This window comes from Phyllobates terribilis, unplaced genomic scaffold, assembly GCF_046119375.1.
Source record: "Phyllobates terribilis strain yellow unplaced genomic scaffold, ASM4611937v1 Scaffold_11__3_contigs__length_659146591, whole genome shotgun sequence".
Classification (NCBI taxonomy): domain Eukaryota; kingdom Metazoa; phylum Chordata; class Amphibia; order Anura; family Dendrobatidae; genus Phyllobates; species Phyllobates terribilis.
In genome coordinates this window covers 31,218,583-31,290,671 of record NW_027362771.1, presented here as the reverse complement: position 1 = coordinate 31,290,671, position 72,089 = coordinate 31,218,583, and the positions used below count along the sequence as shown (strand labels likewise).

At 46.7% G+C, this 72,089-nt stretch overlaps 1 long non-coding RNA gene across 1 annotated transcript; it reads right to left on the bottom strand.

Annotated features, from left to right (window-relative positions):
* Positions 1 to 25,816: 25,816 nt before the first annotated feature.
* On the bottom strand, positions 25,817 to 65,685 carry LOC141164974 (uncharacterized). Its single transcript, XR_012251009.1, has 3 exons — positions 65,573 to 65,685; positions 62,675 to 62,795; positions 25,817 to 28,163 (listed from the first exon to the last, which is right to left on the bottom strand). It is a non-coding gene; the product is annotated as an uncharacterized lncRNA (long non-coding RNA).
* Between the last annotated feature and the right edge of the window lie 6,404 nt (positions 65,686 to 72,089).

The window sequence follows — 72,089 nt, the reverse complement described above, 5'->3', positions numbered from 1 at the left end:
ATGGTTTGGTTGTCCTCTAAGAATCTGCGATTGAGGATTCCTTCTAAAAAATTGGGTCCCAAGTTTGTAGGGCCCTTTAAGGTGCTTCAGATAGTTAACCAATCTGCTGTTAGGTTGGAGGTTCCTACCTCCTGGAAGATTAATCCGGTGTTTCATGTTTCTCTGTTGAAAAGAGCTGATGTGTCGGTTGGTGACTCCTCTGCCACTGTTCCTCTGGTGGTGGACGGGGAATATGAAATTTCCCGCATTCTAAATTCTAGACGGTATAGAGGGAGTTTGCAGTATCTCGTCGCTTGGAAGGGTTTCGGACCCGAGGATAACTCATGGGTGAGGGCGGATGATGTTTCTGCTTCCAGACTTGTCAGAGCGTTTCACAGGAGGTTTCCTGATAAGCCCGGGCCTAGGGGATCCGGAGGATCCTCTTAGAAGAGGGGGTACTGTTAGAACTCTCCTGTTGGTTTTTTTCTAGTTTGCTGGTCACATGACCTTTTTTGCCTATTTAATCCGGCTCCGCCCTCCTGGCCTTGCTGGACTTCATTGTATTACTACTCTTGAGCTAGCTTGGTGCTCTGTTACCTTTCTCTGTTAGTTTTGCTAGGTCTTCTGACCTCTATGTTCTATGTTGTGTGTTTGTCTTTTACTGCTACAATTTCTGCTAGGAGGTGTCCAACTTTATCCCAGTCCCTAGATCTTGTAGGGATCCCTCCCTTGCATCTATAGGTCTTCGTACAGACTAGCTGAGGACTTTAGCGGGTCTGATCGCAGGATCAGGTTCCCTGTTACATCGTAGGGATCCAGTTTAGTTCTATTGTAGGGACAGATCTCCTGTCTTTCCTTAGTGCTTGTAGCAGATCATAACAAAGCCTTTGTCCACGTGTCCGTGGTTTGGTGGACTTTACCGGTAAGTGCGTTGTTGAGAGCACGGCTAATGTTTTGGGACACGTGCTTGTGTAATCCGGGGACGGCACACTGCGAGAAATAGTGGCGACTGGGGACCGAGTACCGAGGGACAGCCGCCGCCATCAGTTTGCGGAATGCTTCCATCTCCATGAGCCTAAAAGGCAACATTTTGAGTGCAATCAGTTGTGAAATGTGGAAATTTAGTAGTGTTTCCTGTGGGGCGTTGGCTGCATATTTGCGCTTGCGTTCCAAGGACTGGGGTATGGACAACTGAACGCTGCGCTGGGACAAAGACATGGACATGCTTCCTGATGCTGCTACTTGAGAGTGAGCAATGACAGGTGCAGGGCCGGAGGAGTCTTCGCATGCACAACGGACAGGGGATTGGTGCACATGCACAACAGCGGAAGAAGCAATGGTGCCACCCGCAGACACTGTTCCTGGACCCTGGAGTTCGGCCCACAAAGTCGGGTGCTTTGCTGCCATGTGCCTGATCAAGCTGGTGGTGGTCAGGCTGGTCATTTTGCCACACCTGCTGATGCTGGCCTGGCAGGTGGTGCAAGTGGCCTTTTTGGGGTTATCGGCAGAGTCTTTAAAAACAACCAGACTCGGGAAGACCTAACAGTTGTACTGGCAACTTCTTTTGTGTTGGTGTTATGGGGAACGGTTGCCTGCCTTCTGTCTGCAGCCACCACACTGCTTCTTTCTGCCTGTTGGGGTGCTCTGCCTCCCTCTCCCTGTGTGCTGCTGTCCTCGCTCTGCATGTCCTCCTGCCAAGTTGGGTCAGTTACTATATCATCCACCACCTCATCTTCCACTTCCGCACCCTGGTCCTCCTCCTGACTTTTTGGCAATTGTGTCTCATCATCGTCCACCTCTTGTGACAGTTTCCCACCGTCGTCTTTGTGTGACTGTGGCTGCTCAAATATTTGGGCATCGCTACACGTGATCTCCTCTTGCCTTGCTTCAAGTGGACCGGGCAAGAGACCCGAATCTATAAATGGAAAAGTGAACAGCTCTTCAGAGTGCCCAAGTGTGGAATCAGTTGTCTCTGGGTACTCGGCATGGTGGGAGGAAGGAGGATCAGGGTGAGGAATATGCGGTCCAGACTCACGGCTACTGAGACTTGAACGTGTGGAAGACAGGGTGGTGGTGGTGGTGGTAGCTAAGTGACTGGAAGCATTATCCGCTATCCAACCAACAACCTTTTGACACTGCTCTGGGTTCAATAGTGGTGTGCGGCAATCCCCTAGAAATTGGGACAGGAAGGTCAGGTGAGAAGATGTGGGTGTTTGTTGTGGCACAATTTTGGCTTGCCCACGGCCTTGTCCTCGGCCTCTGCATGCACCGTTACCATCACGTCCAGTTCCCCGTCCCTTGCCATGTGCCTTGCCCATTTTAAATGGAGGACAGTATCTTCCAAGCTCACTACAAATAACTGAGTTTGGAGCAAACTTATATGTGATCCGTGTGACGGAGAAAACAGAGTTTTAAATACTTGACCTGTAGGTAAGTAGTTTGAACAGCAAACTGGCGTGAATTGCTTCACTGACACACTAAAGGAATTTTTTAATGGAGGCCAGAAATGGTAGTATTTTCTGACAACGTATATGTCATCCGTGTGATGGAGAAAACACAGTTTTTAATACCTGGCCTGTAGGTAAGTAGTTTGACCAGCAAATTGCTGTGAATTGCTTCACTGACACACTGAAAGAAATTTTTAATAGAGGCCAGAAATGGCAGTATTTTTGACAACGTATATGTGATCCGTGTGACGGAGAAAACAGAGTTTTAAATACCTGGCCTGTAGGTAACTATTTTGAACAGCAAACTGCTGTGAATTTCTTCACTGACACACTAAAGGAAATTTTTAATGGAGGCCAGAAATGGCAGTATTTTCTGACAACGTATATGTGATCCGTGTGACGGAGAAAACAGAGTTTTAAATGCCAGGCCTGTAGGTAAGTAGTTTGAACAGCAAATTGCTGTGAATTGCTTCACTGTCACACTAAAGGAAATTTTTAATGGAGGCCAGAAATGGCAGTATTTTTGACAACGTGTATGTGATCCGTGTGACGGAGAAAACAGAGTTTTAAATACTTGACCTGTAGGTAAGTAGTTTGAACAGCAAACTGCGGTGAATTGCTACAATGACACACTAAAGGAAATTTTTAATGGAGGCCAGAAATGGCAGTGTTTTCTGACAACGTATATGTGATCCGTTTGACGGAGAAAACACAGTTTTAAATAGCTGGATTTCTAGCACTCTAATATGGAAATGACCTAGCTGTATTCTCCAGTGCCAACAAGCAAATGGCGCAGAAAAAATGGTGTTCTCTGGATTGCTTTTTAAGAAAATAATGAGGATTAAGATCCAAAGAAAAGTACTCCTGGCCCCTGAGACCTGGGCCTTTGTATAGAAATATCTAACGTCAGCAGAAGGCAGAATTGGAATGGAGCCTCTTGAGCTATATGCACTGCAGTCTGCTATATACACTGCCAGCCTATACTCCCTGCCTGCCTGATATCTCTGCATATCGATTAGTCCTCAGAAGGACTGTTTGTTATGATGGATATGTGCAATGTACGGTTTTTCTCCCTACACTACCTAATACACAAGCAAATCTGTCCCTGACACAGCAGCACCTCTCCCTACACAAGCAAATGGCGCAGAAAAACGGTGTTCTCTGGATTGCTTTTTAAGCAAATAATGAGGATTAAGATCCAAAGAAAATTATTCCTGGCCCCTGAGACCTGGGCGTTTGTATAGAAATATTTAACAGCAGCAGAAGGCAGAATTGGAATGGAGCCTCTTGTGCTATATGCACTGCAGTCTGCTATATACACTGCCTGCCTATACACCCTGTCTGCCTGATATCTCTGCAGATGAATTAGTTAGTCCTCAGAAGGACTGTTTGTTAAGATGGATATATGTAATGTACTGCTTTTCTCCCTACACTACCTAATACACAATCAAATCTGTCCCTGACGCAGCAGCCGCTCTCCCTACACTGTCTGATCCGGAGTGACTGTGACGAGCATGGCGGCGCCAGGTCTGATATAGACCTGATGACGCTGTGCGGCTAGCCAATCACTGTAATGCCCACAACCAACATGGCTACGGCATTACAGTGCATGGCAGGCAATCCCTGCATGTTCATTGGCTCTCTAAAGAGTGCCAAACATGCAGGGAGGGGACCCGAGTTCCCGCCTGAGCAACCCGGAAATACTCCGCGAGCGCCGAGCATCTCGAGCAGTGAGATGCTCGGGTGAGCACCGAGCAGTAGCGAGCATGCTCGCTCATAACTAATACTAGTGAATGGGGAAATCTGCACCAAAAACGCATATAAAAACACATGGGGCACTTAGGGTATGTGCACACGTAAAGTATTTGGTGTAGAAATTTCTGCACCATTTCTGCATCTGTTGGCATGAAAAACACAGGGTTTTTTATGCATTTTTGTTGCATTTTTTGTGCGTTTTTTACCTGCATGTTTTTTTTTCAAGCATTTTTGTAAAGCAATGACTGCTATTTTTAGCTTATTAAAGCTAGTTGAACAAAAGGGAAAAAAATACTTAGTATATAATAGATTTATATTAATAGACTGGGAATGCCCATGGTTATTGGGCCCTTCCCAGCCTAAAAATACCAGCCCTCAGCCGCCCCCGAATTGGCGCATCATATTTGATGCACCAATTCTGGTGTTTAGCCTCAGCTCTTCCCCCTTTCCCTGGAGCGGTGGCAATCGGGGTAATGGTTTTAGGGATTCATGTCAATAGCTACTGCTGACACCAAGTCCAGGTGTTGGTAATGGGGAGGCATCAATCAGACACCGCCATTACTAACCCAGTAAGTAAAAGGAAAGGAAACACGCAGAGAAAAGTCCTTTATTAAAAAAAAACACTCCCAGACAAATTCCCACTTTCACCAAATTATTACCCAAAACACACTCCCCCACAGGTCTGATCTAGTCCAAATCGAGGTCCCACAATGATTGACAACTCTGCTGTGGGGCTGTGTCGGGAAGCTTACCTTCCTGACATCACCGCTTGCCACAGCAGCCGACTCTCGCCCTACCCTCAGTGTGAGAAATGGCAGCGCCTGCTGCAACATATCAAACTTTGTTCTTTGTTTACTTTGTAATAAATAAGTAAATGAGGGGAATTGTCGGGGAGTGTTTTTTGTTTTTTTTTTAAATAAAGGACTTTTGTGTGTGTTTATTTTGTTTTTAGATAACTGATCTGTCAGTTAAGCAGATGTAAATGCTTAATGAATATTCACTGCTTCCCCTGCCCATCTCTTGGCGCCAAGAAATGGTCAGGGGCAGCAGTGAATATTAATTTTATCCTCTGATTTCCGAGGTCTATGGGCTGAGCATCAGGTCTCCCGGGTCTTAGATACACCTGATGACACGATGCGGCCGGCCAATCACAGTAATGCCAGTAGCCTACATGGCTACTGCATTACTGTGTATGGCAGGCAATCCCCGCATGTTGATTGGCTGTATAAGAGTCAGGAAACATGGACAGGTACTCGTCCACTGTGCTTGAGTACCACCGATACTCAGCCAAGTAACAAACATGACTGATCACCCTAAAGCTTGATCAAGTAACGAGCAGTACTGAGCACGCTCATTCATCACTAGTCCTCATCCATATAGCAAAGCATGAGTGGTCTTGTTTGCTTTTCACTAGTGATGAGCAAATTTGTTAGAAATCCGATCTAACAACTTAAGTTCAACATGAATATGGCACATTCGGATTTGTGAAATGTGAGCAAAATTCGGGAAAAATCGGCAACGTTCAGCGAATAAATGCGGGAACGTGATTGCGGGGCAACTACAGCATTGTTAACTGTTTTGCTAGCATAGTGATTGTGTATGATGAGCGAGGGGATGTGGTAGATGAGTGGAGGGGCTGGTGATAGCTTAGAACAGGTCAGATCAGCGGCGCGCTTGTAATTATTTTTTTTTCTTACTGTAGGCGGTAACTTTAAGTCAGGAAAGCGCGGCTAGCCAATCAGAGTGCAGGAAGCATCCACACTGTCCAGACTCACAGGCTTCTGCAATTGGCTGCTGAAATCACATGTCCTCTTTACATAAAAACTGGCCATGTTCCCTCAGCGCCATTTTATCCATGTCAGTGCTGGAGACAGACGCTGCTCAGTGTGCGCCCATGTACTGAGAGATATTAGCTAGATAGATGGGCTCTTGTTTGAAAGTCAGATAGTGTAGATAAGTTCTCTGCTTTGTACCTGTTCAATCGACCTTGCAGCACTTTTTTTTTTCTTGTACAATTACTGAAATTCTGACAGAAAGAGCAGGGCCCATGCCATAGAGTTATGCACCGGTTGTACTGTGCTCCATGCAGGAGTATACCTTCAATCTATTTTTGCACTTGCTAATGTGATAAAGCAAGCAAGCAAGCAAGCCCTTGTAGACCACTTTTTAATTTTGTGGGGTTGAAATTCAGTTATCTGCAGAGCTTGTCAGTGCAGAGCTTCTGAGTGCAGAGCACAAAAAACTTTTTTTTTTTTTTTTCATTTACTAATGTGATAGTGCAAGCAGTGTTAGCCTACTTTGTCATTTTTTTGGTGGGTGAACTTCAGCTTCATGCACAGTAAAAAAAAAAAATTTCTGTTGGCAGGCAGAGTCCACAAAATTTTTTTTGTGTGGCAAACATCATACACTCTACTATACGTCAGCTACTACATTAGAGGCAGTTAACTTCAGCTGTTTTCAGAGTAAAAAATATTTTTTTTCTGTTACTAGCCACAGTCCACCAAAGATTTTGTTTGTGTTGCAAATTTGATACACTCTGCTAAAAGCCACCTATTATTTTAGGGGCAGGGAACCTCAGTTGTTTTCAGAGTAAAAAAATTGATTTTTTTGTCTTTCTAGGCAGAGTCCACAAAAGACTTTTTTTGTGTGGCAAATGTCATACACTCTGCTATACATGAGCTACTACATTAGTGGCGGTGAACTTCAGCTGTTTTCAAAGTAAAAAAAAATATTTTTTTTCTGTTGCAAACGTGTTACACTCTGCTAAAAACCACCTAGTCCTTTTAGTGGCGGTGAAATTCAGCTGTATTCAGAGCTTATGCTGAGTAAAAAAAAACAATTTTTTTCTGTTTGTAACATGATACAGCAGGCTAGATCTGAGTTTGAAATAGTTAGGAGAATATCTCGTATGTTATACAGGCGTCATCCACACTAAAAAAATACTTTGTTCGGTTCCTAACATTATGCAGCAGGGACATCTCAGTTTGAAATAGTTTGGAGAATATCTTGTATGTTATACAGGCCTCATCCACAGTAAAAAAAAAATATTTTGTTCGGTTCCTAATGTTATACAGCAGGGATATCTCAGTTTGAAATAGTTTGGAGAATATCTCCTATGTTATACAGGCCTCATCCACACTAAAAAACAACAACTTTGTTCTGCTAGTAACGTTATACAGCAAGCCATATCTTACCTTGTCATTTAGTGCCCCTGAAATTCAGGTGTGTGCAGACCTGTTGCAGAGGAAAAAATCTAATTTTGCTTTGCTAATAGCGAATAGGAATAGGCTTGGTGTTCAAGGTATATGTGGGGTAGGTGGTAATGTTAGTGAAAGCACTAGTGAACCTACACCGTCATGTACTATCCGAAGACAACTGATAACTTCTGTTAGTGGATGGGCTACTACACTCCCTTTCTTTGGCAGCCGCACAGCGATACGCCTTGTTGATAAGGGTCAGAAAGAGCAGGTGCTCCAGTGGATGGCAAACGCTGCTGTAGTGAACCACAGATGGGTAAATCTGTAGAACTGTTCACCCATTCTATACCATGGGCATCAGAAGTGTACTCCAAATATTCACATAGTCAAGAAGAGGAGGAAAGCATCTGCACCGATGCCCAAATTTCTTTTAGGTTGGATTCGGGGCAGGAAAGGTTGAACTTGATGGACCAAGGTCTTTATTCAACCTAAATTACTATGTTACTATGTATGGTCTGAGCACAATCCTGACCCTCGTCACCAGATGTTAACTGTAAGAAAGTCCTTACTAGGAGCTGAAAGAGCCTGGAAAACAGTGTAGATAATTCTTCAAAGCAGAGAATGAAGTTTATTCAGAGGTACGCGGCAGAACAGTTCAGAATGCAGGCAGGGAAAATACACTTGACACTCGCAGGTGTCTAGATAAGCAAAACAGCATTGGGATATCTGGCGATGGTCTGGCCATGGTGTGGCTTCAGTCTGGCGATGGTGTGGCCTTGGCGGTGGACCGCCTGTAGACTGGCAATAGCATGGCAATGGAATGGCGATGGAATGGCCCCGAACAACAGTATCAGAGCATTTTTAAGCATAGCTTAAACAAAGGAACTACATATTGTGGCAAAAGGCGTATACATGATAACATCATAATGCAGGGAGGACGTGCATTTTAGAATAACAATGTGATAATGCAAAATGACAATATTCATGAGTATTTTTACCAAACTCCATTAAATCCATAAATCCCCATGTGCTTACTTAAGAAATGACATATTGACAACTATATTGTCCTAATTTCTATACCACAATTACAATATCATTATTTACTACCCTATAACACCACTTATTTACTCTCACATTGACCTGCAGCTGCTGCTATTAACCTTTGTGTATACCACTATACCTGCTAATGGCAGTGACATCATTTTAACGCTTCATTGCGATTAGGACATTTGTAGGACATGCATCTCATTAGCTGAAAAACTCAATTCTCAAACTTCTGAACAAGATGGCTGCTAGGTTTAACATGGCTGCTCAGAATATTAGGACTTCTCATTCTCTTACAAGTCCCTCTCTTGTACTCTTTCCAGAGTACAACTTTACATTGATGTAATATGCAAAGGTGAATTATTATAAACATGATTATTACGGTAATTCATCATTTTATAAACTAATGTCTGGAGCTGGGCAGAATTCCCTAAAAAAGCAAAAAAATAATACAAAGCCATTACAGTATTAGTCCCAAGATAATAAGTCCTCTAATAGTTATGTCTTTTGATCCCTGTCTTCTCTTTTTCTTCTTATTCTTTGGATTCCGGATTTTCCTGGTCTTCTCCCCCTGTCACACTATAAGATCCCCACTGTATAGTGTGAAACACCTTCTTCAGATCATCTGGTAGGTTCATGGTCACAGGAGTCGAATATGAAAATCTTCGACTGACCTAGGGAGAAAAAAAGGTGCAGTATCAATCCTTACCAGAAATGTCAGTAAGATAATTAAGAAGTCTACACTGATCAATATGAACAATTTTAACACCTTTATTCCTTGGTTTGCTACCTTGCTCACTCCTAAAACTGTGGGGCAATTACACTTTCAATTATTTTAGGGAAACCCCAATGTGAGAAGACATTTTTCCACAAAAGTCTAGCTGTAGTCAGGGCAGTATTGTTTGTGGCTGGGAGTGCCTCTACCCATTTAGAAAAGACGTTGACTAACACAAGGGCATATGTAAAACCTCCTTCTGCTGGAGGGAAGGGACCAATATAATCAATTTGAATTGACTGCCAGGGACCCTCCGCTACTTGTATTCTTCGAAGATAGGGCTTGCCTTTTCCTTTGGGATTATTCTGTAAACAAGTAAGGCATTCATCATGTATCTCATGACACAAAGCTCTCAGGTGAGGATGCCACATTTTGTGTTGTACAAGCTCTATCAAAGCCTCTGGTCCTGAATGAGTAAATTTAATCAGGGGCTTGATCATTGTCGTTGGTATGTAAGGCTCAAGCTTGTCATTAACCCTTTTGTAGTACAGACACTCCCCTTTTTCCATGGACAGAGACTCGAGGGAATTAAACAAGGATGAGTCTCCATCTTTCTCCTGCGCCTGTATAAGGTCTTGACAAGGAGAAAAAACAAGGGGTGGCTCTTGAGGCTTTTTAGTAACAGCAGCACTTAATGATGGTATTTTTCCTCCCCTGTAAGGGTGGCTTCCTTGGCTGCTTGTTCTACATATGCATTGCCAAGGGTGTGGGGGTCAGGAGTTAGTTTTTGGTGACCTTTGATTTTACAAAAGTATCATAAATTTGGGAATTCTTTGCCTCGCTGCACAATTTGTCTGAGCATCTCTGCATGTTGTAAGGGCTTGTTCTGTGAATCAACCATCCTCCTCAGGGCTGTAACATTTATATACAAAGTGAGGGAGGAAACAACATAGGCACTGTCACTGAAAATATTCATAGGTTCGCTGAACCCTAGAATAACTTGTAGAACTGCTTCTAATTCAGCTCTTTGGGCAGAAAAGTGACCTGGGAGTCGGTACAGCAGCAACAACTGTTTATCGGGAAACCATACAGCATAACCTGTGGCATAGCATCCATTATACCAGTATCGAGCTTCGTCAATATAGGCACAAGGGACGCCCTCCTGAAAGTCTGAAAGGGGGGGAGTGACATTAGTCTGTTCAACTTGACAATCGTGTCATTTTCCTGCGTACTGCATCTGTGACACCCCAGGGGTCTGGTTGCCACAGTAATAGAGATATTATGTCTGAGAGCAAGTGGGAGGTTTCTCTGGTCAGGAGCCCTAAGCATGCAACACGGCCCACCCAGACCTGGGAGGGGAGGAATCTGCCCTTATAAACTGGGTCTGGGGCGGGATTAGTGAGTGAAGACAGAGACAGAGCTTGCAGAACAAGCAGAGCAGTCAGAGCCTAGAGTGAAGCTGCAGACACAGGAAAAGATAGATCAGGAGCTCTGTAGGAGCAGAGGCAGAAGGCCAGGGGCTGTGAGCAGAGATATAGCTCGCCCTGGCTGAAGTTACTAAAACCGGACACAGGAGTCCGAGGCTGTGGGGACTGATATATACCCAGCAGCAGAAACCAGCCGGCAGGGGATTCCAGGTCCTCTGGCCATAGAAGCCCGGAGACTCAGTCACAAAGAAGGGACCAGCGCCGCCATCCAGGAGCGGAGGCTAACAGAAGGCCCCAAGTCACCAGCCATACGGGTGAGCACCACACGGTATACTCAGGGACGTGGGCTACTTGTAACCGCTGACAGCAAGGTAGCCAGGAAGAGTGCAGATAAACGGGGAGGCCTACAACTCCACCTGGCCAGGGGAACTCCTGCTTGCTCGCAGACTGACCAGGCCCCTTATACTAGCCAGTACTCCCGGGAGGGTCTGCCTTGTACCATCAGTAAAGACCCTGAACTGCACCTCACGTCTCCGTGATTCCTTGCCGCACCAGCACCATTAGTACTGGGACCCTCACACCATAACTCCCATCATCTCTCACATTAGCTGCCCTGAGGCAATACTTCTCCCGTGGGGAGTTATCCCATACTCGGCTGCGCAAACAACATCAGCCTCAGCGGTCGGCAGCGCAGCGGCGGTCCCCACTGACCGCAATCCACGGGTGGCGTAGTCGGACATTTGCTATACATTAAGACTGCCACTGGTTTGACCACCCTGGGCACGGACCGGGTCACCGCCACACGGAGACTACAACCCCCAGCATTCTACAACAGGCCCGGTTCCGGGTTCCCCTGCACAACACAGGCCCAGGGGGCGCGTCAACTTTGGCGTAGTCGGCAGGATTTCGTGCCCGCAACCACCGGGTACTGCGTGCCTGAAAAAGAGACTTTTATACTTACCTGTGGTGAAGTTTCCCGCCGTCCGGAGCCAATTCCCGCCATCAGACGCCATCTTGGACCGTTTCCCGCCGTCTTCTGCCTTCTTCCCGCCATCCGGAGCTGCTTCCCGCCTTCGGACGCCATCTTCGGGACGCCGCACGGGAAGAAGAGGGGCGTGGACGCCGAAAGCGCGCGAGATCCGAAGCTCCGCCCCACGCTCCGCCCCACGCTCTGACGCTGCGCAAGGTCCTGGAAGGGAGGAAGAGCGACGCTGACGTCATCGGAGCGCGACGCCAGGTCCTCAACCCCGACGATCGACTGCGGAGCCGCGGCCTACGGAAGAAGAGCATCGCAAGGTAGGCCACGGTCCACTAGGGGGGAGGAGGATGCCGGATACCGAGGGGAGCTCCACTGCAACCGCTGCAGCAGTCATGCCATTCACCATGCCCTATATCCCTGGCTACCCCAGTACTCAGGGGAGTCACATACTCTAAATGACTTTAGATAAAGACTGGATAGCCTCTTCCAGGAGTACCCCCTCACAGAAGAGCAAAAAGTGAGCATCCTGGTGGCCCAATTAATCGGGGCAGCCCAAAGGGAGGTAAAGTCCTGGCCACCTGGGAGGAAGAGGACTGTCAGAGAAATACTAGCCCGGCTGAAAGACACATTTGATACCCGCACCTCAGCCGAAATAAAGCTCAGATTTTACGGGTGTAAACAGCGGGCACATGAGAGTATAAGAGACTATGCTCTAAACCTACAAGAGGCCCTGAGAGCCATTAAGCAGGCAGACCCTGACAGCGTGGGAAATGAAGATAAGCTGTTGACTGAACAATTTATTGAGGGTCTACTGTGCAATGCCCACCGAACCCAGTTGCGGGCAATGGCCTTACAGGACCCTGACCTGGACTTTGCACAGTTCAAGGACAGAGCCATCCGGGTGCTCCGAGAACCGGCACCAGGTGGCGCTGTGACCCACAGGCGCCCTGCTATCACTTACCACCAGGAGACGGCGCCCTTGTCTGCAGGGCCTGTGGGAGCTGATGCGCAGGCTTTAAACAGTGACCAGGCTACAGACCTGCACCATCAGGTCCAAGAGCTGACTAAGAGCGTTGCCGCGCTAACCAGGACTGTGCAGTCTTAACAGGTCTCTTCTCCAGGAAAGATCCAGCTGGCATCCGGACCGGAGGACGTCCCGTGGCGCCGACTGAGGAGGACCCCACCGGCCAGAGGAAGACCCAGCGACAGATACAACGAGGACGGACGACCCATCTGCCGCCGCTGCAATCAACCCGGACATGTGGCAAGGTACTGTCATTTAAACGGGCACAACCTGGGGTAGAGGGCCAACCCCCAGGCATAAGACCATCAGGCCCAACAAACTGGCGTGATAAATACGTAGGGGGACGTCCAATCTTGCCTGTGGTACTGGATGGCATTCCTATGAGTGCCCTACTAGACACTGGTTCACAGGTGACCACCATCCCGTACGTGCTCTTTAAACAGTACTGGAATGACTCGGACATAACCCGCTACCCAGGTGACGACCTGAGTATCATCGCCAGCAATGGTCAGCCCGTGCCGCAGGTTGGATTCAAAGAGGTGACCATTAAGATCGGTAAAGTCGAACTGGCGGCACAAGGACTGATTATAGTGGACATAGACCGTCATGAGAGTCACCCTAGAATAACCTTGGGAACTAATGTGATCGAAAATTGTCTTGCAGAGGTGATTCTCATTTTACAGCAGGTTGCCAAGAACGCCAGTTCCGGCCAGCAGCGTGTGCTCCAAAAAGAGATCCGGGCACTGATGAAGCGGCAACAGGTGGAACTATCTGGTGGTGAGATAGGTAGCGTGAGAATGTGTGACCCGTTCCCTATTGCCATGCCCCCAAAAAGTGAGATTTGGTGCCGGGCAGCTATTGGTCTAAGAGGTAGAGACTACCAAGCAATGGTAGAACCCGTCTACTCAGACAGTAGGCCCACCATTTTGACAGCACGGGGGGTGGTCGATGTACGCCATGGGAGGGTGCCCGTTCGCATCATAAATATCGGGGAGAGAGAAGTACACCTGCCCCGGTAAGCCAAATTGTTCACCATCAACCAGAACTCTGTACAGGCCGTGGAACCCTTGCCTCCATCTCAACCAGAGGAAGGTAACGGCTCTAAGAAACCAATGGAGGACTGGTGTCAGCAACTGCATTTGGGTACTGACTCCACTCCCTCACACCAGAAACAGGGAGTCTATCGGGTGGTTTGAGAGTACGAGAGAGTGTTTAGTAAACACCCGCTAGACTTCGGGCGAGTAAAGGGGGTAGAACACCACATCCCCACGGGAGACCATCCTCCCATAAAGGAGAGATACCGACCCGTACCCCCGGCACTCTACCAACACACCAAGGGGATGCTTAGAGACATGAAGGAGGCTGAGGTAATCAGGGACAGCTGTAGCCCCTGGGCAGCTCCACTAGTCTTAGTGAAAAAGAAAGACAACACCATGAGAATGTGTGTAGACTACAGGAAGGTCAACCGTATCACACACAAAGATGCGTACCCGTTACCAAGGATAGAAGAGTCCTTAGCTGCATTAAAATCTGCTAACTTCTTCTCCACTTTGGATCTCACCAGCGGGTACTGGCAGGTTCCTGTAGCAGAGGCGGACCGGGAGAAGACCGCATTCACCACCCCGATGGGTCTCAGCGAATTTAACTGTATGCCGTTCGGGCTCTGCAACGCACCAGGAACCTTCCAACGGTTGATGGAATGCTGTCTGGGACACCGGAACTTCGAGACGGTCCTGTTATACCTGGACGATGTCATTGTCTATTCCAAGACCTACGAGGACCACCTGAAACACCTGGCAGAAGTGTTTGAAGCTCTGGCAAACTACGGCCTAAAGGTGAAACCCTCCAAGTGTCACCTCCTGAAACCAAAGGTGCAATACCTGGGACACGTGGTGAGTGCTGACGGAGTGGCTCCTGACCCTGATAAGATCACTGTAACGGGTCTGGGAGGCGGAACCTCTGAGCTACTATACAAGGGGGCGGTCCTTGTAAGGGAGCGGGTGGCGACCAGGGAAGACGGGCTGGAAGTCTCAGCAGGTGAACGGGACAGTCTCTGAGTGAACGGGACAGTCTCTGAGTGAACGGGCTGGAGGTCACGGCAAGTGACCGGGGCAGTCTCTAGGTATAGGGTTGGTACGACCTGTGGCGGCTGAAGATAGACGTGAGCTCCCAGGTGAGCAGGCGAGAGTCTCTGGATGAACGGGTGGTCACAGCATGTGACGGCGGAGCCTCCAGGAAGACCAGCGGACAGGCGACAGATGAGCGCTCCCAGGTGAGCGGGCAGAAGTCTCTGGACAGGCGGGTGGTCACAGCACGTGACGGCAGAGCCTCCGGGTAGGCAAGCAGACAGGTAGCAGATGAGCGCTCCCAGGTGAGCGGGCAGGAGTCACTGGACAGACAGGTGGTCACAGCACGTGACGACGGAGCCTCCAGGTAGGCTAGCAGGCAGGTAGCAGATGTGCGCTCCCAGGTGAGCGGGCAAGCTGGTCCATAGACAGACTGACAGGAGTTGGAAGGCAGACCGTCGGACCACAGGCAAGCAGGCAGGTAGCTGATGTGCGCTCCCAGGTGAGCGGGCAGGCTGGTCCTTAGACAGACTGACAGGATTAGTAAGGCAGACCGTCGGACCTCAGGCTAGCAGGCAGGTAGCAAGTAATCAGGCAGGAATCTGGCAGGTAACTGGCAGGTAACTGGCAACGGGACCTGAGGGCTAAAGCACAGGTGAGACACAGGTGCAAACAACATTGCTCGGGCACCTCCATTTTGGAGGAGGTGCCTTATATATGGTAAAGTCCTCCGGCCATTGGCCGGGGACTCCTTAGGATGGCGCGCGAGGCCCCTCTAAGAGGGAGGGAGAGCGCGCGCGCGCGCCCTAAGCACAGTGGCCGGGAAGGAGCGCGCGCTGCCAGCAGAGCGGGAGAGGGACGCCGGGCACGGAGCAGAGCGGTGAGGGGAACAGCGTCCCTGCCTAGCAGAGGGCAGGGACGCCGGCACTACAGTACCCCCCCCTTTAGGCCCCCCCTTTTTTAGGCCAGACAGAAATTTAGCAAGGATGAGAGGGGCATGGATGTTCTCCCGGGGCTCCCACGTTCTCTCCTCAGGACCAAACCCCTTCCAATCTACCAGAAAAAAGGTCTTCCCTCTTACCCTTTTGGTAGCAAGAATGTTCTCTACCTCAAACTCGTCCTCAGCGGAAACCGGAGCAGGAGGCGTACCTGTAGACTTGGAAAAAGAGTTAAGCACCACGGGTTTGAGGAGAGATACATGGAAGGAGTTAGGGATCCGTAAGTTGGCCGGGAGTTTCAATTTATAGGCCACCGGGTTGATCTGACTGATGACCTCCAGAGGACCGATGAACCGAGGCCCTAACTTGTAAGAAGGTATCTTGAGTCGAACATATTTAGATGAGAGCCAGACCTTATCTCCTGGACGAAATTGTGGAGGATGCAGGCGTTTTTTGTCAGCGTGTCTTTTCATACGCTCGGATGACAGAAGGAGTGCGGACCGGGTACTCTCCCATATGGAGGAAAATTTGCTAACGAGAGATTCCGCAGCCGGGTTGTCCACAGAGGTGGAGACAGGAAAAGGAATCCGAGGATGCTGACCGAAAACTACAAAAAACGGGGATTTGGAGGAGGATTCGCTCTCGTGATTATTATAAGAGAACTCGGCCCATGGTAGGAGATCCACCCAGTCAGAATGGTGGGCATTAACGAAGTGCCGGAGGTAACTGGTCAGGTTCTGATTGATCCACTCCACTTGACCATTGGACTGTGGGTGGTAAGCGGAGGAGAAGTCCAGGGTGACGTCTAGTAGTTTACAAGTGGCTCTCCAGAAACGTGAGGTGAACTGTACCCCACGATCCGACATGATGTGGAGGGGCAGGCCATGAAGACGGAAGATATGGCGGATAAAGTCTTTAGCCAGCTCGGGTGCAGACGGGAGGCCTGGCAGGGGAATAAAGTGAGCCATCTTGGAAAAGCGGTCAGCGACCACCCAAATGACCGTACAACCGACAGAGACGGGGAGATCAGTTATGAAGTCCATAGCAATATGCTGCCAGGGGGCAGCAGGCACAGGAAGCGGAAGGAGGCGTCCGGCTGGCAGATGTCTCGGGACTTTGTTGCGGGCGCAGGACACACAGGCAGAAACAAAGTCTATTACGTCCTTGTGCAGGGTAGGCCACCAATAGTGCCGGGCAATAAGCTGGAGGGTCTTTTTCTGACCGGCGTGGCCAGCTAGCTTAGACGAATGGCCCCAGTGTAGGATCTTCTCCCGATCAGGTACTGAAACAAACGTCTTACCGGGAAGGAGACGATTTAGACTCACGGGAGCCACCTGCATTACTCTGGCGGGATCGATGATATGTTTAGGTTCTTCCTCGAGATCGGACACCAGAAAGGATCGGGACAAGGCGTCTGCTTTGACGTTTTTGTCAGCCGGGCGAAAATGAAGAACAAAATCAAAGCGAGCAAAAAACAAGGACCACCGGGCTTGGCGCGGGTTAAGTCTCTGGGCATGCTGGAGGTAAGCCAAGTTCTTGTGGTCAGTGTAAATTATTACCGGATGAAGAGCCCCCTCGAGTAGGTAACGCCACTCCTCCAACGCCAGCTTGATGGCCAATAACTCTCGGTCTCCTATGGAATAGTTGCGCTCAGAAGAGGAGAAGAGTTTGGAGAAGAAGCCACAAGTTACCATTCTCCCGGAAGATGATTTTTGAGTAAGTACCGCTCCGGCTCCAGAGGAGGAGGCGTCAACTTCCAGGAAGAACTGCTTGTTGCCGTCCGGGCGATGCAGCACCGGGGCGGAAGAGAAGGCCTGTTTTAGGGAAAGAAAGGCCTCCTCTGCTTCGGGCGGCCACTCTTTGGGATTAGTACCCTTACGGGTGAGCGCGGAAATTGGGGCAGTCCGGGAAGAGAAGTGTGGTATGAAGAGGCGGTAGTAGTTGGCGAAGCCCAGGAATCGCTGAATGGCCTTCAACCCCTCCAGTCGGGGCCATTTCTCGATGGCAGACAGTTTCTCAGGATCCATTTGTAGGCCGGTCTGAGAGATAATGTAGCCCAGAAACGGAAGCGAGGTCTGCTCAAAGAGGCACTTCTCATATTTAGCGTAGAGATGGTTCTGCCTGAGCCTGAGCAGGACTTGACGAACGTCCCTCCGGTGAGTCTGGAGATCCGGAGAGAAGACCAAGATGTCGTCCAGGTACACCACTACGCAGGAGTAGAGAAGGTCCCGGAAGATGTCATTGACCAACTCTTGAAAGACGGCAGGAGCGTTACAGAGGCCAAAGGGCATTACCAGATATTCATAGTGGCCGTCCCGGGTGTTGAATGCCGTCTTCCATTCATCCCCCTGACGGATACGAACCAGGTTGTACGCCCCACGGAGGTCTAGTTTGGTGAAGATTCTAGCCCCCCTCAGACGATCAAATAACTCCGGAATGAGCGGAAGGGGGTACTTATTCTTCACCGTGATCTGGTTAAGGCCTCTATAGTCTATACAGGGACGGAGAGAGCCGTCCTTCTTTTTGACGAAAAAGAAGCCTGCTCCCGCCGGGGAGGTAGATTTCCGGATGAATCCCCTGGCCAGATTCTCCTCAATATATTCGGACATCGAGCGGGTCTCAGCAGCGGATAATGGATAAATACGCCCACGGGGAGGAGAAGTACCAGGTAACAAGTCGATAGGGCAGTCGTATGGTCTATGAGGGGGTAGTGTCTCTGCTTCCTTTTTATTAAAGACATCAGCATAAGACCAATAAGGGATCGGAAGTCCAGGTAGATTAGCTGGGGTAGGAGAAGGACGGACGGGATGGACGGGAACCAGACAGGTCTTATGGCAGCCCTGTCCCCAGCGAAGGACTTCACCGGTCTGCCAGTCAAGAACGGGTGCATGTCTCTGGAGCCAAGGCAGACCTAGCAGGAGGGCGTGAGAGAGTCCAGGCAGAACATGGAAGGAGATACTTTCAGAATGCAGCATTCCCACCTGCAGAGTAATGGATTCGGTGATGAGTTGGATGGGGCGTGGTAAGAGCCCCCCATCCACGGCAGCAACAGACAAGGGTACAGCCAGAGGTTTGGTGGGGATGCGGTATTTCTCTACCAGGGACTGTGAGATAAGATTCCCGGCTGCTCCAGAGTCAAGTTGGGCTAGTTCGAAATAACGGTTCTCCCCGTAGACGATTGAAACTGACAACAGCAGGGATGGAGAGGATTTATTCTTGTCTAGGTGGACCTCTCTGAGCGAACCTAGACACAGGCGTTTCCCGACCTCTCCGGGCAGGCACGGATCCGGTGCTCCTTACTGCCACAGTAGAAGCAGGTCCCCTCGGCACGGCGTAAGTCCTGACGGGTCTTGACCATCTTGGTCTGGTCGACCTGCATAGGCTCAGGAGAGTGTACCTGGTAAGAGACAGAAGGAGTGACGGGTTTCTGAAAAGTAGGAGCTAGACGTGGTAATCTCCTCTCACGGGTGACCTCTCTGGCACGCTCCTGGAACCGTAGGTCAATCCGGGTGGCAAGAGTTATTAAATCATCGAGAGTGGTAGGAATGTCCCGACCGGCAAGCTCATCTTTAATACGGCCGGACAGACCCTCCCAGAAGACGGAAACCAGAGCGTCGTTATCCCAGGCCAGCTCCGAGGCAAGGGTACGGAACCGTATGGCATATTGGCCCACGATGAGACTTTCCTGACGGAGGCGTAGCAGAGATGATGCGGATGAGGTCTTCCGTCCGGGTTCGTCGAAGACTTTCCGGAAAGCCGTGAGAAAAGCAGGCAAGTTGGATACCAGGGGGTCTCCTCTCTCCCATAGAGGATTTAGCCAGGCCAGGGCCTCCCCGGTGAGATGGGACATGATGAATGCAATTTTGGCCCGGTCGGAGTTAAACTGGTGAGATAATAGTTCAAAGTGCAGGGTGCACTGATTTATGAAGCCCCGAGCCTGGGCGGAGTCGCCTCCGAAGCGAGGAGGTGCAGAAAGCCGGGGTCCGGGGTAAGATACCATGGTATTAGTGGGCAGTGGAGCTGCCGGATTGCGAGACATGGCACTGGCGGAGGTTGCTGGTGGAGCAGTCAGAGTGTCCAGGCGAGTATTGACATTCCGCAGGTGACCCAGAATGGACTCCTGTTGGGACCTTTGACGGGACAGTTCATGACACAGGTCCGAGAGCGAGGGAGCTTGGGTGCCACCGGGTTCCATGGCCCGAGCAAACTGTAACGGGTCTGGGAGGCGGAACCTCTGAGCTACTATACAAGGGGGCGGTCCTTGTAAGGGAGCGGGTGGCGACCAGGGAAGACGGGCAGGAAGTCTCAGCAGGTGAACGGGACAGTCTCTGAGTGAACGGGACAGTCTCTGAGTGAACGGGCTGGAGGTCACGGCAAGTGACCGGGGCAGTCTCTAGGTATAGGGTTGGTACGACCTGTGGCGGCTGAAGATAGACGTGAGCTCCCAGGTGAGCAGGCGAGAGTCTCTGGATGAACGGGTGGTCACAGCATGTGACGGCGGAGCCTCCAGGAAGACCAGCGGACAGGCGACAGATGAGCGCTCCCAGGTGAGCGGGCAGAAGTCTCTGGACAGGCGGGTGGTCACAGCACGTGACGGCAGAGCCTCCGGGTAGGCAAGCAGACAGGTAGCAGATGAGCGCTCCCAGGTGAGCGGGCAGGAGTCACTGGACAGACAGGTGGTCACAGCACGTGACGACGGAGCCTCCAGGTAGGCTAGCAGGCAGGTAGCAGATGTGCGCTCCCAGGTGAGCGGGCAAGCTGGTCCATAGACAGACTGACAGGAGTTGGAAGGCAGACCGTCGGACCACAGGCAAGCAGGCAGGTAGCTGATGTGCGCTCCCAGGTGAGCGGGCAGGCTGGTCCTTAGACAGACTGACAGGATTAGTAAGGCAGACCGTCGGACCTCAGGCTAGCAGGCAGGTAGCAAGTAATCAGGCAGGAATCTGGCAGGTAACTGGCAGGTAACTGGCAACAGGACCTGAGGGCTGAAGCACAGGTGAGACACAGGTGCAAACAACATTGCTCGGGCACCTCCATTTTGGAGGAGGTGCCTTATATATGGTAAAGTCCTCCGGCCATTGGCCGGGGACTCCTTAGGATGGCGCGCGCGGCCCCTTTAAGAGGGAGGGAGAGCGCGCGCGCCCTAAGCACAGTGGCCGGGAAGGAGCGCGCGCTGCCAGCAGAGCGGGAGAGGGACGCCGGGCACGGAGCAGAGCGGTGAGGGGAACAGCGTCCCTGCCTAGCAGAGGGCAGGGACGCCGGCACTACAATCACCGTCATTAAGGACTGGCCAAGACCCTCCAGCATAAAGGAAGTGCGGCAGTTCCTCGGGTTGGTAGGCTACTACCGAAGATTCATTCCCGGTTTCACCAAAATGGCAGCCCCTATGCAGGACCTCCTGATAGGCCAATCTCGGAAAGCCAAAAACCAGAAGCCGCCATTTAGGTGGGAAAATCTGGAAGAGGAGTCCTTCTGCCAGCTGAAGATGGCCCTCACGGGGGATGAAATCCTGGCATATCCAGACTACAGCCAGCCCTTTATCCTCCACACGGACGCAAGTAACATTGGGCTAGGAGCCGTACTGTCCCAGATCCAGCAAGGGAAAGAACGGGTAATCGCTTACGCCAGCCGAAAGCTACGGCCCACGGAGAGGAACCCTGAGAATTATAGCTCATTCAAGCTGGAGTTCCTGGCAGTAGTGTGGGCAGTGACCGAACGTTTCAAGCATTACCTTGCCTCCTCCAAATTCACCGTGTACACGGATAACAACCCGTTGACACACCTAGACACTGCAAGGCTCGGTGCCCTGGAACAGAGATGGATGGCCCGCCTGTCCAACTTTGAATTCACCATCAAATACCGGGCAGGACGCTCAAATGCCAACGCGGATGTCCTGTCTAGAATGCCGAACTTACCGGACGTAGGGGAAGATCCAGAAGATCTGGAAGAAGTTGAGCTCCCTGCGTTCCACCGTCATGGGATTACCCTGTATTCCCACCGTGTGAAGGACAGGCGCTCCGTGACGTTCAATCCCTTGCCCCACTACAACTGGGCGGAGACGCAAGACAGTGATCCCGCAGTCCATTTGGTGAAGGAAATGCTGACCCAAGCCGATGCCAGTCTTGACCCAGACGCTCCAGAGGAGACCAAGCAACTGTGGAAGGAGAAAAGTAAGCTGTTCCTCTACAGGGAGAAGCTGAGCCGGAGAATGGTTAACTCTCGAACACATGAGTTGACCTGGCAGGTAGTGGTCCCAAGACGAGACGCGGCTATGGTTCTGGAGGCATACCACAACGGAGCAGGGCATTTCGGATGGAAGAAGCTGGAGTTCTTGTTGCGTGAACGGTTCTACTGGGTAGGCATGAGAGGAGCCATCGAGAGGTGGTGCAGAGACTGTGGCCCGTGCCACCTGAGAAGAAAAGACCGAGCCAGCCAGAAGACTCCCCTGCAGCCCATCATCACCAGACAGCCACTGGAACTGGTAGCCCTGGACCATGTGAAACTGGCTCCAAGCAGATCTGGGTATGTCTACGCCCTCACAATCGTAGTTCATTACTCCCGGTTCCTGGTGGTGGTCCCAGTCAAGGACTTAACGGCTCAAACAGCAGCTAGAGCCTTCCAGCAGCACTTCTGCCGTCCACATGGATACCCGGACCAAGTGTTGACAGACCAAGGACCAGCCTTCGAAGCGGAGGTCTTCCAGGAGTTCTGCAACCTGTATGGCTGCAAGAAGATAAGAACAACGCCCTATCACCCTCAAACCAATGGACTCTGCGAGAAGATGAACCAGGTGGTGATAGATCTGCTAAAAACATTGCCCCTGGAAGAACGCAGTCTGTGGCCTGAGAAACTGCCCGATCTGGTGGACCTGTATAACCACATCCCTGTAGGTTCCACCAACTGTACCCCGGCTTACCTAATGAGAGCAAGACCTGGTAAGCTGCCTACTGACCTGGATATGGGAGTCCTGACGCCTGAGGACACCTCGCCAGAGGCAGACTGGGATACAGAACGGCAGCAGCAGCAGCACGGAAAGTACAGGAGAGCGTCGAGCAAAGTCTGTCTCAAGCTAGAGAAAGGCAAGAGAAGGCTTATAGCCAGTATGCTCCCGCTGTTCCCCTGGTACCTGGAGAGCAGGTCTTGAAGAGGAAGAGGCGGCTCCACAAGTTGGACGACCAGTGGGAGAAGGACCCGTACACCGTACTGCCATCAAGCCATGAGAACCCAAAAATCTGCGTAATCAGTAAGGATGGAGGAGAAACCACAGCCATTGTCTCCAGAGACAACCTGAAGAAGTGTCCCGAGCAGCTGCAAAGCCCTGAAGAAGATCAAGGAAACCCTCAACCCGCAGAGGAAAGGGAAGAAATGATCAGTACCGTACTCGGAGACTTCCCCCGGTCTTGGACACAAGTAAACGGCGCTGTCGTGGTACCCGTCCTCACCTTTCTCCAGCCAGCCCCGCAAGTGCCTACAGAGGAACCGGTAGAGCTGGAAGAGCAGCTGGCCCAAGAGGCAGAAGAGTCCACACCAGCAGTACAGGAGGATCAACCCTCTGCTAGTAGTGAACCTGCCGTGCCCCTAGAGAGCCAAAGAGTGCGCAGACAGCTGCCCAGCTTACCCATAACACCTCCTACACCCTGTAGTGCAGGACCAGTTAGTGAGCTCCGTAGGTCCACTAGAGTCATTAGAGGTCAGATGCCCGCTCGCTGGTGAATCTAAACTAATGCACTGTGAATTTATCTGCTAACTGTTTATGGTTTATGTTTGTTGCCTGTTATTAATTATGTTTCTCAGTTACTCTGCAGATTTTTATGGACTAACAGGTTATGGACGCTGGATAACTGGAACAGTTTTGTAGATAGTTGCACCTTGGTGCCTCTTGCGAAGACGGCCGCGGAAGAGAAAACCTGTCTGGCATGGCCTCCTTGCGGCCCAAAGTTGTTAGTCTACCCTTGCAGCCACGCCCAAGGCCAACGCAAGGGGTTTGCTTTGGACAGGTCCCCTACTTCGCTTAAAGTTTCACCTTGGGTTACATGGACACCCTCTTGTTTCAAAAACTTCACCTTGGGTGATATGGACACCCGGTTGCAGACACGCCGTGACCTTTAAAGAACTAAAGCTTCTTGTAAAAATGTTATCGTATTATTGTTTATACCCTGTTATTATGTTTTAAAAATGTGTTTAGTCCCGGAGTACTAAAATTTACTAGGGGGGAATGTGACACCCCAGGGGTCTGGTTGCCACAGTAATAGAGATATTATGTCTGAGAGCAAGTGGGAGGTTTCTCTGGTCAGGAGCCCTAAGCATGCAACACGGCCCACCCAGACCTGGGAGGGGAGGAATCTGCCCTTATAAACTGGGTCTGGGGCGGGATTAGTGAGTGAAGACAGAGACAGAGCCTGCAGAACAAGCAGAGCAGTCAGAGCCTAGAGTGAAGCTGCAGACACAGGAAAAGATACATCAGGAGCTCTGTAGGAGCAGAGGCAGAAGGCCAGGGGCTGTGAGCAGAGATATAGCTCGCCCTGGCTGAAGTTACTAAAACCGGACACAGGAGTCCGAGGCTGTGGGGACTGATATATACCCAGCAGCAGAAACCAGCCGGCAGGGGATTCCAGGTCCTCTGGCCATAGAAGCCCGGAGGCTCAGTCACAAAGAAGGGACCAGCGCCGCCATCCAGGAGCGGAGGCTAACAGAAGGCCCCAAGTCACCAGCCATACGGGTGAGCACCACACGGTATACTCAGGGACGTGGGCTACTTGTAACCGCTGACAGCAAGGTAGCCAGGAAGAGTGCAGATAAACGGGGAGGCCTACAACTCCACCTGGCCAGGGGAACTCCTGCTTGCTCGCAGACTGACCAGGCCCCTTATACTAGCCAGTACTCCCGGGAGGGTCTGCCTTGTACCATCAGTAAAGACCCTGAACTGCACCTCACGTCTCCGTGATTCCTTGTCGCACCAGCACCATTAGCACTGGGACCCTCACACCATCACTCCCATCATCTCTCACATTAGCTGCCCTGAGGCAATACTTCTCCCGTGGGGAGTTATCCCATACTCGGCTGCACAAACAACATCAGCCTCAGCGGTCGGCAGCGCAGCGGCGGTCCCCACTGACCGCAATCCACTGGTGGCGTAGTCGGACATTTGCTATACATTAAGACTGCCACTGGTTTGACCACCCTGGGCACGGACCGGGTCACCGCCACACGGAGACTACAACCCCCAGCATTCTACAACAGGCCCGGTTCCGGGTTCCCCTGCACAACACAGGCCCAGGGGGCGCGTCACATCATCTGGGCTAAATGATATTTTTCACCCACTTCAACTTGTAAGTCTCTGGTCTCAAAGTCAATGATCCATTGAGCCATTCTCTGTGAATTTACCCCCAAGGCTTTTCCTTTCAACAGGGTTTTTAAAGTAACATGTGGGTTTGTAGAATTAACGGATCAAATCCCACTATGTGTCCTACTTGATTCATCGCCCAGTGCACGGCCAGTAAGTGCTTCATGCACGGAGTAAAACCTTTCTCCACGGGGTGAGCAACCTTGAGTAGTAACCAAGGGCATACAACTGACTGGACACTTCAGGACTATTTTTGGGCCATTTTTGTAAAAGCACAGAGGAAATAGATATATCACCGGTGTGGGCTTGAATGTAAAAGGGCTGGGAAGGGTCAGGGCTGATTAATGCAGTAGCTGCCATAAGGGCTTGCTTCAAACCTTCTAAAGCTTGCAAGGCTTCTCCTTCTATAATGACAGGGGCGTGATTGTTATCAAATTCTTTTAACAAATCATACAATGGTTTAGCCAGATGAGCAAAGTCAAATTCTCTGGAAAAATGAATAAGACCCCAAAATTTTCTAAGCTCAATAATATTAGTTGGTATGGGAACAGGTTCAATAGCATTAACCCTATCATGCATTTTTTTTTTATCTTCTGCTGAAATTGACACACCAAAAAATGTAACCTCTGACTTCATCAATTGTACTTTGTCAAGGCTCATTTTGAGTCCCGCGTCAAGTTTCAAGGGTCTTTTTGCATTCATATTCATCAGCAGTTTGAATTAACAAATTATCAACATATTATAAGGCTTTGTCTCTGCAACCAAGGGGTTCTAAGACCTGAGCCAATGCCTGATGAAAATACACAAGGGAACTGTGAAATCCCATGGGCAACCGCATGAACAAGTACTGCACATTCTCAAAGGTAAATGCAAAGCGGAGGACAGATTCAGGTGTTAGGGGTACTGAGAAAAAAGCAATTTGCAATGTCCAAACAAGAAAACACTTTACTATCACTCCTCAGCTGTGACATAACTTCAGGGACAGATGCAACTAGGTGAACACCTGAGGGAGTGTACTTATTTACAAATCTCAAGTCTACAACCATTCGAAAGCTACCATCTTCCTTTTTTACAAGTAAAATGGGACTTTTACATGGAGAATTACCTTTTACAACAAAACCTTGTTTTTCTAATTCATTGACCGCAACCCTTATGTAAGGCATTGCATCCTCAGGAATTTGGTGCTGATGCTGGACAGGTGGTAGCTCTTCATTATCAATTTTAACTTGAGTTTGCATCAACACATCATCAGTTTTATTTGAGATCCATAATTCCGGGAACCTTTGTTTCAATTCATTTTTAAGAACATCATTATCAACATTTTCATCATTTTCATCAGTACATGAACGTAGACTGGAAATGGGTAATTTGTGACTCTCCAACTCCTCCACAGGCACAGTTACAGAACAAATATTTGCTTCTTTGTTCCACCACAGAACTTTGTTACATAAATCAACAACAATTCCCATTGGTCCCAAAACATTGGTACCCAGAATAGTGGACCATAATTGTGGATTTACCCAAAAAGTGCATCGAAGACCCCTTTTCTTCGATCCCCCTGCATCCTGAAATCTCAGGTTCACTGGACGACTTTTTACTGCTTGAATACAGGAGCCCTCAAATCCTACCAAAGTGGTAGTCTCAGGCAGTCCAGGGGGTGACTGCAATTTGTGTCCTGTTACTGAAACTGAGGCTCCTGTATCGATGAGGATGTCTTCCCACAGCAGTCCCTCTATTCTCCCCCTGACATAAGGTCTTCCATCATTGCCCAGGGAAAAAGGGACAAGGAAGGCAAGGGGAACAGGGGTAGCACATTATCAGTCGGTGTTACCTGCAGTGGGAAGCCCGAAAAATCCATCATCCTTAACTGAGAAAGTTTTTGATCCTGCAGCTCCCACCTCCACCCCAAATAGTTCTTCAGTAAGAAACCAGTTCTCATGATCCCACAGCTCCTTCATTAAAAGAGCATGGAGATGAGGAGGGGTGGTTCCTCTCTGAATAACATTGATCTCCGTGCTGGACAACTGGGGGCTGCTGGAGAGAAAGAAAGAGCAGAAGGCTCCTGAGAGACAGGGTTAACCATCTGAAGACCCCTATATACTGCTGATATTGCCTAGGATCATTCACAGCAGGATAAGGAGATCACCAGTCAACAAAATCTCTACAACATCATCAATAGATTCAGCATTCTGCAAGACTCCTGACTTGAAAGCTCCCTCTAAGGGTATTTTCTTTAAAAATTACATAAACTCTTTTCTAAACTGTTCCTCAACGATGTCTTATCACCACATTCTGTTTCTCTAAATGTCCATTCTTCTATTCTATGTCTCCTGTCCTCAATATTCCTGTCAATCTCTGCTACCCCTCCCATCTCATCAATGACTATTTGCAAAGCCAATATTCATACCCATCTTTCCGTACTATCTGTGCTTGCTTTAGAGTTTCATCCAGCTTTTCTACTCTCTCTCTCTGAACACTGCCCCTCCCTGGGTGATCCCATTAACATGCTGTCTTGCAGGAAATCTATCAATGGACTGAAGAAAGCAATAACTCTCTTACACAAAGCCACTGTTTGGCTACTATCTTCCCCTAACACCCCTTTCTCATCTAGTTCCCTGCTTTCTTTTGTTAACCACTGCAAACAATTTAGCCAAGTGGATTTAACATTAACCCCCTCCAGCTAGGGTGTGCCAGTATGCTTATCTGCCTGCCTTCTGTAACCACTCCTTACTGGAGGACTACAAGGACGCATTTTCTCTGTTCTGGTATTAACAAGTGCAATTTAAGCGAAAGTTAGATACTCACACCTCTCTGTCTGGAAGACCCTTTGCCGGCTTGAGTCGACCAAAAGAGGTGTGGCCACGTTTCCAGCCTCTCTCGCTACGCTTCTCCCTCCGCCTTTTAAGGCCTCAATGCTACCGGGCTCACAAAGTCTTCTTCACGTCCTTGTAGATAACTCACGTAGAGGTTTCTTCTTGGATGCACATATATTTTTATAGTCGTTCGCTTTTATAGTTTTCTTATAAAATCGGGCAGGCTTGAAGCGCTCCACGAGATGTCCTCTATCCGACTGGCTTACTTTGAGCGATTTACACGTGGTGCCACGCCTTTTCTGCCCTTCCAATCTCTAGTTCCTCATTTACAATCCTCTCCTTTTGGTTTGGTTCTTCTGAAGGCAGCTCCACTGAGCCGCTCCTCTTGGCTGGCTGCGCCAATTGTAAGAAAGTCCTTACTAGGAGCTGAAAGAGCCTGGAAAACAGTGTAGATAATTCTTCAAAGCAGAGAATGAAGTTTATTCAGAGGTACGCGGCAGAACAGTTCAGAATGCAGGCAGGGAAAATACACTTGACACTCGCAGGTGTCTAGATAAGCAAAACAGCATTGGGATATCTGGCGATGGTCTGGCCATGGTGTGGCTTCAGTCTGGCGATGGTGTGGCCTTGGCGGTGGACCGCCTGTAGGCTGACGATAGCATGGCGATGGAATGGCGATGGAATGGCCCCGAACAACAGTATCAGAGCCTTTTTATGCATAGCTTAAACAAAGGAACTACATATTGCGGCAAAAGGCATATACATGATAACATCATACTGCAGGGAGAACGTGCATTTTAGAACAACAATGTGATAATGCAAAATGAGAATATTCATGAGTATTTTTACCAAACTTCATTAAATCCATAAATCCCCATGTCCTTACTTAAGAAATGACATATTGACAACTATATTGTCCTAATTTCTATACTACAATTACAATAACGTTATTTACTACCCTATAACACCACTTATTTACCTCACATTGACCTGCAGCTGCTGCTATTAACCTTTGTGCATACCACTATACCTGCTAATGGCAGTGACATCATTTTAACGCTTCATTGTGATTAGGACATGTGTAGGACATGCATCTCATTAGCTGAAAAACTCAATTCTCAAACTTCTGAACAAGATGGCTGCTAGGTTTAACATGGCTGCTCAGAATATTAGGACTTCTCATTCTCTTACATTAACCACCGGGGAGGAAGGTGATCTTGATGAGACTCAGCCCCTGGGGCTGTGGGGTACTCGGTAGCCGGGCCGGTCCTTTTGGGGTAGTCATGGCGGCAGTGACCCGGTCCGTGGCCCAGGGCGGTCAATCAATGAAAAGTCGGTTGGGGATATAAAGTTTTGGGGATAAAGTTCGTGACACCACCCATGGTATGCGGTTCAGATCCACTGGCGTTGTTGGTGATGCAGCAGAGATGGTTCAGCTCTCCACAGGTAGAGCTAGACCCCAGGGCAGTTAAATGGGAGAATTTGAGATGTTGGTAATGTGGTGCAAGGCAGGTGATGCAGCAATTAAGTAAAGGACACATCGGGGTGCAGTCTTCAAGTATTTACTCACAGTTATTAAGATGCTCCAGGTTACAACGGCCAGATTATAACCACCTGCCGAGTCCTGTGTCCTCCGGGGAAGTGATCCAGCCAACTCTCAGATAACTTGGGTGCACTTGATCGGGACACCTTCTTGTGTACCTTCCTAGGTTGTCACTCTCTGCGCTGGCTCTCGCCCTCCTGCCCTGCGCCTCACACACAGTGCTCCGAGCCAGTGGCTGCGGGCCTTGTTGGGCGACGTCTTCTCTGTCCCCTTGGTCCTATATGGCCACCTTTTCAGCGAATGTGTATAGTGTTTGGCACGTGAAGATAATGTAACCTCTGGTTTGCTAGCTGAGTCTTGTAGTCCTCCACTAGTCTGGGGCCGGTCCCCTTCTGCGACCTGATCCCTTCACGATCAGCGTGAACTCGGGTGCACGGGTGGACTCAGCACTTCCCGTGCCCCTAGGATCCTCTCTCTCTCTGGAGCCCTCCTCACTGCTTCAGTCTTCTCTCCGCACTCTCTGAACTCCTGCTCCAAGGACTGGAACCAGGAATGGCCCTTTCTAGATGTTTCTACCCTTGCTTTTATACTATTCCATCAGTGCTCCACCTAAACTGCTTCCTCCACCCACCTCCTCTACTTAGTTCCACCTTCCAAACAGGGACCGGGCCTGTGCTCTCCCTTAGGAGCTGTTATGTTCTGCTACCAAAGCTAAGGAAAGAGAGGAGATCTGTCCCTACTATAAGACTCAGCTGAATCCCTACGATGTAACAGGGAACCTGATCCTGCGATCAGACCTGCTAAAGTCCTAATCTAGTCTGTACGGAGACCTATAGATTTGGGGAGGGAATCCCTACAAGTACTAAGGACTGGGAGGAATAAGGGACACCTCCTAACAGAAATAGCAGCAGACAGACGAACAAACAAAATAGATAGAACCTAGAGGTCCGTAGACCAAGCAAACTAACAGAGTTAGATACAGAGCACAGGCTAGCTAGAAAGTAGATATACAATGAAGTCCAGCAAAGCCAGAAGGGCGGAGCAGGATTAAATAGGCCAACAAGGTCATGTGACCAGCAAAGGAAAAAAAGCCTAACAGCAAGGTTCTAACAGTACCCCCCCTTCTAAGAGGATCCTCCGGATCCCCTAGGACCAGGCTTATCAGGAAATCTCCTGTGAAACGCTCTGATAAGTCTGGACGCGGAAACATCATCTGACCTCACCCAAGAGTTATCCTCGGGTCCGAAACCTTTCCAGGCCACAAGATACTGCAAACTACCTCTATACCGTCTAGAGTCAAGGATGCGAGAAATTTCATATTCCCCGTCCTCCACCACCGGAGGAACAGAGGCAGAGGCGTCACCATCCGACACAACAGCTTTTTTTAACAGAGAGACATGAAAAACCGGATTAATTCTCCAGGAGGTAGGAACCTCCAACCTAACAGCAGATTGGTTGACAACCTGAAGCACCTTAAAGGGCCCTACAAACTTGGGACCCAATTTCTTAGAAGGAATCCTCAACCGCAGATTCCTAGAGGACAACCAAACCATGTCACCAACAGCGAACAAAACCTCCTGTCGTTTCCTATCAAAGTAGTCTTTAGATTTTCTGTTGGCCTCCTGAAGATTACCACGCACATCCGTCCAAACTCTTTCCAAATCACCGGAAAAATTCTCCTCCTCAGGCACGGCAGATCCCAACTTGGAGAACGACCCAAACGACGGATGTCTCCCAGAACAACAAAAAAAAGGCGAACAACCAGCAGAAGAAGATGTATGATTGTTCAGAGCAAATTCGGCAAGTGGCAGAAACTCAGACCACCCCTCTTGATTGTCTGCCACAAAACAACGCAAGAACTGCTCAACATCCTGGTTTTTCCTTTCTGTCTGGCCATTAGATTCAGGATGATATCCGGACGAAAACGACAAATGAATTCCCAACCTGTCACAAAAGGCACGCCAAAAACGAGCCACGAACTGAGGACCCCTATCAGAAACAATGTCAGTAGGAACGCCATGAAGTCTGACAATTTCCTTGACAAAGGCCTTAGCGAGAGTTTTAGCGCAGGGCAGTTTGACGAAGGGAACCAAGTGACACATCTTGCTAAAACGGTCCACGACCACCCAGATGACAGTAAAACCCTCAGAGGGGGGAAGGTCAGTTATAAAGTCCATAGCCAAATGTGTCCAAGGAGCACTGGGGACCTCCAAAGGACAAAGCAACCCCGCAGCAGGAGTATGTGAGGACTTAGATCTAGCACATATAGTACATTGGCGCACCCACTTAATGACTTCCTTCTGCCATCCAGGCCACCAAAAACTGCGACCCACCAGTCTCTTGGTCTCAGAGATTCCGGGATGACCTGCCAACCGAGATTCGTGACACTCAACAAACAAATCTCTCCTAAAGGTCCCAGGCACAAACAACCTCCCATGAGGAGTGTTAGATGGGGCATTCTCCTGAGCTTTAAGAATCTCATCTTCCAAAACGGAGTCTAAAGCAGCTATCACAACACCTTCTTGTAAAATGTTTTCCTCTTTCTCAGCACCGACTATGGGAGAAAAACTGCGAGACAAGGCATCCGCCTTAACATTCTTAGTACCAGGGATGTAAGTAACGGAGAAATTAAACCGCGAGAAAAACAGTGCCCACCTAGCCTGACGGGCATTCAGGCGCTTGGCAGCGTCAAGATATATCAGATTTTTATGATCCGTAAGAACCTGAACGGGAAATTCCGCACCTTCCAAGAAGTGGCGCCAGTGTTCAAATGCGAGTTTAATAGCCAATAATTCCCGATTACCAATATCGTAATTCAATTCAGTCTCCGAAAATTTTTTTGAAAAAAATGCACAGGGATGTAATCCATCCCCGTTATCCTGAGACAATACTGCGCCAACCCCCACAGAGGAAGCATCAACCTCAACCAAAAACGGCCTAGTAACATCAGGCTGCATAAGGATGGGAGCAGAGGTGAACCTCTCCTTGAGATACACAAAAGCTTCAATGGCCTCAGAAGACCACTGAACCGCATCAGCACCTTTCCTGGTGAGATCAGTCAGAGGTTTGACAATACTAGAAAAATTTTTTATGAATTTTCTATAGTAATTGGCGAAACCCAAAAACCTCTGTATTGATTTCAAACCAATAGGCCTAGGCCATTCCTGCACAGCCTGAACCTTAACCGGATCCATCTCAAAACCTTTGCTGGAGATAATGTAGCCCAAAAAACTAATTCTCTGTACAGCGAACTCACATTTCTCCAGCTTAGCAAAAAGCGAATTGTCCATTAATAACTGTAATACCTCACGCACGCTCCGCCAATGAGACTCCAGATCTGGCGAATAAATCAAAATGTCATCCAAATACACAACCACATTTTTACCGATCAAAGGTCTAAGGATGTCATTAATCAAATTCTGAAAAAATGCAGGAGCATTAGTAAGACCAAAAGGCATAACCAGATTCTCAAAATGACCCACAGGAGTGTTAAAAGCAGTCTTCCATTCATCACCCTCCTTCATGCGCAACAGATTGTATGCCCCCTTAAGGTCAATTTTAGAGAACCACTTGGCCCCCAATAACTGGTTAAACAGATCAGGAATCAATGGCAGTGGGTAAGGATTGCGTACCGTAATTTTGTTAATCTCACGAAAATCCAGACAAGGACGTAAACCGCCGTCCTTTTTTTTTACAAAAAAAAATCCAACCGCCACAGGAGACTTAGAGGGCCTAATGTGACCGGCGGCCAAACTTGTCTGTATGTATTCCTCCAAAGCCTTCCTCTCAGGAATAGTAAGGTTAAATAAACGACTTTTAGGAAGAGTCGCTCCAGGGACAAATTCAATAGAACAATCATAGTCTCTATGGGGAGGCAAAACCTGCGATTCTTTCTCAGAAAAAACTCTCCAAAAATCCTGAATAGGAACAGGCAATTCTCCCCTATCCAAAGCTGCAATACGCCCGTTACAACACTTGTCATAACATTTATGGCTCCAGGATTTAATTTCACTGGTAGACCAATCCAGTACAGGATTGTGAAATTTTAACCAGGGCAAACCCAATATTACTGGAGAAGGCAAGTTATTCAACACTACCAAATCCAATTTCTCATGGTGAACACCATTAATAGTGAGAGGAAATTCACTGACCTTGAGAGTAATATTCTTCAAAGGGGAGCCATCCACAGAAACCACAGCAATGGGGGATGATAAAGGTTCAGGTTTTAAATTGAGTTTTTCCACGAATCCCCCATCAATAACATTCAGTGTAGACCCGCAATCAACAAACACCCGAAATTCCATTAATTTTTCCTGAGCAATCGTGGAAGCAGCTAAAAATATACCCTTGGAATTTAAACAGGCAATACGGGCGTGACTGACCATTTTTTTTTCTTTCTTCATACGAAGCTCACAGCCTTTAATCAAATGACCAGATTTTCCACAATAGAAACACAAGCCTTCTGAAAAACGACGGTGTTTTTCTTGAGAGCGAGGTGCCACCGATCCAATCTCCATCGGTTCACCACTGTTAGTACACACATTATCATAACCAGAAACTGACATAGCAGAGGATTTGCTCTCATTAACCCTAGCACGCAGTCTTCTGTCCACCCGTATAGCTAATTGCATAGCCTGTTGCAAATCCTCAGGTGTAGGATAAGCAATTAGCAGGTCTTTAACCTTTTCACTGAGCCCAGCAAGAAATAGACTTTTCAGAGCAGAATCGTTCCACCCTGTTTGAGTGGACCAACGACGAAAATGTGTACAATATTTTTCCATATTACCTGATCCTTGTTTTAAACGTCTCAACTCAGTCTCAGCTGATGCCACACGGTCAGGATCATCATATAATAGTCCTAAAGCAGAAAAAAAACTATCCACTGATCTGAAGCATGTATCACTAGGTTGCAAAGAAAAGGCCCACTCCTGAGGCTCTTTGCGCAAAAGTGACATTATGAACCCTACGCGCTGGGATTCATCCCCAGAGGACTTGGGTCTCAAACGAAAATACAATAAGCAAGCATTTTTAAATGAAAAAAATTCTCGATGTTCACCAAAAAATAAATCCGGCAAACATACCTTAGGCTCCAAGAAATATGCTCCAGGACAGTTACTCACGTGCTGACGGAGCTCGGCCACTTCCAGAGAGAGTCCCTGCAGGTGTTTAGCCAAATCCTGAACCGACACCATGATGGAACAAAAAAAAAATCTTTCCTTAGAGAATTTACAGGCTGGACTTACTGTTATGTTCTGCTACCAAAGCTAAGGAAAGAGAGGAGATCTGTCCCTACTATAAGACTCAGCTGAATCCCTACGATGTAACAGGGAACCTGATCCTGCGATCAGACCTGCTAAAGTCCTAATCTAGTCTGTACGGAGACCTATAGATTTGGGGAGGGAATCCCTACAAGTACTAAGGACTGGGAGGAATAAGGGACACCTCCTAACAGAAATAGCAGCAGACAGACGAACAAACAAAATAGATAGAACCTAGAGGTCCGTAGACCAAGCAAACTAACAGAGTTAGATACAGAGCACAGGCTAGCTAGAAAGTAGATATACAATGAAGTCCAGCAAAGCCAGAAGGGCGGAGCAGGATTAAATAGGCCAACAAGGTCATGTGACCAGCAAAGGAAAAAAAGCCTAACAGCAAGGTTCTAACAGGAGCTATCTGGATCCTCCCTATGGAGTAGTGTAGTGTGGGATGTGAGTGATTGGGTCCTGGGTAGTGCTCCCTTCTTACCTGAGAGTGGGGTACCACACCTCTGGCTGAGATGCAGTACCTCTGTGGCAACTGGACCCGCAGGGGCGCCACACTTATGCGGACTGTACTGTGCTGTCAGGGCAACAAGAGCAGAAGGATCACTCTGAGGGAAAGGAATGGGATAACACATTGGATTATGACGAGGTTGAAGATCCTACCTGGTGTGAACCCAGAGTCATACAGCCGAGTAACTAATCTGAGGAGGTGGAGGAGGAAGATGAGTAGGTTGCCTTTCGCCCTACAGCGCAGACTCGGAGTGATACAAACACGAGGAGCACTACATCCTTAGCCACAACTTTGGCTGTGGCCAGCAGCGGTCTCAGGTCTGCTGCTCACAGGGGCAGCAAGGGTTTCCTAGGCTGGGCTTTTTTTGTCACCGCAAAGGATGAGTCAACTCACGTTACCTGCAAACTCTTCGATAAAAAACTCAGCAGAGGGAAAAACTGCAATAATTTGACTACTATATGCATGAACCTTCACATGCGCAAACAACATGCGTTACGCTGGGAATCTCACCGTGCTGAAATGCGGACCAGTGGACCTCAACAACCACCCTCCGCCCCATCAACCGCATCCGCTGCTTTTTCCTCCTCCTCTGTTACTGTGCCAAGTATTGTCACACAGGTCTCCCACCGCAGAACTTCTGGTTCTCTACCCACTCCAGTCAGGCTGAGCGAGAGCCCGTCAGCTGTAACGGGAGTGGACATGCCTGCTGTGTTTGATTAACCGAGCACACATTTCTCAATCCACCATAACATCTGCACCTGCACCTCACTCACGGTCCAGCAGTTTGTCCGTTTCACCATACTCCGCCCTCTCTCAGCACTGCAGCCAGCTCTCTGTCTCACAGTTGTGGTCACGTAAAAGACTGTTTCCTCCCACACATGACAAAGCTAAGAGGTGGAACTCCACCATCTCCAATCTGTTGGCCACGGAAATGGTGGTTTCAGGCCCTAATTTTTTGAACTGTAAACACTCCTGTATGGCTGCTTTTTTACTGAGTAGGTAACCGGAGAACTTGGGGGAAACCCCAGCAAACACGGGGAGAACATACAAACTACTTCCAGATGTTGTCCTCCATTATCACAAAGGAGTTAGATCATTGTCTAGAAGACCGACCACCGCTGCTGTCTACCTTGTGAACATTGTGTTGAAGCTTGCAAGGTGTCAGGGGTTTACTGTAACAGAGAGGAGCCAGAAGACTGCAGCGTCTGATTCCTCGCACTCCTGCAGTCATTAAAAAGAAGCCTTTTGCCTTCATATTAATCGGTGCAGAGGTTAATCTGCTCAGTTGTGAGCTCCTGGAAGCTTACCGTGATTTAGGCTCTCAGCAGATTTGTCCCGTGTATCTCCCATACTGTGATATCGCTGTACCCCAACACATCAGACTGTCGCCTACCGTGGAAACCTTGAAAAGGAAGCTGAAGACCCACTTTTTGTGACCAGTCGGTGACCCCTTTTCACATGTAACGCGCCACGGAATAAATGTCATTGTAATAGTAATAATAATTATAGTACGTGTACTCTGGGTCAATTGATGGCACTTTCCTGGTGTCTACCCCTTATTTGATGTGTTTTGGCAGCTTTTGTGCCCGTTTAAAGGTGTTGTATATGCTTTTTTTTGTTCCCCATTGAATCCTGTGGAGTTTTTCAATGTTTGACAAAGATTCGACAAATAAAATCGGCGAATGTCTAAATATTCGGCGAACATTTCCGAACTGAATATTGAAATGTTCGCTCATCTCTACTTTTCACAAGTCATTTCAATTTGATCTGCTAGTTACAGAAGCGATCTGGAGGGGAGATACTCATTTCTCAAGTTATCAATTGATTGGCTCTGTTCTAGTGATCACTAATGTGTATTTTTCTAATCAGGCATAGGTGACTTTTGGTATGCGAGCCCTACATGCCCTAGACTGCAATATTTAAATTTGAACTGGACACCATCTACCCATCAAATGAGAGGCCCTGACGTGTGTTCTAAGAGATTTCTTCATTTTCCATGAGACCAAATTGGAAAAAAACAGTCTTTTGAACTCAAAAAACTACCTAATGAAATAGAGGTTGAAGAAACAGCTAATAAGACTTCCTATAGTGATATATTAAAAGCTGACATATCATACACAACAAATTTGAACAGACCTAAACTGAAAAACTCTGTCTGAACAACTGGATACGCGGATGAAATTTTGAATAAGGTCATAATTGCTGCCGCTGCTTGGCAATTTGTCCACATACTCCACATTTCCACATTTTATCAATCAACTGAGCTGGTCATGGACTAGTGCACTCTACCGCCAATACTCTTTAGGAGTTCTATCTCTATTACCAGACTTTATATAATATTAAACATAACATGAGACCCCGTTGTGAAGTGCTCAAAACCGCTATCTCTGAGTATTTAAAACTATGCCCCCTCAGTGAAAACCTGCAGTAAGATGTTTCTGACATTGAACAAGACATTTTGGAGATATAACTTAATTCCATAATTAAAAATCTTTTAATTGGCAAAAGTCAATGCTCTGAAAGATTCAACTTGAAATTGTACAAAATTCATAGATGCACCACTTTCACCTATGTAGCTATCTCAAGTGCCTAGCCCTGGTATATGAGCTCACTGCCTCTATTATGCCTTTGGAAAATCTGCTTTTCTGAAAAATTACCTGCTTATGGTCTGCTGAATGTCAGAGTGTCTGTTATCCATTGATATTTAGAACAAGTCTCTTACACCAACACTTAAACTTTCGGTTTCTTGCAGACTTGAATAACTCAACAACAAAATTATCTCATACTAGTACATAATCCTGAACAAGTTACAACAAAAAAACTCCAAATCCAGGGCCGTATTTGGAGTTCATAATGCCCTAGACACTTTAACCCTTTCACCACCCAGCCTGTTTTCACCTTCTTTACCAGGCCAATTTTTACAATTCTGACCACTGTCACTTTATGAGGTAATTACTCTGGAATGCTTCAACGGATCCCACTGATTCTGAGACTGTTTTTTGTGACATATTGTACTTCATGATAGTGGTAAAATTTATTCGATATCACTTGCATTTATTTGAGAAAAAATCAGAAATTTGGCAAAAAATGTGAAAATGTCGCAATTTTCAAACTTTGAATTTTCATGCCCTTAAATCATAGATATACAGGACAGACCAAAAGTTTGGACACACCTCATTTAAAGATTTTTCTGTATTGTCATGACTATGAAAATTGTACATTCACACTGAAGGCATCAAAACTATGAATTAACACATGTGGAATTATATACTTAACAAAAAAGTGTGAAACAACTGAAAATATGTCTTATATTCTAGGTTCTTCAAAGTAGCCACCTTTTGCTTTGATGACTGCTTTGCACACTCTTGGTATTCTCTTGAATCCCTACAAGTACTAAGGACTGGGAGGAATATGGGACACCTCCTAACAGAAATAGTAGCAGACAGACGAACAAACAAAATAGATAGAACATAGAAGTCCGTAGACCAAGCAAACTAACAGAGTTAGATACAGAGCACAGGCTAGCTAGAAAGTAGATATACAATGAAGTCCAGCAAAGCCAGAAGGGCGGAGCAGGATTAAATAGGCCAACAAGGTCATGTGACCAGCAAAGGAAAAAAAAACTAACAGCAAGGTTCTAACAGTACCCCCCCTTCTAAGAGGATCCTCCGGATCCCCTAGGACCAGGCTTATCAGGAAATCTCCTGTGAAACGCTCTGATAAGTCTGGACGCGGAAACATCATCTGACCTCACCCAAGAGTTATCCTCGGGTCCGAAACCTTTCCAGGCCACAAGATACTGCAAACTACCTCTATACCGTCTAGAGTCAAGGATGCGAGAAATTTCATATTCCCCGTCCTCCACCACCGGAGGAACAGAGGCAGAGGCGTCACAATCCGACACAACAGCTTTTTTTAACAGAGAGACATGAAAGACCGGATTAATTCTCCAGGAGGTAGGAACCTCCAACCTAACAGCAGATTGGTTGACAACCTGAAGCACCTTAAAGGGCCCTACAAACTTGGGACCCAATTTCTTAGAAGGAATCCTCAACCGCAGATTCCTAGAGGACAACCAAACCATGTCACCAACAGCGAACAAAACCTCCTGTCGTTTCCTATCAAAGTAGTCTTTAGATTTTCTGTTGGCCTCCTGAAGATTACCACGCACAGCCGTCCAAACTCTTTCCAAATCACCGGAAAAATTCTCCTCCTCAGGCACGGCAGATCCCAACTTGGAGAACGACCCAAACGACGGATGTCTCCCAGAACAACAAAAAAAAGGCGAACAACCAGCAGAAGAAGATGTATGATTGTTCAGAGCAAATTCGGCAAGTGGCAGAAACTCAGACCACCCCTCTTGATTGTCTGCCACAAAACAACGCAAGAACTGCTCAACATCCTGGTTTTTCCTTTCTGTCTGGCCATTAGATTCAGGATGATATCCGGACGAAAACGACAAATGAATTCCCAACCTGTCACAAAAGGCACGCCAAAAACGAGCCACGAACTGAGGACCCCTATCAGAAACAATGTCAGTAGGAACGCCATGAAGTCTGACAATTTCCTTGACAAAGGCCTTAGCGAGAGTTTTAGCGCAGGGCAGTTTGACGAAGGGAACCAAGTGACACATTTTGCTAAAACGGTCCACGACCACCCAGATGACAGTAAAACCCTCAGAGGAGGGAAGGTCAGTTATAAAGTCCATAGCCAAATGTGTCCAAGGAGCACTGGGGACCTCCAAAGGACAAAGCAACCCCGCAGCAGGAGTATGTGAGGACTTAGATCTAGCACATATAGTACATTGGCGCACCCACTTAATGACTTCCTTCTGCCATCCAGGCCACCAAAAACTGCGACCCACCAGTCTCTTGGTCTCAGAGATTCCGGGATGACCTGCCAACCGAGATTCGTGACACTCAACAAACAAATCTCTCCTAAAGGTCTCAGGCACAAACAACCTCCCATGAGGAGTGTTAGATGGGGCATTCTCCTGAGCTTTAAGAATCTCATCTTCCAAAACGGAGTCTAAAGCAGCTATCACAACACCTTCTTGTAAAATGTTTTCCTCTTTCTCAGCACCGACTATGGGAGAAAAACTGCGAGACAAGGCATCCGCCTTAACATTCTTAGTACCAGGGATGTAAGTAACGGAGAAATTAAACCGCGAGAAAAACAGTGCCCACCTAGCCTGACGGGCATTCAGGCGCTTGGCAGCATCAAGATATATCAGATTTTTATGATCCGTAAGAACCTGAACGGGAAATTCCGCACCTTCCAAGAAGTGGCGCCAGTGTTCAAATGCGAGTTTAATAGCCAATAATTCCCGATTACCAATATCGTAATTCAATTCAGTCTCCGAAAATTTTTTTGAAAAAAAGGCACAGGGATGTAATCCATCCCCGTTATCCTGAGACAATACTGCGCCAACCCCCACAGAGGAAGCATCAACCTCAACCAAAAACGGCCTAGTAACATCAGGCTGCATAAGGATGGGAGCAGAGGTGAACCTCTCCTTGAGATACACAAAAGCTTCAATGGCCTCAGAAGACCACTGAACCGCATCAGCACCTTTCCTGGTGAGATCAGTCAGAGGTTTGACAATACTAGAAAATTTTTTTATGAACTTTCTATAGTAATTGGCGAAACCCAAAAACCTCTGTATCGATTTCAAACCAATAGGCCTAGGCCATTCCTGCACAGCCTGAACCTTAACCGGATCCATCTCAAAACCTTTGCTGGAGATAATGTAGCCCAAAAAACTAATTCTCTGTACAGCGAACTCACATTTCTCCAGCTTAGCAAAAAGCGAATTGTCCATTAATAACTGTAATACCTCACGCACGCTCCGCCAATGAGACTCCAGATCTGGCGAATAAATCAAAATGTCATCCAAATACACAACCACATTTTTACCGATCAAAGGTCTAAGGATGTCATTAATCAGATTCTGAAAAAATGCAGGAGCATTAGTGAGACCAAAAGGCATAACCAGATTCTCAAAATGACCCACAGGAGTGTTAAAAGCAGTCTTCCATTCATCACCCTCCTTCATGCGCAACAGATTGTATGCCCCCTTAAGGTCAATTTTAGAGAACCACTTGGCCCCCAATAACTGGTTAAACAGATCAGGAATCAATGGCAGTGGGTAAGGATTGCGTACCGTAATTTTGTTAATCTCACGAAAATCCAGACAAGGACGTAAACCGCCGTCCTTTTTTTTTACAAAAAAAAATCCAACCGCCACAGGAGACTTAGAGGGCCTAATGTGACCGGCGGCCAAGCTTGTCTGTATGTATTCCTCCAAAGCCTTCCTCTCAGGAATAGTAAGGTTAAATAAACGACTCTTAGGAAGAGTCGCTCCAGGGACAAATTCAATAGAACAATCATAGTCTCTATGGGGAGGCAAAACCTGCGATTCCTTCTCAGAAAAAACTCTCCAAAAATCCTGAATAGGAACAGGCAATTCTCCCCTATCCAAAGCTGCAATACGTCCGTTACAACACTTGTCATAACATTTATGGCTCCAGGGTTTAATTTCACTGGTAGACCAATCCAGTACAGGATTGTGAAATTTTAACCAGGGCAAACCCAATATTACTGGAGAAGGCAAGTTATTCAACACTACCAAATCCAATTTCTCATGGTGAACACCATTAATAGTGAGAGGAAATTCACTGACCTTGAGAGTAATATTCTTCAAAGGGGAGCCATCCACAGAAACCACAGCAATGGGGGATGACAAAGGTTCAGGTTTTAAATTGAGTTTTTCCACGAATCCCCCATCAATTACATTCAGTGTAGACCCGCAATCAACAAACACCCGAAATTCCATTAATTTTTCCTGAGCAATCGTGGAAGCAGCTAAAAATATACCCTTGGAATTTAAACAGGCAATACGGGCGTGACTGACCATTTTTTTTTCTTTCTTCATACGAAGTTCACAGCCTTTAATCAAATGACCAGATTTTCCGCAGTAGAAACACAAGCCTTGTGAAAAACGACGGTCTTTTTCTTGAGAGCGAGGTGCCACCGATCCAATCTCCATCGGTTCACCACTGTTAGTACACACATTATCATAACCAGAAACTGACATAGCAGAGGATTTGCTCTCATTAACCCTAGCACGCAGTCTTCTATCCACCCGTATAGCTAATTGCATAGCCTGTTGCAAATCTTCAGGTGTAGGATAAGCAATTAGCAGGTCTTTAACCCTTTCACTGAGCCCAGCAAGAAATAGACTTTTCAGAGCAGAATCGTTCCACCCTGTTTGAGTGGACCAACGACGAAAATGTGTACAATATTTTTCCACATTACCCGATCCTTGTTTTAGACGTCTCAACTCAGTCTCAGCTGATGCGACACGGTCAGGATCATCATATAATAGTCCCAAAGCAGAAAAAAAACTATCCACTGATCTGAAGCATGAATCACTAGGTTGCAAAGAAAAGGCCCACTCCTGAGGCTCTTTGCGCAAAAGTGACATTATGAACCCTACGCGCTGGGATTCATCCCCAGAGGACTTAGGTCTCAAACGAAAATACAATAAGCAAGCATTTTTAAATGAAAAAAATTCTCGGTGTTCACCAAAAAACAAATCCGGCAAACATACCTTAGGCTCCAAGAAATGTGCTCCAGGACAGTTACTCACGTGCTGACGGAGCTCGGCCACCTCCAGAGAGAGTCCCTGCAGGCGATGAGCCAAATCCTGAACCGCTACCATGATGGAACAGAAAAATCTTTCCTTAGAGAATTTGCTGGCTGGACTTACTGTTATGTTCTGCTACCAAAGCTAAGGAAAGAGAGGAGATCTGTCCCTACTATGAGACTCAGCTGAATCCCTACGATGTAACAGGGAACCTGATCCTGCGATCAGACCTGCTAAAGTCCTAATCTAGTCTGTACGAAGACCTATAGATGTGGGGAGGGAATCCCTACAAGTACTAAGGACTGGGAGGAATATGGGACACCTCCTAACAGAAATAGTAGCAGACAGACGAACAAACAAAATAGATAGAACATAGAGGTCCGTAGACCAAGCAAACTAACAGAGTTAGATACAGAGCACAGGCTAGCTAGAAAGTAGATATACAATGAAGTCCAGCAAAGCCAGAAGGGCGGAGCAGGATTAAATAGGCCAACAAGGTCATGTGACCAGCAAAGGAAAAAAAACCTAACAGCAAGGTTCTAACAGCGTGCAGGTAAGTACCAGGAGACTAAGTCACAGATGTATGGAGGAGACAGGTTGTGGATGGCTTTGTATGCCAAGGTTAGGGCTTTGAACTGGAGTCTCTGGGCAATGGGGAGCCAGTGAAGGGATTGACAGAGAGGACAGGCTGGGGAATAGCGGGGAGACAGGGGGATTAGTCGGGCAGCAGAGTTTAGGACCGATTCGAGGGGTGCACCCTGCTGCGCATTGGTGCCACAGAACCCAGAAGGGTGCATGGATGGACTTCTCCACAAGAGGCCCTCACACATTCACACACCTCCACCCTACCACCTCAGACCAGCAGAGGGAGCCCGTTAGGGATATATATAGGGAGGGTGGAGCCAGGCAGCTCAGTTCTAGATGGAGTTTCAGTTCAGTCAGACTGAGAGAGGGAGTCTGAGAGCGTGCTGACACTCAGAGAGCAGCGAAGAGGCAGCAAGCTGGCTGCAGTGCTTAGGCGAGCCGAGGACTACAGCACGTGTGAAGGCCTAGTGAGGGCCCCGAGTGTGGCCGAAGGCGAGAGGAGAAGGAAGAAGTAGCAAGGGGGCAGAGGAGCATACCAGGCTCACCCCGAGATATATATACCGGACACCGGGTCCGCGCCTACAGGGACCCTTTACACCCAGTAGGAACCACCGGAACCCCTGGAGGAGTACGGGTCCCAGGTTCACCAGACACTGACTACAGTACAAGGGCTAGGAGTCACGGAGGCCCCAGCGACCAGGGAGAGTGGTCTCCAAGAGAAGGCCCTACCACCAGGTCAGCTGTTGAAGAGAGAGACAGTAACCAAGCTAGGACTAGTTCCAGGCAGGCCAGAAGCTTAGCGAGTAAAGCCACGGATCAGGAGGCCCTATACCCGCTCACTGGGGAGAGTCCAAAAGTGCACCCTTCATCCGGAGTACCCTGGACCGTGCCTGCATCATCACCAGTAAAGGTACTGAAACTTACCCCCCGTGTGAGTGTCCGTCTTTCCTCCGGGACCGCCCTGCCATCTCTCACTGGCATCCACCATCTACCCCTATACTGCCCTGGAGCTAGCTCTACCTGTGGAGAGCCACACCATCCCTGCTGCCATAACACCAGCTCCAGAGGACTGCTCCGCAGCGGTGACTCCCTTTAGCCGCAATCCACAGGTGGCGTCACGAACACTTTCCCAAATCCCCCTATAAACTATTCCCCCTTTTACTGACCGTCCCTGGGTCACGGACCGGGCCAGCTACCGTGATATCCCCCAGCAACCAGAGGCCTGGCTGCCGAGTAACCCACGGCCCAGGGGGCGCGTCACGAGAGTGTTAGAAGGAAGGCCACAGATCAGGAAGTTGCAGTAGTCTAAGTGGGAGATGATGAGGGCATGCACTAGTGTTTTTGCAGATTCGTGGTTGAGGAATGTGCGGATCCAGGAGATATTTTTGAGTTGGAGTCGGCATAAAGTGGAAAGGGCTTGTGGTTTGAAGGAGAGATTAGAGTCCAGGTTTATCCCAAGGCAGCAAGCTTGCGAGACTGGGAAAGGGGGGACAGCCATTGACTTTGATAGATAGGTCAGATTGGGGGGGATTCTGGTTAGTAGTATCGGGTCCAGAGAGGTAGATCTGTGTGTCATCAGCATAGAGGTGATACTGAAAGCCGTGAGAATCTATGAGCTGTCCCAGGCTGAAGGTGTAGATGGAGAAGAGGTGGGGCCCTAGGACTGAACCTTGGGGGACAGGGACAGATAGGGGGCGAGATGAGAAGATGTTGTGTGAGTGAGAGACACTGAATGTCCTGTCTGTTAGGTATTAGGAGATCCAAGATAGGGCCAAGTCTGTGATGCTGAGAGATGAGAGAGCCTGTAGTAAGAGGGAATGGTCCACTGTGTCAAAGGCAGATGACTTGTCCAGGAGGACAGAGTAGTGCTGCCTTGATTTGGTGGCTAGTAGGTCATTGGTGACTTTAGTCAGGGCAGTTTCAGTAGAATGATGCGGTCGGAAGCCAGATTGTAAGCGGTCAAAGAGGGGGCAGGAGGAGAGGTGGGAGGACAGTTCAAAATGGACATGTTCCAGTAGGTATGAGGCATAGGGAAGAATTGATATGGGGCGATAGCTAGATACAGAGGATGGGTCTAGGGAGGGCTTTTTGAAGATGGGTATGATCGAGGCATGTTTGAAGCATGAGGGGAAGACAGCAGTTGTTAGTGACAGGTTGAAAAAGGGGGTTAGGGTTGGGATGAAGACTGTGGTAAGGTTAGGGTTGAGATGAGATGGGATTGGGTCAAGTTCACAGGTGGTGAGTTGTGACTTGGAGAGTAAAGAGGAATGTTGATCTGCCATAATGGTGAAGAAGCTGGTTTTGGAGGAGGATTGAGTAGATATGACAGAAAATACCCAAAAGTGACACCATTCTAAAAACTGCACCCCTCAAAGTGCTCAAAACCACATTCAAGAAGTTTATCAACTCTTCAGGTGCTTCACGGGAATTTTTGGAACGTGGAAGAAAACAATGAGCATTTAACCTTTTTTTCACAAAAAATTTACTTTAGACCCACATTTTTTTATTTTCGCAAGAGCAATGAAAAAATGGACCCCAAAATTTTTCCTTAGCACGCCGATACCTCATATGTGGGGGAAATCCACTGTTTGGGTGCATGGCATGGTTTGGAAGGGAAGGAGTGCCATTTGACTTTTAGAATGTAAAATTTGCTTGAATAATTAGCGGACGCCATATCATATTTGGGGAGCCCCTGATGTGCCTAAACAGTGGAAACATCCCACAAGTGACAATATTTTGGAAACTAGACCCCTTAAGGAACTTATCTAGATGTGTGGTGAGAACCTTGAACCCCCAAGTGCCTCACAGAAGTTATAAAGTGGAGCTGTGAAAATAAAGGCTGTTTAGGCACATCAGGGGCTCTCCAAATGCTATATGACACCTGCAGACCATTCCATCAAAGTGTGCATTCCAAAATGTCACTCCTTCCTTTCTGAGCCCTGCTGTGTGCCTAAACAATAGTTTTTCCCCACTCATGTGACATGTTCGAGTCCCCATGTCCGCATGTTTTGCGGCTGTTAGACAGCCACAAAACATGCAGGGATTGCCTGATAGACAGCCACAAAACATGAGGAGATTGCCCTTGTATAACAGCCGCAAAACATGCAACCATGGGGACTCAAACATGTCATTCGAGCACCCGCGATACTCTGTAATGAGTATAACTCAAGTAATGAGCACTTGCCATGGCTTGTCCAGACAGCAGAGAGACCATAAATGCTATCTTGGTCTGGTCCAAAGGAAAGAGGTGAAAAAGGAGTGTGAAATATATCTGACACTGATTGCTGAAGCCACGGGTCTCCTTAGGGTCTCCATCATAGTGGGACGGAAGTGAAAGATGGAGCTTAGCAGTTCCACAAGAAACTGGTGCATTAGGCGGCTCCCTTGGAGAGGTTGACTGACCAGAGGAGGGTTGCTCAGATGTAGTAGAGGCGGAAATCAGGATGGACAATGTGGTGGACAGATCCTGCAACTGGGTAGCCACCACAGTGATGGCCTTCATCAGCTCACTCTCACTCTGAGAGTGGACCTCATATAATATTTTTACAGTTGACTTGGGATCATTAGGTCCCAATTTGTCAGTGGGGTTCATAGCCCAAATGTAATGTAACACTGGTAGGTGTGAACCTACTGCGACACGCTTACCCTGGAGGGGCGTGCCTAAATGTCTACTGGGTCTTCACTAGGGCCTTTGATGGTGAAGATAGGCTGGACTGCCGGTTGACAATAGGTACCACTCCAGGGCAGTCACTGGGACTGCAGCAGCTGACAGGAGGGTAAGAGGCATGGGTACAAGGTACAGGAGGGAAAATATGTGGTCAGACAATCCGAGTTCAGGGAACGCAGCACAGGTTCGATACACATACCCGAGATCAGGAGTAGAGAGGTCAGACAGGGTGGGTAAACAAGCCGTGTCGTTAACAGGAGACAGAATATGGAGGAATGCATAAAAAAAGTGCAAGCAGACAAGGAACCAACATTTGGGCAAAAAGTGGTGGGATGAGCTGCATAATATAGAGCCTGCTGGCACAGGATAGGCTGTGGAACCTAATCTCGGCAGGACACAGCAGGGTTAAATTCCTGCAGAGACCATCCACGCCCCCTATCACCAAATGGAAATCACATTCAGATGCAGCAGTGTTGAGGAGTGCTGCAAGAGGCAAACCTCAGCGAGCCAGCCTGATGCGAGGAAAAGCCATACAGTGACAATGATGAGTAAGGCAGCGCTGAGGAGGCATACGAGTTACTGCCGTGACAGTGATCTTCACAAGAAACATCCCCTTAGATTTTACCATCTCCCTGCTTCTATGGACTGCTTCGGAGGAGCTTTGCAATAGAGTCCCTAGAAGAATTGATTCCATATTTGTCCAGCTCTTTCAGAGCCTAATGATACATAGCTCAAGGCAAAATATATTTCCTCTTTACTTCATTTCTCATCAAGTCATTTTTCAGTTTGTTTATTGTAGCTGGACGAACCTTTCACTAAAGCAACATGACCTAACAATCAGCTGGTCTAAGCTAGTCCATCTGCTGACACTTCTGCAAATGTAGTATAACATGTTACCCGAGTATGACTCGTGATTAGGGTCAGCCCAAAAAAATCCTGTATTATGCTGCATTGCAGGTGAAGCTTTTAAACTATACCTTTCAAAATAACTGTATGCACATACAGAGTAACACTTTTTGGCAATTATATGACTTGCATCATCCATTTTTCACAAAATGTTCACCTCTTTAATCTCTCTCTGACTTACAGTTGTCTCTGTGATAATGGGTGGAGACTATGGCGTCTTCCATATAAAGTACAAAAGTATACAGAAACATGAGGGATTCCAGCTCTTTTATTTCATTGCAGCATACAGTGGGTACGAAAAGTATTCAGACCCCTTTACATTTTTTACTCTTTGTTTCATTGCAGCCATTTGGTAAATTCTAAAAAGAAAAACTGAAATATCACATGGTCATAAGTATTCATACCCTTTGCTCAGACACTCATATTTAAGTCACATGCTGTCCATTTCCTTGTTATCCTCCTTGAGATGGTTCTACTCCTTCATTGGAGTCCAGCTGTGTTTAAGTAAACTGATAAGACTTGATTTGGAAAGGCACACACCTGTCTATATAAGACCTCACAGCTCACAGTGCATGTCAGACCAAATGAGAATCATGAGCTCAAAGGAACAGCCCAATGAGCTCAGAGACAGAATTATGGCAAGGCACAGATCTGGCCAAAGACACAAAATAATTTCTGCATTACTTAAGGTTCCTAAGAGCAGAGTGTCCTCCATAATCCTTAAATGGAAGAAGTTTGGGACCACCAGAAGTCTTCCTAGACCTGGCCGTCCAGCCAAACTGAGCAATCGTGGGAGAAGAGCCTTGGTGAGAGAGGTAAAGAAGAACCCCAAGATCACTGTGGCTGAGCTCCAGAGATGCAGTAGGGAGATGGGAGAAAGTTCCACAAAGACAATGTCAACTATTACTGCAGCCCTCCACCAGTTGGACCTTTATGGCAGAGTGGCCCGATGGAAGCCTCTCCTCAGTGCAAGACGTATGAAAGCCCGCATAGAGTTTTCTCAAAAACTCATGAAGGACTATGAGAAATAAGATTCTCTGGTCTGTTGAGACGAAAATAGAACTTTTTGGTGATAATTCTAAGTGGTATGTGTGGAGAAAACCAGGCACTGCTCTTCACCTGCCCAATACAATCCCAACAGTGAAACATGGTGGTGGCAGCATCATGCTTTGGGGGTATTTTTCAGCTGCAGGGACAGGATGACTGGTTGCAATTGAAGGAAACATGAATGCGGCCAAGTACAGAGATATCCTGGATGAAAACCTCTTCCAGAGTGCTCTGGACCTCAGACTTGGCCGAAGGTTCACCTTCCAACAAGAAAATGACCCTAAAAACACACAGCCAAAATAACAAAGGAGTGGCTTCAGAACAACTCTGTGACCATTCTTGACTTACCTAAACTCAATTGAGCATCTCTGGAGAGACCTGAAAATGGCTGTCCATCAACGTCCACAATCCAACCTGACGGAACTGGAGAGGATTTACAAGGAAGAATGGCAGAGGATCCCCAAATCCAGGTGTGAAAAACTTGTTGCATCATTCCCAAGAACACTCATGGCTGTACTAGCTCAAAAGGGTGCTTCTACTCAATACTGAGCAAAGGGTCTGAATACTTATGACCATGTGATATTTCAGTTTTTCTATTTTAATAAATTTTCAAAAATTTATACATTTCTGTTTTTTTCAGTCAAGATGGGGTGCAGAGTGTACTTTAATGAGAAAAAAATTTACTTTTTAGAATTTACCAAATGGCTGCAATGAAACAAAGTGTGAAAAATTTAAAGAGGTCTGAATACTTTCCGTGACCACTGTATGTTCAAAAGGCTATTATACAGCAAAAGGCATTATGCAGTAGTATTGAGCAATTTATCACTTTCTCACACACATTACAGTAGGTTGAACTTTTAGTAATCTTGTAGGGATGTTTAATTTGTATACTAATTAATTTTGTTAAAAGTTTCTTTAATTCCAATGCTATTATGAAAGTGACTTGTGAGTGTGAACCGGGCTATGTTGATGTGGTACCTACTCAACTTTCCACCACTTTTCCACTGCACTTACAGCATTAGGTCCTACAGTGGATCCAGTCTGAAGATGACAATGTGGGAAACTGCTCACTATTAGTGATGAGCAAACGTGCTCGCCATTGCTCGGTACTCGCCCGAGCATCACTGTGCTCGACGAGCTCGGTGCTTGGCGAGTATTTCCGGGTTGCTCAGGCAGGAACACGGGTCCCCTCCCTGCATGTTTGGCGCTCTTTAGAGCCATGTTGGTAGCCATGTTGGTTGTGGGCATTACAGTGATTGGCTGGCCGCACAGCATCCTCAGGTGTATATAAGACCGGGCGCCGCCATGCTCGTCACAGTCTACTCCAGAACCAGGCAGAGTAGGGAGAGCTGCTGCTGCGTCAGGGAGAGATTAGGTTCTTCATAGTTAGTATAGGTATTCCACAACATATATATATATATTCAGCTGAACGAAGAGTCCTTCTGAGGACTAATCCAGCTGCATATATTCAGTGGTGATAGCAGGAGTTAGGCAGGCAGGGTATGTGGCAGACTGCAGTGCATGATACTGCACAAGAGGGTCCATTGAACGTCCTGTTAGCATAGATATTCCACACTATATATATATATATATATATATATATATATATATATATATATATACAGTTATATGAAAAAGTTTGAGCACCCCTATTAATCTTAAGCTTAATGTTTTCTAAAAATTGGTGTTTTTGCAACAGCTATTTCAGTTTGATATATGTAATAACTGTTGGACACAGTAATGTTTCTGCCTTGAAATGAGGTTTATTGTACTAACAGAAAATGTGCAATCTGCATTCAAACAAAATTTGACAGATGCATAAGTATGGGCACCCTTATCATTTTCTTGTTTTAAATGCTCCTACCTACTTTTTACTGACTTACTAAAGCACTTTTTTGGGTTTTGTAACCTCATTGAGCTTTGAACTTCATAGCCAGGTGTATGCAATCATGAGAAAAGCTACTTAAAGTGGCCACTTGCAAGTTGTTCTTCTGTTTGAATCTCCTCTAAAGAGTGGCATCATGGGCTCCTCAAAACAACTGTCAAATGATCTGAAAACAAAGATTATTCAACATAGTTGTTCAGGGGAAGGATACAAAAAGCTGTCTCAGAGATTTAACCTGTCAGTTTCCACTGTGAGGAACATAGTAAGGAAATGGAAGAACACAGGGACAGTTCTTGTTAAGGCCAGAAGTGGCAGGCCAAGAAAAACATCAGAAAGGCAGAGAAGAAGAATGGTGAGATCAGTGAAGGACAATCCTCAGACCACCTCCAGAGAGCTGCAGCATCAACTTGCTGCAGATGGTGTCACTGTGCATCAGTCAACTATACAACGCACTTTGCACAAGGAGAAGCTGTATGGGAGAGTGATGCGAAAGAAGCCGCTTCTGCAAGCACGCCACAAACAGAGTCGGCTGAGGTATGCAAAAGCACATTTGGGGAAGCCAATTTCTTTTTGGAAGAAGGTCCTGTGGACTGATGAAACCAAGATTGAGTTGTTTGGTCATACAAAAAGTCGTTATGCACGGCGGCAAAAAAACACAGCATTCCAAGAAAAACACTTGCTACCCACAGTAAAATTTGGTGGAGGTTCCATCATGCTTTGGGGCTGTGTGGCCAATGCCGGCACCGGGAATCTTGTTAAAGTTGAGGGACGCATGGATTCCACTCAGTATCAGCAGATTCTTGACAATAATGTTCAAGAATCAGTGATAAAGTTGAAGTTACGCAGGGGATGGATCTTTCAGCAAGACAATGATCCAAAACACCGCTCCAAATCTACTCAGGCATTCATGCAGAGGAACAATTACAATGTTCTGGAATGGCCATCCCAGTCCCCAGACCTGAATATCATTGAACATCTGTGGGATCATTTGAAGAGGGCTGTCCATGCTCGGCGACCATCAAACTTAACTGAACTGGAATTGTTTTGTAAAGAGCAATGGTCAAAAATACCTTCATCCAGGATCCAGGAATTCATTAAAAGCTACAGGAATCGACTAGAGGCTGTTATTTTTGCAAAAGGAGGATCTACTAAATATTAATGTCACTTTTCTGGTGAGGTGCCCATACTTATGCACCTGTCAAATTTTGTTTGAATGCAGATTGCACATTTTCTGTTAGTACAATAAACCTCATTTCAAGGCAGAAACATTACTGTGTCCAACAGTTATTACATATATCAAACTGAAATAGCTGTTGCAAAAACACCAATTTTTATAAAACATTAAGCTTAAGATTAATAGGGGTGCCCAAACTTTTTCATATAACTGTATATATGTCCAGCTGAACTAAGAGTCCTTCTGAGGACTAATCCAGCTGCATATATTCAGTGGTGATAGCAGGAGTTAGGCAGGCAGTGTAAGTGGCAGACTGCAGTGCATATAGTGCAAGAGGGTCCATTGAACATTGCTGCTGCTGTTCTTACAGATATTTGTAGATATAGCCCCAAATATCAGGGGCCAGGGAAAAACATTTTTTGATCTTAATCCTGGTTATTTGCTTAAAAAGAAATCCAGAGTACACCATTTTTCTGCTCCATTTGCTTGTTCTCACTGCAGAATAAAGCCAGATCTGTTCCATATTCCAGCGACAAAAATCCAGAAATTTATACTGAAGTTGGGAAATATTGGCTTCCTTTTCCATTCTGCTGTAGTGTGTCGGTCAAGCTATTCACACTAGGTGTCTGTGAAGGATAGCATTAGCAAATAACAGGCCTGCTATTTAAAGCTGTGGTTCTTTGTCAGACATAACACCTATAAGAGTGTTCCAAAATCAGACATTTCTTCCATTTTCATTCCGTGGCAGTATGTCTGTCAAGCTATTCACACTAGGTGTCTGTGAAGGATAGTATTAGCAAATTACAGGCCTGCTATTTAAAACCGTGGTTCTCTGTCAGACATAACATCTATAAGAGTGTTCCAAACTCAGACATTTCTTCCATTTTCATTCCGTTGCAGTGTGTTGGTCAAGCTACTGTGAAGGATAGGATTAGCAAATTACAGGCCTGCTATTTAAAACTATGGTTCTCTGTCAGACATAACACCTATAAGAGTGTTCCAAAATCAGACATTTCTTCCACTTTCGTTCCGTTGCAGTGTGTCAGTCAAGCTATTCACACTAGGTGTCTGTGAAGGATAGTATTAGCAAATTACAGGCCTGCTATTTAAAATTGTGGTTCTCTGTCAGACGTATCACATATAACTGCGTTCCAAAATCAGCCATTTCTCGTGAGCATGGAAGATATTGTCCTCCATTAAAAATGGGAAAGGTGCATGGCAAGTGACGGGGAAGTGGACGTGATGGTGATGGTGCATGTAGAGGCCGAGGATGTGGCCTTCGGCAAGCTCAAATTGTGCCACAACAAACACCCACATCTTGTAGCTCAACCTTCCCGTCCCAATTACTAGGGAACTGCAGAACACCACTATTGAACACAGAGCAGTGTCAAAAGGTTGTTGGTTGGATAGCAGATAATGCTTCCAGTTATTTAGCCACCACCACCACCACCCTATCTTCCACACGGTCAAGTCACAGTAGCCATGAGTCTGGACCGCATATTCCTCACACTGATCCTCCTTCCTACCACCATACCGAGTGGCCGGAGACAACTGATCCCACACTTGGACAGTCAGAAGAGCTGTTCACTTTTCTATTTGTAGATTCGGGCCTCTCGTCCGGCCAACTTCAAGCGAGTCAAGAGGAGAACACGTGTAGCGATGCCCAAATATTGGATCAGCCACGGTCACACGAAGGTAATGGTGGGAAAGTGCAATTACTGTCGCAAGAAGTGGATGACTATGATGATGAGACACAATTGCCAGAAAGTCAGGAGGAGGACCAGGGTGCGGAAGTGGAAGACAAAGTGGTGAATGACATAGTAACTGATGCAACCTGGCAGGGGGACATACAGAGCGAGGACAGCAGCCCACAGGGGGAGGGAGGCGTAGCACCACAATAAGCAGGAACAAGCAGCGTGGTGGCCACAGACACAAGGCGGGAAAGCATTGCTCGTAACATCAACATGACAGAAGTTGCCAGTACAACTGTTAGGTCTTCCCGAGTCTGGTTATTTTTTAAAGTCTCTGCAGATAACCCCAAAAAGGCCATTTGCACCACCTTCCAGGCCAGCATCAGCAGGGGTAGCAAAACTAGCAGCCTGACCACCACCAGCATGATCAGGCACATGGCAGCAAAGCACCCGACTAAGTGGGCTGAACCCCAGGGTCCAGGAACAGTGTCTGCGGGTGACACCACTGCTTGTTCCACTGCTGTGCGTGCACGCCAATCCCCTGTCCATGGCGCATGCCAACATGCCTCCCGCCCTGCATCGTGTTGTTGCACACTCTCAACTAGCACCATCAGCAAGCACGTCCACGTCCCTGTCCCAGCGCAGGGTTCAGTTGTCTCTACTCCAGTCCTTGGAACGCAAGCGCAAATACGCAGCCAATGCTCCACAGGTCACACTGCTAAATTCACACATTTCGCGAATGCTTGCGCTTGAAATTTTGCCTTTTAGACTCGTGGAGATGAAAGCTTTCCGCAACCTGATGGCAGCAGCCGTCCATCAGGTCCCCAGCCGCCACTATTTCTTCTGGTGTGCCATCCCCGCATTACACGAGCACGTGTCCCACAATATTAGATGTGCCCTCAACAACGCAGTTACTCGGAAAGTCCACCTAACCACGGACACGTGGACAAGTGCTTGTGGGCAGGGATGGTACATCTGCTGACGGCACACTGGGTAAATATAGTGGAAGCCGGGACCCAGTCGGACCTTGGGACGGAACACGTCCTCTTGACGCTGAGGATTGCGGGCCCTGGGTCAATCAGGGTTGCCCCCTCAGTCTACAGCTCCTGCACCTCATCCTCCTCAGCCTCCTCCTCCTCTTCAGCCTCTATCTCCGAAATGACCACATCAGTCACAAGCTGGAAGCACTGCAGCACTGCCTCGGCCAAGTGGCAACAGGCTGTGCTGAAGCTAATATGCTTAGGTGACAAACTGCACAATGCTGAAGAGTTCTGGACAGCTCTGAAAGAGCAGGCAGATCTGTGGCTGACAACGCTGAACCTACAGCCAGGCATGGTCGTGTGTGACAATGGCCGGAGCCTGGTGGCGGCTCTGAGGCGAGGCGAGCTCACACACGTACCATGCCTGGCCCATGTGCTTAACCTCGTGGTTCAGCGGTATCTCAAATCCTACCCGGAGCTGCTGGATCTGCTTGTTAAAGTATGCCGCCTGTGTGCACATTTTAGAAAGTCAGCTACAGCTTCCACCGCCCTTGCCGTGCTTCAGCAGCATTTGCAGCTTCCAGCTCACCGACTGATCTGCAATGTCCCCACACATTGGAACTCTACATTGCAGATGTTAGGAAGGATTTGTGAGCAGAAGAAGGCAGTTGTTGACTACTAGCATCAACAAGGCTGTCGGTATTCAGGTCAGACTTCACTCATAAAACCTCAGGAGTGGACATGGATGTCAGACATATATACCATCCTCCAAAACTTTGAGGACTCCACTAAGATGGTGAGCGGCGATGACGCCATAATTAGAGTCAGCATCCCGCTTCTCTGTCTTCTGAAACGCTCTCTGCTCACAATTAAAGAGGATGCATTGCAGGTGGAGCACGATGAGATGGAGCAAGGAACCATACAGGGTGATTCCACGCAGCCCAGCCTCATCTTATTCCAACGTGGATTCGGTGACAATGAGGAAGAGGAGGAGGAAGAACAGGAGCTAGTTTCCTGCGCTATAGATTGTACTACCTGCTCAACTGTCATACCGTCTGTTCAGCGTGGATAGCCTGAGGACAGGGAGGAGGAGGAAGAGGAGGAGGAGAGCATGGTCAGTAGCAAGGTCTTTTGCAAGGGGCATTGGAGTTCCTCCAAATTTTTGGCAGCCGTTGCATAACTGCATAGGCAAACAGAATGGGAGACTGTAAAAAATACTTATTACCGTATAATTTTCTATCGGGGACTTCTTATCAGATGCGATTGATCAAAGTATCAATATCACAATATTCTTATAAAAAATGTATTGATTTATTCTTGGATTGTCCATTAAAAAGAATGATTGCATATAATAGTTAAATAGTTACAGAGGGATTGTCCATTTGTTGATAATTAGCTTAATAGTTGAGACTCACCCATCTTTTCCTGGGATCCTGAATGGCAGATTGCGTCTGTCTGTGTCCAGCACGTGTGTCAGGATGACACCATGTGTCCGGGAAAAGAAGGTCTCTCCTTGGGCCTACATCAGCAGCTGTTTCACTCACAGATCTTCGTCCTGTGTCCTGTGGAATGGCAAGAGCCCCACCCCTGTCTCTAACATGGGGTTATATATTGCCGGTCATACCAGCTGTTCTTCTATTTATGGTACTAACTAAAAATACACAAATAGCGCATGTCATCTAGAAACCCTAGCACGATGGCTGATGCAATCTTATGCAATGTATGGTACAGAATTCAGAATTAAGAATAACATGCATATCCAGAATTAATATTTAACAGAGACAGACTTCCTAATAATGGGAACAGTGTATTCAGGAGGCCCTCCAACCTCTATGTCTCTTGCAAGGGGCATTGGAGTTCCTCCAAATATTTAGCAGCTGTTGCTTCACTGCATAGGCGAACAGTATGGGAGACACACTTACTAAAAATAAGACCATTTTTTGCAGGAGGCCCTCCAACCTCTATGTCGCTTGCAAAGGGCATTGGAGTTCCTCCAAATTTTTGGCAGCCGTTGCAGTCACTGCATACACAATAACAGTATAAGAAGCCCACTCGTTAATAATGGGAACAACAAAGCATAGCGGACTGCTGGCCCTTTAAGAATAGTTAGGGCGGCCTGATGGCCCTATAAAAATAGTCTTTGTGACTTTCCGAGTCCCTCCATCATAAATGAAACAGGATGTGTCTGATGATGTGTCACACACCACATGGCCAGGTAAGGTAGTAAAATGTTAAAATGACATTTCCCAGTGAATGCATTTGTCACGGTTGAAAGCAATGCAAAAGTGAAAACAACGCATCAAAAACACTACGTGTGAACATAGCCCAAAATGTGGCGGAGCGTTATTGTTTTTGGTTATTTTTTTGCCTTATATACAAGTCATTACCCTGGAAAGGAAGTTCCTTAACATATTCCCCAGGAAAATCCATTTTGGCTTTGTTTTTGTATGTTTTATTGTGAGTCCGTAAAAGTGGCGTAATGCCTCTGACAATGTTGTCAGCGTTGTTGACAGCAGTGACCTGGGAGTCAGAAATGCTTCCAGGGGTCTTCCACATGCTGTTCCCATGTCATTTGAGCAGTGTTCCCATCGATTTGGGCAACTTTTAGTCCCTCTGCAGACCGCCAGGGGTAAGCCACCAGAAAAATGCTCGAGTTTCCCATAGACTTACATTGGGCTCGTTACTCGGTTCGAGCACTTGAGCATTCCAATTCGAACAAAGAGTACCCGAGCATTTTAGTGCTCGCTCATCCCTACTTGCTATCTGTATTAATATCTTGATCTCATTGTTCCTGAGTCTTGACTCCTAGATACGTGGAAAATTAAAATGTGAACTGTAGCATCGGCGTCTCTGCGCCCTGCCAGGCAGAGACGCCGTCCTACTCACCTCCTCACTACCCGCTCTGCGTTCACCAGCGCTCCTCTTCCTGCTGCCGGCGCTTGCAGCTCCCCGGGCACCGTGCTTAGGGCGCGCGCGCGCTCCCTCCCTCTTAAAGGTGACGCGCGCGCCGTCCTAAGGAGTCCCCGGCCAATAGCCGAGGGTCCTCCCATATATAAGGCACCTCCTCCAAAATGGAGGTGCCCGAGCAATAGTTGTTGCACAGTGTTTCTGACCTCTGCTTCAGCCCTCAGGTCCCGCTGCTAGCCTGACTACTAGTCTTGCCCGCCAGCCTGTAACCTGCCTGTTACCTGCCGTGCCTGCCAGCCCGCTCACCGGGGAGCACTTGCCTGTTGCCTGCCTGTTACCTGCTGTGCCTGCCAGTCCGCTCACCTGGGAGCACTTGCCTGTTGCCTGCCTGTTACCTGACGTGCCTGCCAGTCCGCTCACCTGGGAGCACTTGCCTGTTGCCTGCCTGTTACCTGCCGTGCCTGCCAGCTCGCTCACCTGGGAGCACTTGCCTGTGACCTGCCTGTTACCTGCTTGTTACCTGCCGTGACCACCCGGAGGCTCCTGCCGTCACTTGCCGTGACCACCTAGAGACTCCTGCCGTCCCACTCACCTCCTCGCTAGCCGCTCTGCGTTCACCAGCGCTCCTCTTCCTGCTGCCGACGCTCGCAGCTCCCCGGGCACCGTGCTTAGGGCGCGTGCGCGCTCCCTCCCTCTTAAAGGTGATGCGCGCGCCGTCATAAGGAGTCCCCGGCCAATAGCCGAGGGTTCTCCCATATATAAGGCACCTCCTCCAAAATGGAGGTGCCCGAGCAATAGTTGTTGCACAGTGTTTCTGACCTCTGCTTCAGCCCTCAGGTCCCGCTGCAAGCCTGACTACCAGTCTTGCCCGCCAGCCTGTAACCTGCCTGTTACCTGCCGTGCCTGCCAGCCCGCTCACCTGGGAGCACTTGCCTGTTGCCTGCCTGTTACCTGCCGTGCCTGCCAGTCCGCTCACCTGGGAGCACTTGCCTGTTGCCTGCCTGTTACCTGACGTGCCTGCCAGTACGCTCACCTGGGAGCACTTGCCTGTTGCCTGCCTGTTACCTGCCGTGCCTGCCAGCTCGCTCACCTGGGAGCACTTGCCTGTGACCTGCCTGTTACCTGCTTGTTACCTGCCGTGACCACCCGGAGGCTCCTGCCGTCACTTGCCGTGACCACCTAGAGACTCTTGCCGTCACTTGCCGTGACCACCTGCCAGCCCACCTAGAGACTCCTGCCGTCACTTGCCGTGACCACCTAGAGACTCCTGCCGTCACTTGCTGTGACCACCTGCCAGCCCACCTAGAGACTCCTGCCGTCACTTGCCGTGTCTACCTGATAGCCTACCTGGAGGCTTCTGCTCGCCAGCCTGCCTGCTGTGCCTACGTGCTATTCCGGTCAGTCCCTGCCATCTGTACCGTGGGAGTCACCTGCTCCCTTACAAGGTCATCCCCAGAGTAGCACCTGGTCCCTCAGCTCGGTTCCTCCCTGGTCACGGAGTCGTTAGCCGCCGTACGACCAGGGTCGGTCCGGGTTGATACTTAGTTACACCCCTCTGGGTCCCTCCTTGCACCGTAGCACAGAGGTTCCACCCCCCGGACGCATAACATGATGAACAATATCTACACTACTTATGGAAACCTGTGCCTGATTTACTGGTAGGTCTGTATTTTTTTACCCCCTACTATCGTGAATTGTACATTTGTATGATGGTGCTATAACGGTTCCCAGGGTGGTAGTCGTGGGCGAGTGTAATGAGTCCGACACCCTGGCAGTGCTATAACGGTGCGCAGGGTGGTAGTCATGGGTGAGTGTCATAAGTCCGACACCCCGGCACATTACAGAAAAAACGAGAGTTCTGTGTGTGTGTGTGTATGCTGGTGTGGCGCCCTTGAGGGTTCGGTCACCACAGAGGTGTTGCATCTCAGCCAGAGATGTGGCATCTCATTCTCAGGTAAGGAAGGAGTACAGCTCAGGACCCTAACACCTGCATTCAACACGTCCACTTCAGCAGGGCAGGGCGAGATTGCTCCTAAGGGAGAGCACAGTCCCTGGTCCCTGGCTGGAGTGGAGGGGAACCTAGAGAGGGGGAACCATGTAGTGGGTGTGGGTGGAGGAAGTAGCATAGGGGAGCACATGAGAGAAAGGTATAAAATGGGAAGCCATCTTAGAAAGACAAGTCAGTCAGAGGAGGAAAGTGAAGGGAGCAGAGGCTCTGCAGGAGCTCTGCTCCAGAGGCGGGCCTAGCCAGTGATGCCCAAGTCTGAAGAGAAGGAGAGAAGAGAGGAGAGGGAGCAGGAGAAAGGCTCCAGGAACCAAGAAAGAACCTCAGGGGTACGGGCCGCGCAGAAGGCCACCTGTACGCCCGCATATGCCAGGCGGTGGAGGGGTCAGGCCACCAAAAGGGAACCGGTCCCTCAACTAGCAGAAGACTGCACGTCTCAACTAGAAACCGGAGGCTGCAGTACTTTAAGTCCTGTAGCCACAAGTCCACACCAGTCTCACCAAGAAGGTAGCCACATAGGACCCAGGGGACAAAACAGACGTCGCCCGCCAAGGCCCGCAGGTACCGGATTGGAGATACTAGGTGTGAGGTGCAGGAAGAAGGCCAGAGAGAGGACACAGAAGGGGGTCCTGCTAAGTACTCCGGAGCTACCTGGGGGTAGACTGAACCCCTCCCTGAGTAAACACAGGACGACAAGGGCAGTTACATGGATCCCTGTAATCTGGGTTGCAACAAGGTGGCGTCACAAACTTTATAAACTATAATCCCCTGTAAATATTCCCCTATTGAATGACCGCCCTTGGTCACGGACCGGGTCACCGCCACTGTGACATCCCCCCAGCATTCACCGGCCCGGCACCGGGTACCCCATGGCCCAGGGGACGCGTCACTGGCACTGTTGCTATTGGTACCTTCATCTCCTGGCCGGGACCGTTCCACTCCTCACCAGGTCCATTAGACTCCAAGACAAGGACATCGGGCACGTTCTTAAAAACAAGGCACTCTTTCCTTGGCAACACACTTAAGTGCACAAGGCAGCAGGTAGTATACTCTACATTTTCTTCTGTCTCATACAGAGGTGCGTTCTTATTGGTTTTGGGTGACGACACTTTACATGTGGACGGTAGACAAGCAGAGCAAGTCAGATAAACCATATATTAGTCAGATAAAACATATTCCCAGTGCAGGGACACACAGGTCAATATTATACACTGTGAACCCTGCACCCAAACAGCAGCATTAACGAGGGCCTCTCTTAGAGCCACTTCCCTCTACCGTGTCCTCAGCTGGGCAAGACCCTTCTCTACAGGGCCTTGCACATCTGGCCAACACTAGACTCCCTTCCTTTAATTCTCCTACTAATGGGTTTCACCCACTTGCCTGCTGAACTGGATCTCAGTCACATCTAAAGTTCCTTAATGATTCTTGCTGCCTTGTGCCTTCCAGCTCCACACTCGTTCTCTTCCTATCCAGATATCTGCACACTCTCCTCTCTTCTCTTACCTCACTAACTTCCCCAATCTCTCACTACCCAGAGATTCCCAATCCTCCTCCCCACTATAGGCCAGCCTTACAGTTAACCCTGACACTGTCCCTGCTGCCTGTTGCTGGGCAGACTTAACCTTTCACCCAGCTCTGTACAAAAGCAAAGAGGAAGACAGTGACATCTTGTGGCCATTGGTTAGTAATGCAGCCTACAGGGAAATTAACACTTGTTACCACAAGAAACCATATTTCACACATTTATATTAAACTCATTGACCACTCCCTCACTGTGCTACAGCTAGAGATTAGAGAATCAATTCACAGGACCCCAATCCACCAAATAGGTTAGTATTGCATGACCCCTGGACAGGGTCCCTACAAATTGCCTCTTACCTAATGGCATCCATGGCTCCTCTTTTGATTTTGTGTGTGCATCATGCCCCCAATCAGCTAATCAAAAGCAGATGCCAACAGGTAAAAGGCTATTTGCAGGGCTCACGTCCTGCAGTCATGGAATATTGACCCGGCTGCTGGATTGGGGTCAATTGAATTGATTCTCTACTAGTTAAAATATTTTAGTATAGTATAGCATTTCCATATTTCTTAGTTGCTATGTTCAAAAAGAGGTTAGGAAAAAATAGAGTTTTGTCTGAGACCTCAGCAAAACTTGATACAGCTCTGATTGTATGTATATTAATGCTTTTCAGCCACCCTTGCTGATCATCTGAATTAGGGCTTATACCTTTGCTTATTTTACTATAGTTACAGAATTAGTTGTAAGGGGAAGGAATTTTAAACCATCTGTTATAAATTCAGAAAACATCATTGATGACAATAGAGTATTACAATCCTTGATTGTTGGTTTGTGGTCAATCCAATCTCTTCATTCCAATTAGGTATGGGTTCCTTATAAGACTATAATCATAAAGCCAAAATTCTGATAGTATTGACTTCCCATCTGTAAGCTTTCTCTAATTATCATAATGGAATGCCAATGTTCTCCAATCATGTACAAGTGTGAAACTTAAGAAACTAGGGAGTAGATATAAGCTGGATTCTCACAATGTTTTTCTATTGAAGTTTTATTTCTGACTCGTTAACGGATGAAAATGAGTACATTTTTGAAAGTTAATTAATTAAAAGTATTTTCATATGGTAAAATTAGATACATGAAAAAATGAATACAGTAAATTTATATGTCCAATATGATATGAATTTCTTTGGATTACCAGTGAATGTAATTTTAGCATGCAGAAATTTTTTATTTCAAATCTGCAAAACTAAAATCTGCCACTGCACCAATGTTGTGTTTAGAGCAATGTTTTATCAAGTTGAGTTTAATAGGACCATGATATTCCTTACAATCAACAATTTGTTTTGCTTAGTGTTTTGCTCTGATTTATTGTAGTATTTTCTAATTTGCTTAATTTTGGAGTAAGAATTTTTAGACACATTGTTGACATAGATGATATTTACTATCTTTATATTATGTTTCATGGGTTAATTATGAGTGCTTATCTTTGCTATACCATGGAAAGTCATGATAGTACAGTTTGTCATTTTTAAAGTATTTCTTTCGCTATTAATTACATATTGATTGAAAATTCTTCTCCAGGCCAAGACATAAGCTAAAGTAAATATAAGAACCTCACCAGTAAAGCCAAGTGAGCAGTCAGGCGAAACATCATGAAGAGATTGGTCTAATCTTGCTCCTTCAGGCATACTTGATGGACCATATAAGCTATTCCTATAGTAATTCTTCGCACTGCATATCTGAGAAGACAAGCACAGTCATCCACAATGAACTGAGAGTATGACAGCCATAATGATTGAAAGCTTATTAGCGAGCTCATTAATGAACATAAGAGTAAAGGATAAGACTGTGGGTATCACGTAAAGGAGGAAATAAAACCCACGCAGATTACAGATGCACCTTACTCATGCTCGTCAATTTTACAGACAGGTAATATATGGCATTCATATCATGCACTGTAGCTTTAGGACAGCTGCCAGCTTTGGCATTGATGCTACTTATAGGAATAATGATACACAGAAAGCTTCTCAGTGCGGGGGTTTAACAAACAGCAATCGCGTCGACTGTGTAAGTTATTGATTTTACATTTTATACAACTTAAATTTAGGTATTAAAATTAAAGCCCTCTTAGACTAAGCTATTAGTCACATTCTAACAGCGTACATTCAGTCCAATGAGATGGGAATTAGCCAAGGTGTTCCAAGGCACCTTACATTTTATTACTTCTCTGTTAACACCTTAATTCTGAAAAGTACATTTTAGACACACAGAGTTTTATACTTTTAGTATAATAGGAAGTAAAATTCTTCATTTTTAGAACTGAGAAGTTGAATATAATAGCCCTGTAGATGTCCTTTAATAGGATTTTGTTCTATAATGACCTACTGTATATGTCTATGAATCCTTTCAATAGTTACTTAGTAACATATCTACAACTACCATAAAACCAACAGAAAATATAGACTGCTTCTTCAACATTAGATACAAGCACCTACATGGTCCACTAGGACATCAGGGATTGGGTCATGGGACATACAAAAAACAAACAGTAAAATCTGTGTGTACCATTGACAAATGCAAATAGGGTGCCGAATGTACCACTGAAATTGGTGGATTTATGGGGTGTTTAGTGTTCACTTTCAACTGTGCCTACTTCCTCAGCAAGTGGATTGAGTTGAGTACTATGGTGGGACAAGACTCCCTGCCCAGCCACTTTCTTCAATCACTGGCACATACTTCCTGTATAGGAAAAGAGAGCTATAAGGCATAACATTCCTAGGATACTTGTCTTACAATTGTGGTTTTTCTTCTGCTAGAGAGAGCTGTTAATCTGCATTTACACCTAAAGATTTTCATGAACGAGCATTACTAAGAACAAGCATTTCAGAATAATTATCAGTGTAAACAGGCTGTCAATCACCAGATGAACGAGCTAAACGCTCAATCATTGGGTGAAATCTTTTGTGCAGCGTAAAAGATCATCATTTTTGGCGGTGTCTTGTTCATTGTACTTAGGACTCATTTTGCCGAGAATAATGGCAGCCTATGTGCACTGAACAATCTATCACTCAGTGGGCATCATTTAATGCAGTCTACCTGTGTAATTAGGCTATTAAATGACCGACGATTGGTTAATATTTACCTATTGGCAGTTGTTTAGTGTTGCTGGTTTGTCGCTCCCTATACAGAAAGCACGGCTGTAATCACTCCCCTACAAATCGATGGACAGTGTGTTCCACAGCGTATTTGAGCAGGGCTATCCATCAGTGAAAGTGCAGGGAGCAATTACAGCCGCGCTCACAGTATAGTGAGTGGTGACTGGAGCATCCCCCTGCACCGCCACAATAACTGAAAATGGAAATGAGCAGCAGCAGAGAAAATATACCTTCATTTTCTTCCTGCAGCTGCTGCTCCAGTAAGCTACCTAAACAAGATTACCCTTATATCTGTAGCTAAATAGCCTATCTGGACGTGACAGCTTCCCATTAATCTCCTCCTCCTTTTGTATTGGTAATGCAAGAATTTCTGAATAAGGAACAGTTTTTAATATCCTCTGTTTCCCAACTTCAGTCATTGTAAATGGCGTTCATTGAGAATAATGGCTTTTAGATCACTTTATAACATGTAATAGATTGTTAAGAATATCTCTGGTACAAGGGAATCTGGATTGGATCAAGATGTCTTCTTACTGTGGAAACTTCTCCACAGCTTATTCAGTATTAACAGGTCTGGTTCTTTTGTAATGTTTGATGCCCCATCCACAGCAAAAAGGTTCAAAGTGAGAAGGGCTTTAACTGCACTGCTACCACCCTGAGGCTATATTCACAAGCAGCGTTTTTGCAGCGGGTTTATGTTTTTTCAGAAATGTCATACACATGCTAGTTTTTTTTTCTGACTGAATTAATTTGAGAACTGCAGAGTTTTTTTTAAAACTGCAGCATGTAAATTCTTTCAGCATTTTTGCACCCATACAAAGCAAAGGGAAAGTTCAAAAACTAAGCCAACAGGTTTTGCTGCTTTTTTTTTTGCTGCGTTTTGGTGAATTAAACTAACTTTAAACATGTACTGTAGGAACAAGGCGAAGAGGAAAACCAGCAACCCGATGGCTTGATACAATTGAAGATAGTGGCGGAGAAGACCCTGGTGGAACTATCTAGGCTTGCACGAGATCGATCTTCCTACAAAGCGCTCATCCATCAAGTTGCCATGGCTGGAGATCGAGCTAAAGGATGTTAATCATAATAATAATAATGATAACTGTAGTAAAATCACACATGTAATTCACTCCAAAAATGCAGCAAAGAAACGCAACAAAAAAAAGCAGTTGCAGCATTTTTACTGCCAAGAGAGGAGGATTTGGCTGCGCTAAAAAATGCTGCAAAAACACTGTGTGAACATAGCCTAATACTAAGTGCATAAAGAAATGTTCGCATGTGATGTTTTTCTTGACTTTTCTATTGAAAGATGACACTCTCAGTCGATAGAAGTCCCACAAAACATCCAATGTATAGTTTACCTTGGTGAAAAGAAAAGCAGCAATATAATGTAATCCCAGCTCTCTGTCCTTTCTGCATTAGTCTGCTTGGCCCCATGTTCCTTGTGTAATTGCTCTGTTGACTCAGAAAGACAAATAAAACATACAAGAGCCAAGGAGAAGAAAGCCAAAAATTCCTTCCCTCCTACCAAATATGAGCAAGTAAAAGAGCCTGAAAGCAAATGAGCTTAGTACGAGGTTTGTTTAATAAGGTCTTAAAAATGTGCACTTGTTAATAACAATAGATTTGCTTTCTGTGGTTGTGAACAAGAACATATGTAGAATATGAGGTGCCATTCAAAAGACATGACACTTGTACTGGGAACAGAGCCGATAAGGGGCTGTTTTCAATTTGTATTTTTCATGTTTCAACATATTTCAATAAGCTTCCAACTTTTCGGTTCAAAGCAATAAATCCACTTCTTTTTCCGACAAATATTAAAAGCAATTGATCTTGTGCAGACAATAATAGCTTGTGAGCTAGGAATCCATGGAACAATGAATTGTTTCCTGTTTTCCAAATCATTAAGGGTCAATGCACATGAGGTTTTTTCCTTGCAAAAAGTTATATTGAAAAAATTGTAGCTAGAAACAGTAACAGCAAAGTGAATGAGATTATCAACTCTCGTCTACATGTTGCATTTTTCCTGGCATGTAAATTGACCTGCAGTGCTGATGCATTTTGTCTCTTAGGCTTCAATGGGAGCTCATTTTCCACTTAAAAACAAATATTAAAGTGTTGCTGCCGTTATGTGTATTACATGCATTTCCATATAAAAAGAATATAGGTATAACTTTCTAAAGGAAGTGGGTGAAATATCAGAGCAGCAGGAAAAACCACAAAAATGCACGAAAAACTACATTGTGTGTGGTGACCCTAAGGCCACGTTCACACATTGAGTATTTGGTCAGTATTTTACATCACTATGTGTAAGCCAAAACCAGGAATGGAACAATAAAAGAAAAGTATAATAGAAACACGTGCATCAATTCTGTATTTATCACCCACTTCTGATCTTTTCTTACAAATACTGATGTAAACTACTGACGAAATACTCAACATGTGAATTTGGCCTAAAGGTGAAACTGACTTTTATTTTGCATTTGTTTGAATTTGTTTTATTTGCTTTACAATAGCAATGTCGCATTGATATGTGATATTTAGTTATATGCTTTTCCTTTCCATACAGTGCTACATGGATAAAATAAGATGGGGGGATCCTTAAAGGGGTTGTTCTAACGCACTTTGTTCTAACGAGCCTTACTCACCATTCACAGGTCCACTGTTGAATACCCACAGCTGTTCATATGTTTGTTATTGTCTGCAGCGCTGACGTCATGTAAACACCTGACCCTTGGAGCAACAGTGGAGACTCAGATGTGGACCTGGAGACAGTGAGTAAAGTGTGTTTTGCTTTGTTACAACAAGCTACACCCAAAAAAACAGGATTTTCCCAAAAAGGGACAACCCCTTTAACTGTAAAGAAGTAATGTATTATAACTTCAAAAAGTTATACCACTACAATTAGGTTAGGTTTCTCTGTGTCCACATGGCATTGTAGGCACCAGCCAAAAAACAGGGCATGCCCAGTGATCTATTGCTTTGTGGGGTCACCACAATTGGAGAAATAAAACTTCATGGGGGGCACAGAGGGAAAATTATTACTCTATTGGTGGAGGGTAAAAAAGGATTGCTACATTTAGGGGCACAAAATGGGATTATTACTATGGGCCGTCCTGGAGTTATTTTTATGGTGTTGAACGTGAAGGAGACATAATCATTGTCAATGGAACCTAGAATTGCCAGACAGTCTCCCATTCTCGTACCTGCCAAACTTGAAACATCTATTTACTGTGTGGGGAAACTATGGGGCCCAAATAGGAAATTATTACTACAGCCAGGGCAATTAATACATTGTGGGGCTCAAAGGGAGGCACTATTATTCTGTGAGGGGCACTGAGAGAGGCATCGAAATAGCAGCAGGATGGCGAGTTTGTGCCCAGAAATGAGTCATGGCTGGAAGAGGTCTAGACTCTGATAGAGAAGAATATGTAAAGGAAATTACTCGAAGCAGATAAGGTGTCACCTGTACTTTTTTGGATTTACCTATCCTGGATTCACTTTTTCTGTATAGAACTGATATCTGTTCACTATTTGATGACTCCTTTGCTTAGATGTGTGCTAGAATACACAGAACTGACCTAGTATACCAAACCTAGCATCATCTTATAAATGTTGTCTTACAGATATGCCAAATCTGATATTAATATTTTTACTTGGGAAGGGGTGAGCTTGTAGGTCTTGCTCCCATGATCTCTTAAGAATCTAACAAGGGTCATGCTGTGTCTAAGTTACTTAATAGTCTTTCTCCAGACTTTAAACAGTAGCCCTAATTTTGTTTTATTTGATAGTTTTTGTTAGAACCCTCCTGTTAGTTTTTTTCTATTTTGTGGTCACGTGACTGCTGTCTATTTATTCCAGCTCCGCCCTTCTGGCTTTGCTGGACTTCAGTGTTACTTTGACTCTTAATCTAGCCAGGTGCTTTGTACCTATCTCTATAGTTTGCTTGGTCCTTGGACCTCTAAGAACTTTTTGTCTGTTTGTCTTTTTGCTCCGCTACAACTTCTGCTAGGAGGTGTCCAATTTTGTCCCAGTCCTTAGTACTTTTAGGGACCCCTCCCTTATATCTATAGGTCTGCGTTCAGACTAGCTGAGGACGAAGGTGGGTCTGTTCACAAGGAACAGGTCCCCCGCTGCATCGTAGGGAATCAGCTTAGTCCTATTGTAGGGACAGTTTTCCTTTCTTTCCTTAGTTCTTGTAGCAGATCATAACAGTTTTAATCGGTAATACACATGAAAATAAGCAACTTTGTAATATATATTTTCAGAGAAATTGGCTTCTTTCTCCTCCTGGATTGATTTTTCACTTTCGATTCGTGGATAAAATCCGCAAATCTGTATTCAGTGAAGATTGACGTTCCCAATACTGAGATAGGAGATGGCAGTTGCTGCTCATAAAATTCTATGGAGAAGGGAGAGAGGAGGAGGATGGAAAAAGAGGGAGACACAAACATTCTGTGCCTGCAAATTTTCTTGAAGCGACAGTTATACTTTAAAGAGGACCTGTCACCAAGTCAAAAGTGGCCAGTTGTTGCTCTTATTTTTGTCTTGCTGTTTCCTTGAATATTCTGTTTTTTTGTTTTCTGTAAATCAGCCATAAGGTTCCAGAGTTATGGGCCTTTATATTTAAAGGGGTTGTCAACCTAAGATGAAGTTAGGTTTGGTATATTAGGTTAGTTCTGTGTATTCTAGCACACATCTAAGCAATGGAGTCAATCTGTGTGCCTGTAGACTTGTGAATTCCCCCAGTGCACGCATTGTGCACTATGAGGATTCGCCGTTGTCTGCCCTGGGAATAGAGGTGATGTATGCGATACGCATACTCCTGAGCAAAACCCATCTAGTGGGCGTTTCCTCGCTCCATCCACTTGTGTTGAATTGATACAAGTTGTCTGTCTGCCCCGGGAACGATGATAAAGTATGCTATATGCATACTCTTGGGTATTAGTAGAGTAGATTACCCCATAATTCAATATCCAAAAACGGAATGTGAGCGGATAATTGGCTACAGGTAAAATGGAATAGAATATAAATATGAGACAAAGTCGGGGTATGTGGATGTGTCAGGGTACTGCTGTAATAGAAGGAGAAAAGTCTTTCAGAGAATCAATGCGAGATGTATGTAATAAGGAGAAAGGGCGCCATCTGGTGAGCATTTCAAGTTTGCACGCTGGACCTGGTCAGGTGACCTCCAGCAGAGGATTTCAAAATTTAACAGTCGAGCGCGCAGTGCCTTAGGTGATTTTGGCGCCAGACACAGAGAGAGACGTGACGCAGGCCAGACGCGCTGAAGGAACCAGCGAGAGAGACCGGGGTGAGAGACCCGTAAGGCAAGATGGGTGGCTGCTGGTGAACGAGTGCGGGATTCAGCCCACCGGCCCCTCGGGTGTCACAGCTACGGAAGAGGACCGGGACTTGGATACGACATTAAGGAAATGTACAAGACCCTCTTACCCATGACGTGGTAAACCGCCCCGATTGACAGGACAAAGAGAGGATAGAAACGAGTCGTGCCGAAGAGATCACGTCAGCAAAAGCCGACGAGTGTCATCACTGAACAGGGCTGTCACTTCAACCGCTCCCTCACTGTACCGGGAACAATCGGGTTTAGGGTATCAGGTCGGGTGAGGTGGAACAAGCCAAATGAGATCTAATTGACTTTGTCAGAAAAAGACCTAAAGGCCTAGCGGGAATAACCGGAGACCCCCGCTAGGGCCATTTGCAGAACCAATGGACTTCAGTGCTAATCCCATATTTGGGCTAGATACAGTATTTTAGAGAAGGATTTTATTGCTATCGTTATTGCTATTGTGATGTATTGTGTGTTATTGCTATTGTTATTGCTATTGTGATAGGGTTCTCATTACTAACCCCTGTTGTAATCCCTGTCAGCTTGTTTAATATATATATATATATACACATATATATATATATATATATATTGTTATTTATAGCTATTTGACTGCCCTCATTTTGTGACTCTGCGCGTTGCATTCTGACACCTCCATTACATTGCTGGTAATACTATTTTATTATCATCCATTTCCCACCCCAGACATACAACCAATGCCATCCCAAAGGGGGAATTTATTAGTGCATAAAGAATCTGCTCCAATGTTGAAACGTTTGTGGAAGAGGGCAAAGTTATAACAAACAGACTGTTGGATAAAGGATATAATAAATCCAACATTTGTCACACATTTGAGCAGGTCAAGAATATCCCAGGCAGGGAACTATTGTACAGTATAAATAGAAACGCTGAATTGTCTTCTTCATGTAATATTACTTTTTCCACTCCCTATAGCAGACAATTTAATACCATAAAAATTATCATTCAAAAATACTTGCCAGTAGTCAACCAGGATAAATAATTTTTTACCGTATTTACCTGGTTCCACCTTCTCCAACACTACACCTTACCCCCACGAATAAAAAACACTTCAATACAGGATTCTTTGGATAAATTTGGCCACAGCGGCCATTTTATTAACAAACAAACATTAACATATTAACAATAATAATACCAGATAAATTAAGAGGTGAGGGTTCTTGGAGCTAATAGGTCTAGCTTTTATAACACGAAAGAAATCCAACCGCCATCTTACCCTCAGCCGTGCACCACAAACTCGAGGGCACCATACTTCCACAATACGTGAAAGATTAATCACCTAAGAGCTCCCAGGGTAAAAACCCCGTCCAGAGCCTTGACCAAAAATTGCCAGACCACCCCCCATGTAACTTCAAATTACCCGGAAGTCTTGCAAATTCCTTGTATCAAGAAATCTGTACCAACTCCAAGAACCCCACCCTCTGCCAATCCAGCCACTGTGACAGTCACTAAGTCTCACCACCCATCTAAAAACTTCCCTATACCAACTAGCCCTATTCCCTACATTATAAAACTTAAAAATAACGCAGTAAAAAAGAGGGTGGGTGGGTGGGTCTTCCCTGTCCGAATCCTACAAAAGAATGGCCCTTCCCACACTATTCCCCATAGACCACCCCTCAATTCTTATAGTGCCCGCTCCCATACTTCCATACCCAATCCTAAACCCCCGCATCTTCCAAACTCAAATCCTCCCGGCCAATCCCAGTCATGGGGGGCTTCCCTCTAGCTACACCCGACTCCAGCCCCCTCCTTGACCGGGTACGGCCAGTACGGCTTTCTTACTGTATTTACCTGGTTCCAGCTTCTCCAACACTACACCTTACCCGCACGAATAAAAAACACTTCAATACAGGATTCTTTGGATAAATTTGGCCACAGCGGCCATTTTATTAACAAACAAACATTAACATATTAACATTAATAATACCAGATAAATTAAGAGGGGAGGGTTCTTGGAGCTAATAGGTCTGGCTTTTATAACACGAAAGAAATCCAACCGCCATCTTACCCTCAGCTGTGCACCACCAGCTCGAGGGCACCATACTTCCACAATATGTGAAAGATTAATCACCTAAGAGCTCCCAGGGTAAAAAATTGCCAGACCACCCCCCATGTAACTTCAAATTACCCGGATTTCTTGCAAATTCCTTGTATCAAGGAATCCGTACCAACTCCAAGAACCCCACTCCCCGCCAACCACGCACAGCCCTGACACCTCAGGCTCGTGAGTGCCCCAACAATGCCCTTTCAATCCCATCCTGTATTGCCAAAGCCCAGAGATCAATTCCGATGGCATTCAAATGAACACCATCCGCCATCCAAAAATTCCCCGTTCCGGACTCTAAATATAAATGTCTAATACTCACACCTCCATTCCTGGATACAAAGGCCCCTACAGCCCTATTCAACTTCACGCTCGCTCTAGTGATCTCTTTTAAAGATTTTGCTGCCCTCCACTTCTATCTAGGCACGATGTCTGACCACACCGT